The sequence below is a fragment of the Sarcophilus harrisii genome, chromosome 5, assembly GCF_902635505.1.
Source record: "Sarcophilus harrisii chromosome 5, mSarHar1.11, whole genome shotgun sequence".
Classification (NCBI taxonomy): Eukaryota; Metazoa; Chordata; class Mammalia; order Dasyuromorphia; family Dasyuridae; genus Sarcophilus; species Sarcophilus harrisii.
In genome coordinates, this window is record NC_045430.1 from 96,417,708 (window position 1) to 96,475,222 (window position 57,515).

Here is a 57,515-nt window from a genome sequence, read left to right on the forward strand (position 1 = left end):
AGATAGGAAAGAAATATGAAATAAATTCTGCCAACAAATAACTTCTCTAGCATAAAATCAGTTGTGACCCATGACAGCATTACATATACTTTTAGAACAGAAAACTAAATTGTGTAGTATAAAAAATTAGAGAACATGATAATATATATAACATACTCATTGTGTGTTATAGAAAATAAGTCTACATAGAATTAGAGAAGTAGGAATATAGATGGGGATTGTCAGTGAAAACTTCACAGGAGAGGTGAGACTTGTTTTGAAGGATGAGTATGAGATAGATAAAAGAGAAGACAGATGACTTGCCAATTTAGGGGAGAGGACAGAAGACTTGCCAAGTTGGGAGAGTAAATAGCATAAGTTAAATATATAGGTGGGAATGAGTTTGGAGCTTAAAGCAGACAGGAAGGAGACTGGTCCAGCTAGTCTTGACATTGATTAAGTGGCCAGAAAATGAGGTTGTAAAGATAAGATGGGGCCAGATTATAGAAATATTTGAGAGCAAGGTGATGGAATTCAGAGTTAATGCTATAGACAATAAGGTACTGTATTTTTTTAATTAAATTTTTCCAAAAAATATGAATAGATAATTTTTAACATTCACCCCTGCAAAACCTTGTGTTTCAATTTTTTCTTCCTCTCTTCCTCTCTATCCTCTCCCCTAGATGGCAAGTAATCCAGTATATATTAAACTTGTGCAGTTCTTCTATATGTATTTCCACATTTATCAAGCTGCACAAGAAAAATCATATCAAAAAGGAAAAAAATGAGAAAGAAAAATGCAAGCAAACAACAATAAAAAAAGTGAAAATGCTATGTTGTGATCCACACTCAGTCCCCACAAGCCCTCCCTCTAAGTTCAGATGGCTTTCTTCATCACAAGACCATTGGAACTGCCCTGATAGGATACTGAATTTTAAGAAGATTAATCTTGCACTGAGTGAACTAATAATGTAGGAAGATAGACTGATGAGGAAGGAATCAATTACAGTAGTCCCCACATAACAGGACCTCTGGATCAGGTCCCTTTTCCCTCAGACCTGAAGGAAGAGTATACTTAGCTAAACTCAAGGAGATTTGGATTGTTGCTCAACTTTCTAGCCAAGACTGACATTGTGAAGGATTTACTCGAACCAGTGTGAGAATGATTGAGAAGTTGTGAAGAAGGAAGAGGCTTTTTAAAGAACATAGTAGGGGTGAAAAGCTGAGAGGACATTGGTGTTTGGGATTGTAAAGACCACCCACTAGCCTAGGACTCCTAGTGTAAAAGAAAAGAATTTGGAGAAGATCTGCTTATTATTTTTCTAATCTTTCCCCCTGAAAATACCTGTTTGCTGAGTCAAACAAATATTTCATAATCTATTCTTTGATTATCTTTTGGCTGGCTTTTGTCCTATAAACATTTGTCTTCTATTTGTGGCCGATCTCAGGTAAGTGCATGTCATCATATGCAATTTAAAATGTTGGAGTGTAACTCCTCAGGTGGTAAATGATTGAATCCTCGAGTTTTTCTCTGGCATTGGGTATTTATAACAATCACCTGGGGGCAATATTGAGCCATCTTTGATTTTACTTTACTCATTAACAGTCTAGTAGATTTCATAAGAAGGCTGAAAATCTGAAGATGGTGTCAGGACCTTTTCTTTGTAGATGAAGGACTTAAAATCTCTAGCACGTGTAGGTTCTAGTGGCTGAGCATTTCCCATCCACTTTCCCCCTAGATCCTCAGACTCTGGAAGAAGAGGTTAGATGAAGGAAGGAGTAGTGAGGATCTGGGACTAGGAGAGGAAATCCTGCTCCAGCTTGTACAGGAAGCAAAGCCTGGGCTGGCTATGGGGTTTTATGTTCCTGTCCTTTTGGTTGGGTAGGACTGAGAAAGACAGAAGCTACTAGGGGGACTACAAAACATTTAGAGTTTCCATAGGTGTCAATCAATCAAAAAGCATTTATTAAGCACTTACTGTGTGCCTCACACTGCAGTTCCTGGCTTCAAGGAACATATATTTTAATGGAAAAGACAAGATGTAAACAGGTAACATAGGATTTATCAATGTTATGCTACAGTTCTCAGTTTCCATAATTATCCTGACCCAGTCCTGACTCAGTTTCCCTGCTTCTCAAAGCTTAGTCTTGCAAAACCTTCCCTCCCTCTTTATCAGAATATTTGATAAGGATAAAAGATCTTGTTTTAGAATATCAGAATGCCTCTCCCCATCCCAAGCCACCAGAATGGCAGATACCATTTTATCAAGATGCCTCTCCCCATCTCCAGGGTTCCTCCCTCCATGTCTCCCCTCATCCTGTCAGAACCGGATTATCAGAATCCTGTTCCTGATCTCAGCACCCTGACTCCTCCCCCACCTCAGTCTACCCCCTGAGTCTGAGTCACGTATATATATATAAGTCATTGAGAACTCTGATTGTTGGCTGAATTCTTGGAGACCATAGTCTCATTCAACCCTGGGACCAAACCATAGATCCATTTGGTCCCAGTATATCTCTCCCATTTAATAAATTATTAAATACTCTCTAATTTCTATCTTGCTCAGTTTCTCAGGCATTACATCCAGAGTGGATGAAACTGGATGAAAGTTAGGAGAAAGCATATTCGGTAGTCGGTGGGGGGAAGGGGGAGGATAAGATCTATATGGATGTGGGATAGTATTGAGTCTGGGCAGGAAGGCATAAATTTGGAAGACATCATGAAAAGAGTGGAAAAAAGGAGTCTAAGACGACAAAATTTGGAGTTGCCCCTGTTGTGAGGGCAGGGCTTGAGGGTTTTTATAGATCTTTGCTTTCCCACCTAGATGTTAAGTTTAAATCCCACTACAGCATCCTATTACTTATGTGACCTTAAGCCAATCTGGGTATACCTCTCTGGACCTCAGTGTCCTTAACTCCAATGTGAAGGAATTAAGACTTAACAACTTCTAAGTTTCTTTCTAAGTTTTTAGAATCTAATTTAGATTCTAATGAGTAATTTCAGTATATCAAGTACTGAAAAATTTGTTAAGTATTTTTGTATTTTACGGATTCTGGGGAATTCTCTGTATCATATATATATCTATATATACATATATATAGTGTGTGTATCTTTTATATATATATATACATATATAGTGTGTATATCTTTTATATATATATTGGGTATATGTATCTTTCATATATATATATGTAGTGTGTGTGTATTTGTGCGTTTGTATATCTCTGGGAGAGAGAGGAGAGAGAGACTTTGCCTGTGTGTGTATAAAATAAATTACATTATCTATTTTTGGATATGATATGAAATATGTGCCATAGATAAATTTTAAGTTTTTTTTGGAGTACCTTAGTTGGGGGAAATAAGGCAATAGGAAAGAATTAACCTTACTTGGTCATCCCTTAAGATTAGACCTGGTTCGAATAAGACTAAGGCCTTTGGATTAAGATCAAATGAAATGATATTTAAAGCATTTAGCACAGTACTTGTCACATAATAATTACTTAATAAATACTTACTCCCTTTTCCTTCCCCTGGACAGCCCTGGAATAGAAGTAAGCAGGAAATCTGCTAGATTGTTTAATAATTTTTGTATCTGATTCAAAATAGTATTTACATAGGCTTTGAGTTTCAAAGATTTGGGAATTAGGTAAGAAGAATTAAAGAAAGGAAAAAATAGTTTCTTGATAAAAAAAGATAATTTTTTTGGGGAAATACACACATATAAAATCAAAGAAGTGTGAAGGGCTGAAACTCTTAAATGGTGTGCTTGAATCAGACAACAGAGGACTTAAGGCTAATTACCTATTGGACAATAACTCTATTAGCATATGTTTGGAATTTCTCTTCTCACAATTAATGCTAGCTCAATGCTAGGGGTTAAGAGAATAGTAGGTAAGGATTACCTTCACTTGGCTTCAAGACAAGGAGGAGAAAAGTGTCAAGATTCTGGACTCTAGAATCAAAGAAGGATCCTTTGCAAAACTCTTTGTCCATCTCCTTCACTTCTCCCCCTAAAGATCAAGGATTTTTGCTTATCCTGACTCTGGCTGATTCTGAGGCCTCCAGGGAGTTAGCTCGGACTTTACACAGAAGGAACATGAGGTTCAATTAGTTAATCAAAAAGCATTCATTAATCATTTATTGTGTATGAATTCCTTCTATATCATCCTCTACAGTGGTCAACCACTGCTAAAAAATTTTCACTGATGGAGAACTCACTACCTCATAAAGTAGGGTATACCATTTTCTGACAGTTATAATCATTAGAAAGTTTTTCATGAAATTAAACTAAAATCTTCTTCCCATAACTTCCACCTTTTGTTTCTAGTTTTCTATCTAGAGGCCAATCATGACTTCTACATGACAAATTTTTATAAATTGAAGACATCTCTCTTTAAGTCATTCTTCCCTAACCTTACTAGCTTTATTTCTCTCAATCTGTGTTTACATAACAGGATTTCAAGTATTCTCACTTTTCTTGTCACTTGCTTTTGGACATATTACAAAGTTTCAATGTCCTTAAAAATATGATTTCCTTCTTGAGGAAGGAGAAAACTGATCTTGCAAAAGAAGATTTAAGGGAGCAAAGAGTTCAGGGGCCTAAAGTCTTTCTAGGATATAAACAAATTATAGATTACTTTATCTTTAAACAACTGTGGCAATATCTACACCCAGAGAGAGGACTGTGTGGACTGTGTGGATCATGACATAGTATTTTCACTCTTTTGTTATTATTTGCTTGCATTTTGTTTGTTTTCTCATTTTTTTTCCTTTTTGATCTGATTTTTTCTTGTGCAGCACAATAATTATGGAAATATTGCCCATAGTTAACATATATTGAATTACTTGCTATCTAGGGGAGGTGGTGGAGAGAAGGGAGGAAAAAAAAATTTGGAACACTTAATGAGCTGGACAAGAACTGTCCCTGAAGAATACCAGTGTGGAGGGAAAAAAATCCCTATAGTTATATTACAACTTTCCCCATCATGGGTGGGCATAAAGAATTAAATGGGATTTTGGGGGGAAGTTTTGTGGGAGCCACAGATGACACGCAAAGGACAGCAGATGACAGAAAAAATTTAGAAACTCAGAAATGCATAAAATAAATGTACAATATTATAAAATATCAAACATAATTTATCTTTTAATAACAAAATAACTCAAACTTTTTCTTTGGTTCTAGGGGCCAAAAATTTTTATACGGATTTTCCAGATTGTGGGGCACAGTGCCTCTAATTCCATAATGTGAAAAGGATAATTGCACTTTGTCATGTACCAGGATAGTGAGTTATGTGTATTGTGTAGGTCCAGGATTATGAGATTTAACTCTGGTATCTCCAACATGTGTTTTTCTTGTGGAGGAAATTCCATCCAGATAGCATTTTAAGCAGGGGAAACTGAATAGTTCCTTGAGCAATGTGGCTTCCTAGAGAATTGTCATGACAATGCAAGAAATTTGTATTTTTGGAGGGGGTTAAATAAAACCTGCCCTGTATTTGGTGATTTGAATACTTGTATGAGCTGATGCTGATGTCATCCTCCCTCCCTCCCTTCCCCGTCCCCCTCCTTCCTCTTTTCCTTCCTTCCTTCCCTCCCTCCTTCCTTCCTTCCTTTCCCCCTTCTTTCTTCCTTCCCTCCCTCCTTCCCTCCTTCCTTCCCTTCCTCCCTCCTTCTCTCCTTCCTTCCTTCTTTCCCTCCCTCCTTTTTTCCCTCCCTCCCTTCCTTCCTTCCTTTCTTCCTTCCTTCCTCCCTCCCTCCCTCCCTCCCTCTCTCCCTCCCTCCCTTCCTTCCTTCTTCCTCTCTCCTTTGTTCCTTCCTCCCTCCCTCCCTTCTCTCTGTGTCTGTCTCTCTTTCTCTCTGTTTCTTTGTCTCTCTATGTCTCTGTCTGTCTCTGTCTCTGTTTCTGTTTCTCTGTCTGTCTCTTTCAGAAAAGCCCTTATTGGGTACTGAAGTAGCAATTAAAATATTATATTTTATTTTACTCAATTAATAAAATCTGATTTTTTTCCATGAAAGCAATATGCAGGATCAAGCAAAACAGATTCTCACATTTGACCATGTCTAAAAACATATGTCTCAGTCATCACTGAGTCTAACACCTCTGTGTCATGAGGTAAGTAACATGGTCAAATTCTGATGTGTCCAAAGAAAACACTGGGAGAGAGCTGGTATGAGCAGTGACAAGATTGAAACCCTTTGATTCAATATGTATACATATATACATGGTTTAGATATATAAAGGTTTAGAAAAAACAGAGAGAGTAGGTTCATAGAATTTTTTTTCTCTCTTCTTATTTAATTTAGGATTTATCCAAGTAATTTGGCTCCAGAAAAAAATTTGGCTTAAGGAGGTGTAGTATGGAATGTCAAAGTCTCTCCTTGGCTTTGGTTTTCCTGAAGAATACTGTACCTCGAGTAACATGGAATCCTCCAACACCACTCTGGCTCATCAGTTCACTACTGAGTCAGAGGAAAGGAGGTCACCTTATGAGTCATGGTTCCTCTTCCCAAGTTTCCTTAGTCACCCACCCTAGTCAAGACCAGGCCTAACCTACTGGGGAATTTTCATGTTTTGTTACAAGGTAAATTTTTTTCCATTATTTTTTGCTACTTTTGTATTGATGTCAATAGTGTTTGTTTGTTTGTGTGTGTCTGTGTGTAAATAAATTAATAATCTGGGATATAGTCATAATAACAACCCTGGATACAGTAATTAATAATAATAGCAATAATGACAATTTACCTATAACTTTACTTGCAAGGGAAGGAAGGTGGTCTGGGTTTTATATTTGAAAATTTTCCAGCACTAAGGACTAAAAGTAGCATTTAACTTTAGCCATACAAAAGCCCAGTGACTTGGGTATCCAATGTTTAGCAACAGTATTAGAAAAAAGACAAATTTCTCTTTATATCCCCTTCCTGATATGGGAGTGAAAAACAGATTGTGAATATTCTGGACATTTAATAGTGGGGTACTTACCAGCAAAATTATCAGAGACTTGGTGAGTCTGCTTTAGTTTCACTCAGTGACTGTCACTGGTCTTGCTTGCAAGACCATTAATTTCTGGTAGGCTATGACATATTCTTTTAGCTCTATGGCCCATCATATGCCAACTTGTCAGTATTGAGTATATGTGTGGTAGGGGAGCTGGCGTGCAAAGCACTGAAGGTAGGGAAGGTATCACTCCAATATTAGTCCATTCCCTAGGCTCTCTTCATCCTTGAGGCTTGACCAAGATGTCTTCTCTCGAATCTTTTTTTCCCCTAGGATCATTAATACCAAGTTAAATGTCAAGAGCCTTGTGTACTCTGGGTAAAAGTCTGCTCAATTCCCTCGAATAGTTGTGTTCTGAGTTTCTCTAGCCTTGTTCCCAGACTAGGGAACTGGGGGCTACTTGTATGCTTCTGAATTTTGGTCATAATGCTTTATTAGCTATTTTAATTACAAAAACTTGCTAGATTTTAAGTGCATGCACACACACGTGTGTGTCTGTGTGTGTGTGTACCCATGCATATGTGCATGAAGGGAGGGGAGGGAAAACCTTTTTCCCCCCCTAAAAATTGTTAAATGCAACTAGAATTTAGAAGCCTGAAATTCAACCATCAGCTTCTACCTAGGAACACCAGATAGGGTTTGGGGTAGAAAGGTTATGTGGGAGGCAGTGAGATGGAATGTTTACATCACTGATATTTATGGCCTCTCTGGAAAAAATAGGACAGCAGTTACTTCTCCCACTGGTAGCAATATTGAAAGAGAGAGGAACAGAGAGATTGAGACAGAGAGACAGGCAGAGATTTTAGATTGCTCCATGAATTGAATTAAAAACACATTAGCTTTCACAGATCTTAAATGCCAAAGTGTTCTTAATGAGTTATGGAAAGGAGTTTTTGGAATGGAAGACTGTTTTGAGTATGATGAAGATTAGACCTCCTCAATTCTGTGACTAGTCCTATTCTCTCCTTCTGTAGTCAAAACATCCTACTGAAGTAGGGGATTGGGTTACAAGAATGTGTTAACTGTCTCTGCTGTTTTATTTACTGTTATAGGTTGATTTTGTCAGACATAGGTGGGTGGGCCAACCAAGCACTGAAGAAATGCTTCATTTATATTCAATTATCTTCACAGAAGTCCCTTAAAAATGTTTGTCTACATATGACAACCTGGATTGTCTATTACATCGGCTCTGAAAACCCTAGCAAGGATCTAGCACCTGGAGCCCATCTCCTTGCTTTCACTCACTCATGTTGTTTTGGATACTTTTAAGTGGATTGAAACATATTCACTAGATGCACATGCCAAAAGAGTAAACACAAAATAATAAGCATCAGCAGTCCTTTTCAATAATGCAGTTGTTTTGGCACAAAAGTGTGTCAATAAGGATGTCTTGAAAAACACCAATTTAACAAAGACTCAAAGCTAAGTGTTTTACCTAGCTGGAAGAAACAGCCACTAACTCATGATCTGCTAAAGCTCAGGACCTGTCTCAGATGCTTAGAAGTTCTGATAGTGGTTCCTTTGCTTTTTGTTCCCTTAAATATGAAGTGAAGGAATGTAGTAATGCCTCCTAATATATTTTTAAATTTTAGTTTAGTTTTTTGTTATTTTTATATTGAAATGGGTTTTAGCAGAACAAATAGGTATTTTAATACTAATAGCTTTGCTATGTAAATATTGTCTTCATTTTTAGGAATTTAATACAAGTTTATTTATAACTCAACAAAGAAGTTTCATCTTGATTCCTATATTTTTAATGGTTCAGAAGGGAAATGTAACAAAAAATCTCCTTATGACTTGAGGAGGAAGAAGATGAGAGGGGGTGGAGGGAGAAGAGAGAGAGAAAGAGAGAGAGAGAGAGAGAGAGAGAGAGAGAGAGAGAGAGAGGGAGGGAGGGGGATTCAAGGTAGGAGGTGTTAGTCAATAGGAAGCTAGAAAATTCTAATATGGAAGATCTAGTCAATGAAGAATCTTTGTAATAGATTCCAAAAAAGAGGCAGGACAGGAAGAGAGGACATAGTCATAACATGGCTTGGCTTGTGGGATGAAGAAATAATAGACCACCCTTCACTATCCCACTCATCCATAAAATAATAAAACAAAACAAAAAACCCCAGACCCAAACCCAATAAACATAACTTGAAAACTATCAACAAACATTTTTCTACATAAGTAACAGAAAAGATGATCTGTAACAGTAAATTTCTATTGTATACAACTTGTATTTTTTAAAAGTATCCATTTTATTTGTAATTTCCCTTCAGAATTTCCTTCTGCTCTCTTCTGCATATTAAAAGTTTCATTGATTTTCTTTTCTTTTTTTTGCTCTTAGTTTTTTTTTTTTAAATTTTCTCTTATTCTCTTGGATTATTTTCTTTGTCTCTGCACACACTCTCCACCTCCAACTCCTACTCTTTTTTTTCTTTTCTTTTTTTTTCCAAAAAGGGCAAACAAAATTCTTGCAACAAATATGCATACTCCAGAAAATTTTGGCATTGGTTGTGTTAAAAAAATATGATTCATTCTGGATCCTGAATTCAACACATGTTTCTTAGGAGGCAGATAGTACATCCTATATCTTCTGAAATTGTGGTTCTTCAGTCGTTCAAAGTTGTTTCTTTCTTACAAAAAACAAACATTATTGTATACTGCTTTGTAATCTGTTTTCTAATGTCATCTTTAATTTTATGGATGAGTTCATATCATTTATATTCATAACTGATTGTATATTTTTCACCATCCTATCATTCTGTGCTTTTTTCTCTCTTTTACCCCTTATCCTCTTCTTTAAAAAGATGAAGGTGTTGAAAGAGGATTGTGCTCAACACTAATTATCTGTAATTGAATTCAGCCACCCATTTTATTGACTTCCTTTTCTTCTCCTTTTCTGGGCCCAAATCACAGATTTTTACCTTTATTTTCTTTCAGTCTCTCATTAATTATTCACTCTCCCAAACTGGAGGGTTTTATTTATTTGTTTGTTTTGGTTTATTTCTAATACTTCCCTGAATTTACTCTTCCTCCTACACAGCCATCTCCCTTTTATATTTCCACATTTTTCCTATTGAATTTAATGCTTTTCTATGCCAAGCTCTCTCTCTCTTTTTTATATAAAAAGTGAGATTCTTTCTCTAGTCTTCTGTCCCATGCTGATTTGAGCCTATCCTCAGAAGCTCAAGACCCTTAGAACCCAAAATAAGTAGTCACTGCTGAACTTCAAAAAAATATTTTATTTGAACAAATGAGCCACTTGTTTTATGAATTTAATGAACAAATTTATTCATTTGATTAAAAAAATAGATGAAATAATAAATTCTACCTTCTTCCCCTATTCAAAATTTAATAGAGAAACAGGAGAGGGTTAAAAGACAATAGTTACAAGAAAAACAAACTTCAACTTTGGACAAAGTGGCTCAGAGTGGAGGGTATGGCTAAAAGGAGAAAATAAAGTGTAAGAATCAGTCTTGGCTATGTGAAGAGAAGAAAGATGGTATCAACTGAGGAATGACTGAACACATTATGGAATACATATGCATTGGAATACTATTGTGGTGTAAAAATTTTTTAAAAATTTTCTAAAGGGAAACTCTTGATTAGAATAAAAGTATTTCATTATCTTATAACTCCGTCTAAATGCTCAAAGATATTTACTACCCTAGTTTTTGTTTGATTGCTATGTTTCCATTTCAAAGTTTCTAGTCAGCTGGAATAGTTTTTTTTTTTAATCAAGAATACTTGGAAGTCTTTTATTTCATTAAAGATTCATTTCCCCTTGTAGCCTTATACTCAGTTTTGCTAGTTAAGTATACTCATGATTTTAAGTCTATACTTTTTTGCCTTTGGAAATATATTTTGAAGGATTTAAAAAAAAATTAGTAGTAGTTGCCAGTTCTTGGGTGACTTTGGTTGTGGTTTCTTGGTACTTGAGCTCTTTCTTTCTGGCTGATTGTAACATTTTTTTTTCTTTGACTTGGAAGCTCAAAGTTTTGTTTACAATGTTCCTAGGAGTTTTCATTATGGGGTTTTCTTCATGAAATGACAAGTGGTTTCTTTCTATTTTAATTTTGTACTCTGCCTTTAATAGATATGAGTAATTTTCTAATGTCTTAAACAATTATATCTTTGATACCTAATAGACTATTAGGTATTCTAGATACTTAATATAAACCACGTATATAAACAAAGTTTTAAACAAAAACATAGTTTTGTTATAAGGCAATTTTTGGAAGAAATGAAGCAAGAGATTTTAAAAAATGATATTATAAATGAAATGAGAGTTCAAAAAGAAGTCTTGAAAGAGAATTTACAGATTTGTATAAGAGGTGTAAAACCTTACTTAAATAAGGGACTTCCTGAAAATTCGAATGGACTAAACAGAAATTAATGGTGCAATGAGTCAACAAGAAATATTAAAACAAAGTCAAAAGACTGAAAAAATAGAAGAAAATGTAATGTTTCAGATTTTTAAAGATAAACATAGAAAATAGATCAAGAAGAAAAAAATCTAAAATTATTGGACTTTCTGAAAGCCATGACAAAAAAAGAAAAGAAAGGCTTGAATGACACATTTCAAGAAAGCATTTAGATGAAAAGACCCACGCAGAGTGAGAACATTAAAAATCAAACTACAGGAGTCAAGAGGAACATAAAAAATTAAAGGTGCTTGAGCAATTGAAAGGGACTAAGGCAAAGTACATGAACAGCTTTCTCAAAAGAAAGGTGTTAAATGAATTCCAGCTTTTTATCATATTGCTAATATCTCAAAATGATCTCCAGATTTAGGAAGGGTCTGGTCATTCATCTTTTCCTTAAAGCTTAATATATGACTCCAGCTTTCTTGCCACTCTTCATGAGGCCCCACAGTCTGCTTCACCCTTTTCGGTTTATTCCTGGTGGCAACTGGTCTTACAAGGTAGGAAAGTATGAATTTGGAACTTTGTGGTTATTTTTATGTAACAATGTTTTAATACATAAGATGTTTGAGTTGAGCTTTCTATGCTTTCCAAATGGTGTCTGTATTTTGATTTTTAATGTGCTCCCAGAACAAGGCTGTCTGCAAGCACGGGCCAAATCTGGTTAAGAAGGACTCTCGTAACTGGAAAGGGTCCCTTGAGAAAGTACTTCAAGTCATTTATTCAGAACTGGCTGGTTTTATACTTGGCTTGAAAACTGACGACTTTCCACCAGACCTGCCGCTTAGTATAGCACATCCTCTCTGAGATGGTGAGTGAGCCAAGGAATGAGCAGGTTGCAGGAATGAGTGTTATAAAGCAGATGTTATTAGTGGTCTCTGGGTGAGGTTGGGAGGCTGAGTACAGTAGCCTTATTGCTGGCTCTGAGGTGGGCTATGAGACTGTGGCCTAGAAAGAACGCTACTCTCATTTGGCTAAGCACAGCATCATGAAAATTCACATGTGGAGAAGTACTTCTGCATGGTGAGTATCCTCACAGCTCATATTTGGAAGAAAGGTGTTGATTAAATACAGCAGTTTGGGGGACCTCCTGCTGGCAAGCACCATCCAAGGCCCTAGGCTGTCATTACTTGGTGTGGACCAGTTTTATGTTTCTCTAAATGTATTTGGGAATATTTTTTAAAAAAATCGATAAGAACAACAACAACAAAAGATATCATGAAAGAAGTTTAGGTCTAATTACCTGAGTTATCAATGATGCTACTTTTTAGCAATTTGGTAGCTTAAGCTTCCTAAATAATCCAAGTTTTTGGAATGGCTAATTTAGATATGGAATATATTTCTAATGTATCAAAAGCACCTTCTCCTCCATTTTACAATTCATTTTTTTCCCTGAGGTAATTGGGGTTAAGTGACTTGCCCAGGATCACACAGCTAGGAAATGTTAAGTGTCTGAGGCCAGATTTGAACTCTGGTCCTCCTGATTTCAGGGCTGATGTTCTATCCACTGCACCACCTAGCTGCCCCCCACAATTCATTTTTACAAGGGAGAGAAAAGTGTGTTACTTCAATGGTTTCTCTGATATAAGTACCTATAGTTTATGGTGAAGGAAATGGATCACCCTATAGTGCATCTAGCCAATTGTCCAGTGCAGTCTACAGTGTAGTCTCCTTTCTTTTTACATTTTTTCCAGAGATGGATAAATATAATGTAGTAACACACTTTTATATTAATATATATGATGGTAACACAATACTGGATATGGATAGCTGATAAAAATACTGATAGATAAGGTCTATTCCAACTTCTTCATTTTACAAAGGATGACAGCCCTAGAGAAATTTAATATTTACAAAATGTTTTTCTCAGAACAGCTCAGTGAGGAGGATAGTTCAAATATGATGATTCCTATTTCATGGCAAAAATTGAAGTTAAGAAAGGATAAGTAATTTGTCTATAATTACAAAGAGAGGGTAGTGGAATGAACAAAGCTTCTCTTGGACTCAGGAAAGCTGAATTCAATTGTTGTATGACCATTGGTAAATCACTTTACATTTCATTCCTCCAGGTGACTCTAAGAGTGTAATTTGAAAAATAGATGCCAGTCTGTATTGACAAAGGAAATCTCTCAGATGTTCTCTATGTCTGTGTTCAGTCTTCCCCTGTTCATCCCTGACTCAGAGAGTATAAAAGGGGACAAAAATGTGGCCATTTTATGATCCTCAGAATCTGTGGGAATCCTGGACAATTCATGATAACAGGTCTTTCTCCTCAACTCCCTTTAATCTACCTAGAAAGTAAAAATAGCATGGAAAGGACAGTTGGCATATTATGATAAAAAAGGAAAAAGAAAAAATCACAACTACCAATAGAGAGCCATAGTTTCTATGGATCCATTTTAATCTAACTCTCTTGGGTGCTTATTTAAAAAAATATACCCACCAGCCTTTAAGAGGATTATGAAGAAACACTTAGGTTATTATCTTTAATGAAGTCAAATCATATTTGATGTTGTATGAGTGTAAAAAAATTGATGTATTGGTAAAAAGTTGATAAATTTTCAGTAAATGCATTTAAGCCTTGGAAATTGGCAAGTGTTACAAGTCAGGGCTTATTTAGTTGTTTTGTTGATTTTCTAGACAAGTGATAGAGAAAATATTAATTTGCAATTCAAACATAAAAATATTATCCCAAAGTACCTTTTCTCCCAGGAGAGCCGATTTTTAAATATTTACCATACCCTTGTGTACAGGTCATTCACTCATGACTTGGGGCAAAAATTTCATTAAGTTTGACTCAAAGTTATATACAGATTAGTCATTCCCATAAAGTTTGTTTTGATATCGTGAAAAAGATAGAATCAGGGGTTCCAGGTTCAAGTCTGGGTTCCGACACTAAATGACTTTGTGGCCTTGGCTTGCTCCATTACAGAACCTTGTGTTTGCATATATGTAGAATAAGGCAATTTGACTAGATTTCTAAATTCTTTTTCATGTCTGTCAAGCTACAATGTGATGATTTTCACTCGAAAATTTCTGACAGATTTAGAAAACTTTAGTGTTTTAAGGTTTACAAAGCAATTTACATATGTTAACTCACTGGATCCTCACAAAAATCCTGGGAAGTAGGTGCGATTACTATCCTACTTTTACAGATATAGAAACACAAATAAACAGAAGTTAGGTGATTTGCCTAGGGCCTTCCAACAAAATGTTAGAAACAAGATTTGAATCCGGGTCTTCTTGATTCTAATTCAACACTCTGTCTGGATTGTTTGATATTTACCAAGTATTTTTGGTTCTATGCAGGTTATGTGCCTTGTGGTTTTGCTCTTTAGGGGAAAAATTGACTTATTTTCCTTATAATTAAGGTCCCACTGGACCTATTTTAACCTCATTTTTCTTAACTTTATGGAAATCAGAGACTCGTGAATCTCATTTTTGGCTTTGAATTTAGCTTGCAGAGGTGCAATCTCTGTAGTGGTAGAATTAATTAGGTTGTATAGTGTATTTAATACGAAGATCATTAAAAAAATTTGTTTCTTCCCACATTTCATACCTCTTTAAAGAAAATTATGCTTCTGTGGTGCCAAAGCCCAAACATATATGCAAGAAAGTACTAAGACAGAATAGGATCAGGGGCATTTTCATGAGACATGCTTTTAGCTCCCCCAGTTTAAAATGTTTGGGGCCAAATTATTTACATATTGTACTCATCCTTGATAGTTCTCTAGTCTACTTTTCTTTCTATGTGTGGGATTATAAATCTCTATATTTTGAGATGTTTCTTATTTTCCCTTTGCCTCCCACCCCCATCATTTGTTGTTTAGTGGATAGAGCTTGGGGCCTGGAGTCAGGAAGAACTTAATTCAAATCAAACTTAGATATTTACTAGCTGTGAAACCTGGGGCAAGTCACTTAATTTATTTTCCTCAGTTTTCTCAATTATATAATGGGAATAATAATAATAACATCTATCTCACAGGACCAAATGAGATATTTGTAAAATATTTAGCACAGTGTCTAACACATAGCAGACATCATATAAATGCTTATTCCTTTTCCCCCTTCTGCTTCCATGTCAATTCCACAGTTTCTTTGCTGTGCATTGGGATCAAATATTTCAAAACTAGGGTTTTATAGTTAATTCTTTCCAGAATCATAATTAGGATAGAATGACTAGGTCTTTATCTCATGGCACATTGAATTTAGAATATAATGAGTGACTGGTAACCTTTATGGCCCTTCAGCAACATAGAAACAGTAGGGCTTACCATGAAGTTAGCAAAAATAATGAGTTAAAATAAAAAAAATTATCAGATGTTATTCTGGGATGAACTTTTGTTTTCTACCTTTTCCTTTTCTCTCCTCTTCTCTCTCCTTCCCCTATTCTGCCCAGGAGTAGAATATCTGATTCTCTGTCATGGAGTATCGTCCCAACCTATAATAAGACTACTCTTCCATCTATTCTAGTGTCTCTTTTCCTCCCCTGCTCCTCCCTATCTCACTCCTGATAAAGTTTGTGGTATTTTCTCAAGTTATTACTTTGAGCCTTCCAAATACTCTTGTCACATATGAACTGTTTTATATATTGTGGCAGGTAATAGTTGTATTTAAAAAGCATCTTTCTCAAGCAAAACTAATCATTGGAAAAATTGTGAAGTAGCTAGTCTGTCTTTAGCATTATAATGGACAACACCTGTCTAGTAACTCAGATTTGAGTTTGAAATAAAATGTGACACTCATAGAATTAGAAGTTGGCAAAAGGAGATTTAGTTAACCATAGAAAAGAAGGGTATTTAGTGAAGATACAGTGCTGATTGAACTAAGTTGGTCTTGCTGCTGGTCTGCTAGCTTATACATCTCAGTTAATTTGTATCAGTGCCCTGGTTCATTTGAATTCAGGAAAGCAGCAAACTACACCAATAGCTTAAAGTTTAGTCCTTGATCCTCTCAAGGACCATTTTTATACTTCTTAAGGAAAAAACAAGCTTAGTTATTTAGGATGAGGTCTTAGGACAAGCTATCCCCCATCTATGTGGCAAGACCCTAAGAAATACTGCTGCTATCATAGGTTGAATCCTTTTCTGCATCTTTTTGTGTCTCTGTATGCCAATTGCACAGTACTTTCATAATCTAGCCCTCTTGCAATGATCTGATGAACTAATCCTCACTGAATTATTAGTGATTCATTTAATCCCAGAGAAATTGGCATTAAAAATAAAACCAAACCAAACCTGAATAAAAAAGACCAAGACTTAACCAAAAGAAAAGAATCTCTAATCATAAAAGTCCAACATACATTTATCTAGATGCTACAGGTAGTTGGGGTCTGTTTTTGGAGTTGGGCACAGAAAATGTATTCTTCTAAAATACCTCCACTTAGAGGCAGGTGATTATTTTTTCCCCATGTTTAAGGATAGTCCTAGTTAAAGGAATCCATATAAATTTTTTTTCTCATGGAGAAAAGCAAATGGTAGTACTCATCTTTTTTTTTAAATGTTTGTTTTTGCTTTGTCAGGTAGCATGATTGTAATTCTTGCTTTTTTCATTTTAATGCACTTGATGCATAGAAAATTTTTTCCTCAGTTTTATTTTATGTATGTCTTTTTTTTTTTTAAAATGTGTTTCTTTTAAACAACAAATTGTAGGGTTTTATTTTCTACTTCAGCCTCTTTTTCATTTTATTGGAATATTTAATCCATTCACATTTACAATTATAGTTAGGTTTATATTTTCCTCCATCCAACTTCAATATGTATATTTCAAGTTATGTATCTTCTCACTTTTACTATAAATATATTATTATGTTCCCTCAGTTATTTTATTTTAATTTTTAAGGTCATCATGTTCTTACTGACTATTCTTTTCATTCTTGATTTCCTTCTCTCATTTGTTATCCCTTTCTCTTTAGAATTTTATTTCTTTTTCTGTTATATATTTGTCTAGTTATATAATTCTACTTTTTTTCTCTCAGATAATCAAGTAAGATCTTCCCACCCCTCCTCCACTTTCCTTCCTCTCTTCTCTTTTAAAGTCCTTTTCATTAGTTTGTGTTATTTTTTCATACTCCTTTCCCAAAAAGGATGTCTTTTTTTTTTTTTAGTTTCATCACTTAATTTTATTTTTAAAAAATTTAAAAAAATAATTATAACTTTTTATTGACAGAGCCAATGCCTGGGTAATTTTTTACAACATTATCCCTTGCACTCACTTCTGTTCCAATTTTCCCTCTCCCTCCCTCCACCCCCTCCCCCAGATGGCAAGCAGTCCTATACATATTAAATATGTCACAGTATATCCTAGATACAACATATGTGTGCAGAACCGAACAGTTCTCTTGTTGCACAGGAAGAATCGGATTCAGAAGGTAAAAATAACCTGGGAAGAAAAAAACAAACATGCAAACAGTTTACATTCATTTCCCAGTGTTCTTTCTTTGGGTGTAGCTGCTTCTGTCCATCATTGATCAATTGAAACTGAGTTAGATCTTCTCTTTGTCAAAGAAATCCACTTCCATCAGAATACATCCTCATACAGTATTGTTGTTGAAGTATATAATGATCTCTTGGTTCTGCTCATTTCACTTAGCATAGTTCATGTAAGTCTCACCAATCCTCTCTGTATTCATCCTGCTGGTCGTTTCTTACAAAACAATAATATTCCATAACATTCATATACCACAATTTCCCCAACCATTCTCCAATTGAAGGGCATCCATTCATTTTCCAGTTTCTGGCCACTACAAACATGGCTGCCACAAACATTTTGGCACATACAGGTCCCTTTTCCTTCTTTAGTATCTCTGGGATATAAGCCCAGTAGTAGCACTGCTGGATCAAAGGGTATGCACAGTTTGATAATCCTTTGGGCATAGTTCCAAATTGCTCTCCAGAATGATTGGATTTGTTCACATTTCCACGAACAATGCATCAGTGTCCCAGTTTTCCCACATCCCCTCCAACATTCATCATTATTTTTTCCTGTCATTTTAGCCAATCTGAGAGGTGTGTAGTGGTATCTCAGAGTTGTCTTAATTTGCATTTCTCTGATCAATAGTGATTTGGAGCATCTTTTCATATGGCTAGAAATAGTTTCAATTTCTTTGAGAATTATCTGTTCATATCTTTTCATCATTTATCAATTGTAGAATGGCTTGATTTCTTATAAATTATAGTCAATTTTCTATATATTTTGGAAATGAGGCCTCAAAAAGGATTTCTTTTACTCTCTTCATTATACATCCTCTGTTTACTCTAGATCCTCATTCTCTGACTTATGCCTTTATAATTATCTGATCTCTCTTTTTTACATATTTTTCATATTTACATATTTTACATATTTTTCATTTTACATATTTTTCAGAATTATGCAATCTAAGGAATCCATTCTATTCTACTCTCTTGGTGGTTATAGTCACTGTCAAGTGGGGCTTGTTCCATGGTGTTTTCTTTTTCATTGTACCTCACTCTCAGAACAATATTAATTATTTAAAATATCATAGAAGACACTAGTTTATGGTAGGACACCTCCCTACCATGCTTCTTATAATGCTGATCTATACACTTTCCTGGTTACCCTTGTTTCCACATTTGCCTCAAAATCTTCCTGGGTCCATTTTTTCTTACTCCCTAGAAGCCTCTTGTCCCTACAGATTCCAACTCACCATCATTCCTCTTATGTTTCAAGAGTAGACTTTTCAATCATCAAATCTCCCAGGCATCATTTTCTACAAGGTCTCATCTTCATTCACCCAACTATGTCTCCCACCAATACTATCAATTATAGTGTAAGGGTTAAAAACCTCTAGAAGCAAGGAATGCATTTCAAGGCATGTGAGAGCACCTGAGGGATGAGAGGTTTCAAGGTGCAGGAGTCCTACGTGGAGGTGGAGTATAGCCCCAGGAGGCGGTGTCTGACCCCAGATATCACAAGTCCCTCCTTAGTTCTCTCAAAGCCTAGCACACCTCCCTCCTCCTTCTCGGGCCAATCCCGTTATGCCATGTTGCTAGAGGACCTCCCCTTCCCCCCGGATCCTCAGGGGTGTATAAATATATGCTATTTAAGAATAAAGTTCTCTTTCCCTGCACCCCTACCTACTGTTAGTCTGTCTCTATGGGATCCAGATTGTGCCCAAAGACGGGTAAGTGTGACCTAGCAGTGCCACGGATGGGTGAGAAGTTAAGAGTAGCCCCAAAGAGGATGCTACACTATAGGAGCATTCATCAGTGGAATACCCATTCATTTCCAAAGTAAGATCTTTTTCTCCTCTTTGCCTTTTGATCTTTCACACCTCACTTACCTTATCAGACCATAGAGATCATCCCCATATTGCTAGCCCTTGATTTGACCCCAGTATATCACAAACTCCTTTCTAAATCCCTTTTCCTGTATTCCCCTTTCATACACCTTTCCATTTTCCCACCAAACCAAACTAAAACAAAACATTAATTTACCTGTAGGTTTTGTCCATAACGCTCCTTGTGGAGGGCAGGAACTCTGAAAAGGTATACTTAAGGCTCAGTATGGTTGATTTAATCCTACAACAAGGTGTTTAGATAATGATTCTCTAGTTTACAGGTACTTAGTACTTAGTATAGTTCTACAAGTTGATACCTATTCTACAAGATTGGCACCTATGATGATGTACTTGGAGTATGTAAGAGCTAACAAGGACTGGGAGAGAAACATTCTATCTCCCACCATCATGGTGGCTGGCCTTTCCTCCTTCATTTCTCCAGTGAGACCAAGACTTGTCTGAAGGCCTCCAGAAAGCTAGCTGTGCCCCAGGTGAAGGAGACACTGTGAAGGTGATAATAAAGATTTTGGACTTTATCCCTGACTATTCTTGTGGTGATTACTCTGCTAAAACAAAGGCTGGTCCTGAGACCTCCAGAAAGTGAACATTACAATTATTGAATGTCAATTTTTTTCCCTGTATGCTTAAATTCAGATTTGAAAGGCAGGTTATCTTGAATTGTGCCTTCAGTCCTATTGCTTTTCAGAATACATTATTACATTCATTCCCACATATTCTAGTGGGTGCAGAATTTTTGTTTTCGTTCATGTTCAATTCTTCATTAACCCTTGATGGGGTTTTCTTGGCAAAAATACTGGAGTGTTTGCCATTTTCTTCTCTAGCTCATTTTTACAGATGAAGAAAGGAAGACAGAGTTATGACTTCCCTTCTAGTCATACATTTAGGACATATCTGAAGCTGTCTTTGAACTCAGGTCTTCCTGAATCTAGGTCCAGCACTCTATCTAGTATGTCACTCAGATGCCCTTGACTTCATAATAATCTTTTTTTAAAAATTTTTTTAAAATAACTTTTTATTGACAGAACCCATGCCAGGGTAATTTTTTTACAACATTATCCCTTGCACTCACTTCTGCTCCGATTTTTCCCCTCCCTCCCTCCACCCCCTCCCGCAGATGGCAAGCAGTCCTATATATGTTGAATATGTCGTAGTATATCCTAGATACAATATATGTGTGCAGAACCAAACAGTTTTCTTGTTGCACAGGGAGAATTGGATTCAGAAGGTAAAAATAACCCGGGAAGAAAAACAAAAATGCAAACAGTTTACATTCATTTCCCAGTGTTTTTTTCTTTGGATGTAGCTGCTTCTGTCCATCATTGATCAATTGAAACTGAATTAGGTCTCTTTGTCAAAGAAATCCACTTCCATCAGAATACATCTTCATACAGTATCGTTGTTGAAGTATATAATGATCTCCTGGTTCTGCTCATTTCATTTAGTATCAGTTCATGTAATTCTCTCCAAGCCTCTCTGTATTCACCCTGCTGGTCATTTCTTACAGAACAATAATATTCCATAACATTCATATACCACAATTTACCCAACCATTCTCCAGTTGATGGGCATCCATTCATTTTCCAGTTTCTAGCCACTACAAACAGGGCTGCCACAAACATTTTGGCACAAAAAGGTCCCTTTCCCTTTAGTATCTCCTTGGGGTATAAGCCCAGTAGTAGCACTGCTGAGTCAAAGGGTAGAGTGCATAATAATCTTGCGTTATTTAAATATTCTTTCCTTTTTATTGGAAGATCATTTTTTTTCTGATTGTTCACACAGCTCGTTTCTGAGTGGAATTATTAAATTTAACCATTATGTATCTTGAACCATGTGTCTTGGGTTTTTTTTTTTCTGGAGGCAATCCATGAATTTTTAAAATTAATATGTCCTTTTCTACATTCAGAAGTTCTAGACAGTTCTCTTTTAACATTTCTTTTAGTTCTAATGTTTAAGTTTTTCTATGAGACCTTAGGTTGTCTCTATGCATCCTGCCTTTAAGATAATTTTGTTTTGCTTGCACAGTATCTTTTCTTTTGATGTTATAGTTTTTTGCTTCTTTTATTCCATATTGTCCTTTGCTTGTGTGCATTCATATTTCCAATCAATTATTCTTGCATTTGTTTCTTTGGTGAAGATTTCCCATCACAGATTCTACTTTTTCTATTCTACCCAATATTTTTTGCTGTACATGTCATAACTTTTGCTTTCATAATTCTTATTTCTCCTTTGAACCATACAGGGACAACATTTTGTATGTTTTCCTCAAATTCCATAGGGTCCTCTGTCTCATCAAGTGTTGGATCATTTTGTTTTGTTTTGTAATATTTATCTTTAGAAGCCCAAACTCATCTACTAGACCTGGAGGTTAAACTCGTGTACTATATCTGGAGGCCATTTTTCCTTCTGTTTTTAGTATTTTTCCTTATGATTTATCCATTTATGATTAATGCCTTTGAGTTTTTTTCCCTGAAATTTTTGGTAATTTCATTCTTTTTTTCTCCTTAATTTCCCTTGTCACTCACATTTTGATTTCTTCCTTTCTGATTATGGTTTCCTTGGGGACTGGATCTTAAAGCATCTCAGGCCCCTCTCACACAGAGCTTTTCTAGTCTAGGCTTCTGCCCCAAGTGACTTCTTGATGGTTAGAACTGGTCCCAGCTGAATACTACACTATTTATCTCAGGCTTAGTGAAGTGCTACACAGCCCCTCATACACACAGTTTCCTGTTCTGGTGTCTCGTCTCTTTCTTTTTGTTCATTGGCCTAGCATTGACAAATTAGAGAGTTGTTGGCTCAGTCCTGGCTCTGCTGGGACTCTACTGTAAGATTACAGTTTTGTAGCCCATTATTACACAGTTGTGACCCATGGTAGGCTTCTGCTGCTGAGAGGCTGTGGGCTGTCTCCGTGCTTACTATTTGATTGAGAGCAAATTTCCATAGTCTATAGCCAGAGTTTCTGTAGAGAAACTGGAAAAAGGTGTGTGTGTGAAGGAGACTGGGTAGTGGAGGGAGAGAGAAGTGGTAAGCTGGTGTCATATCCTTGGGTCTGCTAAAGCAGCCTCGCTCCTGGTATCATGGAGAATGGAGAGAGAAGCTGGGTGAACTCGAGTCAATTTGTATTAGTTCATAGGTTTAATGTGTTTTTTTAAAAAAAACCTTCTTTTGAATTATGGGTGTCCTAGATTATGGAGACCACTGAAGTTGTTTTCTTTGGTACATAATTTTTGTTTTGGAAAGATGTGAGAAATCATGGGGATCAGAGAAAATATTTTCTTCATTTTGTTGCTTATGTCAAAGCTTCTTAAACTGTGGTTCAAGATCCTCATATGGCATCATGTAGTAAATGTAGAGTTAAGAAATTATGCTTTATTAGTACATGTTTGATTTGTATACCTATATTTTTTAATATTTCTATACCCAGGGTTGCATAAAAATTTCTTGGGCAAAAAGGGAGTTGGCAAAAGAAAAAAAATGAACAAGTCTTGGCTTATGTGACTAGTAAAAGTGATTATCATCACTGTTTGACAAATAGGAATTTGAAAAAGAGAAATTAGAGGTGAAATTAGAAATTAGAAATTTTGTCCTCCTTTTGCTATGTTGTTGCCTCCACATGTGTTTGGGAATTACTCAATAACTAATTTGGTAGAATAATGCTTTTAGTCTTTAGTGTTATATATTGGCACATTCAGTAATGAGTAATGAAATTTAGATGGAAGTATTTCTTTTCATTCCCAGTGTGGTTACTTGGAATTTTAATTATTGCCTTATATTATTATTTAGGATTTACCTAAGTATTTTTTGGGGTTCCTGGTTATATTAGAAGCAGTTGTTAAACATATGGTTGTGTTGTGAGGCTGAGACTAATTTAGATTATTTTCTAATTAAAAACCAATATACACTGTCCTTTTCCATTTCCCTTTTGTTTCAGAAACCAATTTATATTTTAAAAATATCTTTGATTTCCAAAATTATTTCAAATTTAATCAGTCATAAGTTTGCTAAGATCAAGAATCCAAAGATGAAATCAAGAATGGTCTACTCAAGATTGGTTACTAAGTCAAACATCTATCAATCAAGATCTATTAAATACTATGTTTGAGAGTAGGCCCTAGGGATACAAATATAAAGAATACATCAATTAGTTACTAAATCAAACATCAGTCAATCAAGGCTTTATTAAATACTTACTATGTTTGAGGCTAGATTCTAGGGATATAAATACAAAGAATACATCACTGCTATTGAGTAAATTATATTCTAATAGAGACTATGTATATTACACATATATATTCCTATACATACATATATTTTATAAGTATATATAACATTTTATATACATATGTTTACTATAAAGAGAATAAATATAAGATAGAGAAGTCATTGCAATTGAAAGAGTTAGGAAAAATTTCATGGGGGATGGAACTTGAACTGAATCTGAAATAAAAATAGAAATTCTAAGAAATAGAAATGAGGAGGAAGAGCATTCTAGGCACAGGAGAAACCTAATGTGAAGGCATGGGAGTAAGATTAGAATTTTATACATAAATAAATGTAATAAGAATAGTTGACTGAGTGTGAAGGCATGGGAGTAGAATTAAAATTTTATATATAAATAAATGTAATAAGGCTAGTTGACTGGATAGTAGTGTTCGAAAGTGAGTAAGACTAGAAGAGTAGATTAGAAATCAAGTTGTGAAAGATTTTAATTACAAAACAGAGAAATTTATATTCATTCCTATTGGGAGTAGGGAGGTACTTGGAGTTTATTGAGTAGAGAAGTAACATGCTTAGAAGATTACTTTAGGAAAATCACTTTTACATTGTCTAGAAGCTAGAGTGAGAGGGAGAACTTGGGGCAGGGAATTCAATTAAGATTCTTTTGGAATACTCTGGGTAAGAGGTGATGAGGGTCTTCCCTAAGAGGGAGTGGAGATGGAGTGGATATGAGTGGAGATGGAGATGGAGACAAAGAATTTCATGAAGGTAGAAATTATAAGGCTTAGAAGCAGTTAGATGGCACATGCTTGGAGTCAGGAAGATCTGAGTTCAAATCTAGCCTCAGATACTAACTAGCTGTGTGATCATGAGCACTTGACTCTGTCTCAGTTTCCTTATCTGTAAAATGAACTGGAGAAAGAAATGGCAAACCATTCCTGAATCTCTGCCAAGGAAACCCAAATGTGGTCACAAAAAAGTCAAATATGACTGAAATGGCCGAACAAAAATTAGGTATATGGACTAAGGGAGAGTGATGAATCAAAGATGATGCTGTTTTGTAATTACAGTGGCTAGAAAAATAGTAGTTATACCCTTAATAAAAATAGGGAACTTCAGAAGAAAGGTGAGTTTTAGGGAAAAGATGAGTTCTGTTTTTGACACATTGAGTTCAAAATATACAAGGATCAACTAGTAAAAATAACCAATAGGCAGCTGATAGTACAAAACACTCAGGAAAGAAATATACTTCATCTGGGAATCATCTGCACAAAAATGGCAATCTCATTTATCTTTAGCCATTTTAATGGAAGACAGAAAAGGTATAAATAAAAAAAAAAACACATTCTTTCCCTGCCTCCATTTGTATTAATTTCTGAAAGGCATTTTTATATACACAGAGTAGACACATAAGTTGACATGCTTTTCTTAAGCACTTAGTATATGCTAGATTCTTCTAGGCTTTGGGGATATAAGTACAAAGAATAAAACATCCACATATGTTATGACTTTACATTCCAATAGAGATAAGTGTGTTTATAAATATGTAGCATAAGTATAAAGTAAAAATTACAAATAGATGTATAAAGTTATTAAGTGTAAGATATGTAGTAAGGAGAGCACTAGAGTTTGGGGGATTGGAAAGATTTCATGCAGAGCTTGTTGCTTGATCTGGGTCTTAAAAGAGGAGCAGGTTTCTTTGAGAAGCAGATGAGGAGGTAATATATTCTAAGCATGGGGGATAACAAGTGGAAAGATATAGAGATGTAAGATGTGATGTTCTATAAAAGGAAGAGAGAGAAGGTCAGTGTAGCCAAATTGCAGAATGCAGAAGGGTAATAATATCCAATAAAATTGGAAAGATAGATTGTAGTTTATTTGTGAAGTACTTTAAAAGCTAAATAGCTTTTAGAGGAATTGAATTTACATTTTATTTAAGAAAACCACTGAAATTTATTGAATAGAAGTCACAGGTCAGATCTATGTCTAAATAAAATTACTTTGGTGGCAGTATTGTTAAAGGCAGACTGGAACAGTGAAAGACATAAGGCATGAAGATGAAAGCAATAGATATCATGGAGATGAAAATTATAAGACTTGCTAATTGGATATATGAGTGAGGTGTGAAATTGCACTACTTTAAAGAATGATATTTGATGTTGATGGATATTTGGGAAAATCAGTATATTAATACATTGTTGGTGGAGTTGTGAACAGATACAATTATTCTGGAGAGCAATTTGGAACTATGTCCAAAATGCTATAAAACTGTGCACACTATTTGATCCAGTAGTGTCTCTACTGGATCTACATTCCAAAGAGATCATAAAAAGGTAAAAGAATCCATATGTACAAAAATATTTGTAGCAGCCCTTTTTGTAGTGGCAAGGAACTTGAAACTGAGTGGATGCCCAGCAACTGGAGAATGGCTGAATAAGTTATGGTCTATGAATGTAATGGAATATTATTGTTCTGTAAGAAATGATCAGCAGGATGATTTCAGAAAGGTCTGGAGAGATTTACATGAACTGATGCTAAATGAAGTGAATAGAACCAAGAGAACATTGTACACAGCAACAAGATTATGTGATGATTAACTGTGATAGACTTGGCTATTTTCAACAATGAGATGATTCAGGACAATTCCAAAAAACTTATCATAGAGAGAGTCATCCACATTCAGAGAAAGGACTATGGGGACTGAATGGGGATCACAACATAGTATTTCTACCTTGTTTGCTTGCTTTTTTTTTTTCCTTTCTTGTAGAGGGCTGAAACTCCAAAAAGGTATACTTGAATCAGACAACTGAGCACTTAATGGCTAATTCCTATTCGATGTGAGACAATGACTCTATTAACATATGTTTGGATAAATGGTTCTTCTCACTGTTGGGTACTTGCTGAATGTTTGGTGTTAAGATAATCAGAGGCAAGGATTGGAGGGCAGAAAGAGAGGGGCCAGAGAGTCATTTTATGGCAGGATGAGGAGGAGAGAGGCTGGACTCAGGACTCCAAAATCCAGGAGAGATCTTTGGCAAGCCTTGTGGCAGTTTGCCTGCCTCCTTCACTTCTCCCCCTAAAAACCAATGACTTTAATTTATCCTGACTCTGGATGACCCTGAAGCCCTCCAGGAAGCTAGCCCATACTTTACACTTTCTCATTTTTTTTTTTCCTTTTTGACTTGTTTTTCTTGTGCAGCATGATAAATGAGGGAAGAAGAAAGTATTTTCTGTGCCCTACCTCAAGCCTGATACCCCTTTGGGTAGCCTGCACTACAAAGTAAGAGATAATGTGCGCTTAGTTATCATAGACACTACAAAGAAGACAATCTACTTGTGTCTCATTGAGTTGGATTCCCATGTGGTGTATTAATTATAGAATCTTAGAATTTAAAAATCTTTTAACAGCAGCCAACATAGGTCTACCTGAAGGCATGTGGATCCCCATGAATTAGTTGTTCTTTAAAAGTAGTGGAGGTATTATTGATGAGCTATAAGGACTCTCCAGGTTGTCTGAATTCCTGTGGCATTAGTTATTTAGAACATTAGAATATCTATTTCTGGCATATGAATAAATAACTAATAATATTGATTAACTTCTATACAGGATGTATAAAATGCTTTTTAAAAATATCTCATTTTATTCTCACAATAATGATGGAAAGTAAAGGGTCTGGAATCCCCTAGTGTTTTTCTGAGTCTATGTCCATCATGCTATCAACTGTGCCACCTAACTGCCTATGACACAAAAAATCAAACTTTATTGATGGCATATAGATCTTCCCACTAAATTTATTGTTAAATTTTTTTGTGGGGCAAATAAGAGAGAGGGTAGGATATGTGGTCCATGGTGTTTTCTTGCTCTGAGACCTACCTTATTAATTTTTTTTTTAAGTAGATAAAGTCATTATTTGGTGATAGAGAAGATAGCAGAAAGCTGGCATTAAATTTTTTGGAATATCAAATAAAAACTTCTGTTGAATGTGTTTTTAGTGTTTCTCTTTTTTCATTGTCACTAATTGGTAACATCTTATTATGAAGATCTTCTTATAACTTTAATAATCTCTTTAAGATTCTGGAAGCTACATAGAATCCACATTAGAAAGGGCAAAATGTACTTCATAGTCAGAAGACTTTAGATCTGATCATCATTGGATAGTTTAAAATAGCATTTCCTGGAAATTTAAAAAGAAAAAAAAAGAATGTTTCCACAAAGTAAATGATTCCCCCTCCCCCCCCAATGAAGTAAAAATGTTTTCTTTCTTAGAGGAATCCTTGAGATTAACATGGAAATTTCAAAGTGGAAAAAGTTCAGTTCTTTCTCTTCTCTGCTTCCTGTGGAGACTCAGAGTCACATATCTTAAAAGGGAAAGGGAATTAAAATAGTCAATTTTGTCTCATAGCTTCAGAATAAAGGAGAACTCAGTTTATGTGCATGAGAGTTAAGGAAAAACTGTGTTTCTCTAAAGTTCTCCTTGCAGATCCAAAGATAATCTTGGTAACTAGGAATGAGAACTCATCTAGCAAAACACCAATATTTCATTCTGAAGGTGCAAAACAGTCTGAAAAGTTAGGTAATTGTCTATAAAATTAAACTAGAATTTTGGCTTATTACTAAAATATTTCCCAGAAATCTAAAGTTCCAGAAAAAGATTTATGTCAAAGAGATAGAATAGTTTCAGATTTCAAAAGTAAGGAAAAGTTATGGCAGTGTTTTTAAGGATAATCAGAAGAAATGCAATGTTTATCTAAAAATCATCATTTCTCAGACTTCAGCATAAGAGCACTTTTGAATAAATAATCTGGTGTTGCTGTGAATTTTTAGCATTTGGAAGATTTATTAGCAATGCTAACCTCAGGAAAATTTCCCTCCTCTGGTGGTAATTTTTTGGAATTTATGCTTTATGGTCTTCACCATAAGCCCTTAATACAGCCACAGGGGTGGGGCAGAGTATAATACATAATAAGGATTTGATGGGGGGAAAAAAAAAACAGGTACCAAGTCTTCTTCCTAATCCTTGCTAACTCAGTTTATATATCTAAGTTTTTTCTATATGTGACACAATTTAAAAAAATGGATTTGATATCTTTAAAAATTTCATCCCTGAGATTCACCACATGCATACAAATAAAATAGTTCTCTATAGATCAATTTGAAAGAAATCTAACTTTTCTCTAGGTAGACAGTCTATGCCATCTTCTTTCTTTTTAGAATTAAGAGAACTGAGGAACAGAAAAACAATTAAAATTAAATACTGAGTTGACTGAGATACCACTACACATCCTTCAGATTGGCTAAAATGACAGGAAAAGATAATGACAAATATTGGAGGGGATGTGGGAAAACTGGGGCACTAATACATTTTTAGTAGAACTGTGAACATATTCAGCCATTCTGGAGAGAAATTTGGAACTATGATCAAAAAGTTATCAAACTGTGTGTACTCTTTGATCCAGCAGTGTTTCTATTGGGCCTAAATCCTAAAGAAATCTTAAAGGAGAGAAAGGGACCCACATGTGCAAAAATGTTTGTGGCAACCCTTTTCATAGTGTCAAGAAACTGGAAACTGAGTGGATGCCCATCAATCGGAGAATGGCTGAATAAGCTATGACATATGAATGTTATGGAATATTATTGTTCTATAAGAAATGATTAGGAGGATGATTTTAGAGAGGCCTGGGGAGACTTACATGAACTGATGCCAAGTGAAATGAGCAGAACAAGGAGATCATTGTAAATAGCAACATCAATATTACAGAATGATCAATTCTGATGAACATGACTCTTTCCAACACTGAGATGATTGATACCATTTTCAATGATGCTGTGATGAAGAGATCCATTTACACCTAAAGAGAGGAATGTGGGAACTGAATGTAGATCACAACATAACTCTTTTTGTTGTTGTTCACTTACATTTTGTTTTCTTACTCATTTTCTTTCCTTTTTGATCTGATTTTTCTTGTGCAGCAAGAGAATTGTATAAATATGTTTACACATATTGGATTTTACATATATTTTAACATGTATAATATATATTGGATTGCTGGCCATCTAGGGGAGAGGGCAGGGGGAAGGAGGGGAAAATTTGGAACACAAGAATTTGTGCAAGAATTCTTGTTGAAGAATTATGCAAGAATTAATGTTGAAAAATTATCCATGCATATGTTTTGAAAATAAAAAATGCTTTAAAAATAAAAAAAATTAAAAAATAAATACTGAGTTGAATAAAGAAATGAGATGATGATTCTGATGAATTATCCATTAGACTTTTATATACTGTTGACTTATAACAAGAAATATAGGTCCTTAAAAATGTTTTTTAATGATGCATAAAAGCAAAAGTTTTAGAATAGTCCAACGTTTGAAGAAAAATTAGTGATAATCTGTTTTGACTCACCATCAGGTAGTTTACAGAATTATTTCTGGGAGTGAACTTAGAGAGCATTTATTCAAGTCCTTTTATTTTATAGATGAGGAAATTGAGGCTAGGAGAATGCATCTGACTTGCTCAATGTCAATGGCTGAGCTGGAATTTGAGAGTAAATTCTTTATCTACAAATCTGAACTTGTTTCCATCATGTATACTTCCTCTCATCTCCCTCTTCAGAATCACCTACTCTCAGCATGAATTCCTCACAGTGACAAGGTAAGCAAGATACAAGATAGTAATTTTAAAAATAATTCTAATTGCTATGTTCATCATATATATTAAGGGGAAACCTACCTACTTTTGACTTTTTTCTAGCTTTATGTCTTCAGTTACAAATTTATTTCCTATGACAGCTCTTAAAATATTTGAAGACAGAAGACAGATATCTTTTTTTTTTTTTTTTTTTTTTTGCTGAGGCAATTGGGGTTAAGTGACTTGCCACATAGTCACATAGCTAAAAAGTGTTAAGTGTCTGAGACCAGATTTGAACTCAGGTTCTCCTGACTTGAGGGCTGGTGCTCTATCCCACTACATCACCTAGGTGCTCCCAGATAATCATATTCTTTACTAGGTGTTAGGAGCTGGGTAAGGAGAAGCTATTGGTGGGAGAATAAAGCAAGAAACAAGTGCCTGATATTGCCTAGATCTAAGAGCATTAGAAAGTCTTGGCATTGGCTTTTGGTTGTTGGGTTGGAAAGTTAGCCCTGACAGAACATTTAATTTTATTAAGGGAATACTAAGAATTGGAGAAACTTGAAAGAAACAAAGTGGTCAATTGAGTTCTTGGAGAGTTCAACAAAACATGGAGAAAGTAAGAATGCTTGATTTAAGAATTCTTACATGGGAGACATACAGAAGAGACATATATGGGAGAGTAAGGGAGTAAGCAAGTTTTAGCTGATAGGTCAGAAAGTTGATGACTTGCGTGCTAGTACCCTTACATTGCATAAATACTTATACAGAGAGAATAGTGACGTGAGAGTAGGTTGTCACATTTTATCTTTGACAATGTACAAATTTGTAGGTTTCTAAGTTCATCTTAATTCTTCTCTTGGTCTCTCTGTCTCTCTCCCTCTCCCTCTCTTCCCCTTCCCTCCTCCTGCTTCTTCCCTCCCTCTCTCTGTCTCTGTCTCTGTCTGTCTCTCTCTGTGTCTGTCTCTGTTCGTCTCTATCTCTGTCTCTCTGTCTCTCTCGTCTTTCATTTTCCTGTCACAGATGGCCTGTAGGAAAGGTACTAGGCAAAGTAGTGCATAGGGTGAGAATGTCAGTACAAAACTGTAGTTGTCTTATTTTTCCAGACTGAAAATCTCTAGTTTCCTCATATAATGTATCTTAAATTCTCTTCCCTAACCAAGTCAACCTCCTTGGGATATAATCTTGGGATAAAAGTCTCTTATAAAATGTGGCACCAAGAACTAATCAAACTCTTGGAGAACAGAAGCAAGTGGAACCATTTAATGCCTTCTCTTCCCTATTTTGGGCTTAAAGCTTCTAAGCTTGCATTGGACTTTTTGGTAGTCATATAATATTTTTTACTTGTGTTTATAAAATAGAACAAGGCACAGCAAATAGTAAATTTGAAAAAGGAATTTAAATTCTACCTTTCTTCATATTGGCTGTATGATTCTGCTTGTTCCATTTAATCTCTTAATGCCATATGCAATTCTTATTTTTTTTAAAATAGTAACTTTTTATTGACAGAGCCCATGCCTGGGTAATTTTTTCCGACATTATCCCTTGCACTTATTTCTGTTCCGATTTTTCCCCTCCCTCCCTCCTTCCACCCCCTCCCCCAGATGGCAAGCAATCCTAGACATGTTAAATATGTCACAGTGTATCCTAGATACAATATATGTGTGCAGAACTGAACAGTTCTCTTGTTGCACAGGGAGAATTGGATTCAGAAGATAAAAATAACCCAGGAAGAAAAACAAAAATGCAAACAGTTTACATTCATTTCCCAGTGTTCTTTCTTTGGATGTAGCTATTTCTATACATCATTGATCAATTGAGACTGAGTTAGATCTTCTTTTTGTCAAAGAAATCCATTTCCATCAGAATACATCCTCATACACTATCATTGTTGATATATATAATGCCATATGCAATTCTTAAAGATAATGTGTTACTAAATGGTAGAGGGAGTTTCCATGTTGGGATGTGTCTCAGTGAAAGTACAGGTCTAGACTTTTGACCTTTTCTCTCACAACAAAAAATTGAGATAATAGTTAACTAAAATTCCCCAACACTTTGTATGAATTACTGTTAAGCTACACCTCTCCTCATTCTGTTTTGGAGTGTTTGATTTTTAAAATCTGAATGCAGGACTTTATATTGATCTTTAGGGACCATCCCATGGTCCATATTCAGAGTTGTCATTTGCTGAGGCAGACTTGACTCAGCCTCTTAGTTCAGTTTCAGTGTTGGAACAAAATGAAATGATTTCATAGCATTGTACCAGAAAAAAAAGGAGGCTTACTTAGTAATAGAATAAAAAGGATATTCTATAAAGATACTCCAACAATTAACTTGTATAAATGCTCCCTTCTTGTCTCCATTTGGAAATGGGCCTATTAACAGGAAAGGGTGTGGTGATATCTGCCAAGTCTGAAAGACTTTGCTTTGTATGGATGAACTTCTTTATCTCCTTAGATGACCATGAAGTCATGCCATTATGGCCAGAGGTTTTACCAGGTAATATTATCTCAATAAAGTTATAACTTGAGAATTAGTTACCTGACCCAATTAAACCTTGGGGACAGTTTATAGACTTTTAAGAAAAAAACAAAACAAAACAAAACAATCTGCAGCCTCCCAGCAGAGTGTGACAATTAATTAAGTTATTGAATCTTGCTCTCTTAATGCAAATTGCCAATCTTTTATATTTCAGATTTCTTTTATTCTCCCTTTATGAAGAAATTCTAGATGTGAGCTGAAATCTAAATTGAATTAATTAAATTAAATTTTTCCTTGGGATACTAGGGCAAGGATTTCAGATCCAAGGGATGCAGTAGAAGCCAAATTCTCTTAGGACAGACCTCAGTTCAAATCACATGACTGGAATACTAGAACAAAGGGTCCCTTAGAAGAGTAGGAAGTAGTGTGGTATCTATGCCAGTCTGGACCACAAAGTAGTTCTTCAAGGTTAGATAATCCAAATTTCTAATTTTAAGCAACCTGAAATTCAGGTTAGGTGATTTAGTCAAGTTCACACAGGTAGTTAGTGGCAAAGCAAGAACCAGACCTCTTGAATTGTTAACTCCAAATACAATGTAGTAGTTGCTTTTTTCATTATTCCAGTAATGAGAAGAATGGATAATTCTTTTCATTGAATCTTAGGGAATAAGTGATAATGAGACTATTAAGAACCCCCTCATTCAAGTACTTCAGCAAAAAGTATGATACTGTATTTTGAAGTTAGTTGAGATATAGCACCTCCATTCTCTCTGAATGGCAAGAGGTTCTTAAGTAATGCTCACTCAGCCCTAACTGTAGTCATGGTAAATTCTAAAGCACAAGATGGAGAAGAATTTCACTAAGGAAAGCCAAACTCAGTTGAATTAATGTTTTTACCTAGTCAAACACTCTCAGATCTCTGTGTTTGCCTTACTTTCCAATTCTTTTATTAACTCTGGTGTTGATAACATGGCTTTTAGAAGATTTTATAATGACGAAGGCAGTGTGGAACACAGCAAGCAGGTCATTAATCCCTTAAAAGTGCAATTTAATGCAATGCTTCATGACAGGAAGTGAGCAGGATAATAAAAACCTTTACTGCATAAAACCACACTTAATATTTTTATGGCCCAATTGGCTTGACAAAATATTCTTTGTGAGTCATCACTTCAAAGTGAAGTCCTAGGGACCCATTAAAGATATAACTACAGGCCTCATGCTCCATTGTATAAAGGCACATGGGCTTTAGTTCTTTTAAGTAAAATCTTTTAAGTAAACTGAAACCTTGCATCAGGAGCCCTGGAGACCTCTTCATTCCCTGATAAGTAAAACATATGGCTAGAGGTATTACTTTAAATCATTCACTCATCTTCCTGATGATTTAGCTCATTATTTTATATTTATTTAAAGCTGACCATATTCTAGTCTCAGCTCATATTGAAGGAGCTGAAGAGGTTATAAAATTAGAAATGGTTCCACCTATTTATAGTTTAAGTAAGACAGACAAAATGATTAAGACAAAAATTCTGCTTGTAAGAGAAATTAGGATTGAGTGAGGAGCTAATTCACATCAGATATAGCTTTAGTGACTGATACAGATGGGCACTATTAAGTCAGTTTAAGCACCTCTTCTGAAATAATGGAGTAAGAAAGGATATCATAGCTATCATAGCCCTTCCTTTTGCTTACAAGCAAGACTTTCTCAGTCCCTCTATTGGAATTATTAATGAATACTTACCTGCTAAAGGATATCTAGAACTCTCTTTAAAAGGCTCCACTGAAGGGAAATTCAAAATCTCTTTTGGGAATTTTTCTCATCATCCTGTGACTTGTAACATAGTCAGGAACATTTTCATTATACTTAATTTAATATTCTGTGAGTCCATTTCCTTCTCTTCAGGATTTGGAGAAAATGGAAAACCAAGTGATCAGTTACTATAATATTCTTTGTTTCTATCCTTTAATCCCTCAAAGTTGCTAATGAGAAATTCATAAAAACCTGATATCCAATCCACTATATTATACTGCCTCATTTTCATTTTGAATTTTTTAAGCATTTACAACTCACACAAGCACCCTGATGAGTGTTAACAATGTATTTACTTAATAGTAGGAAATGAATATTTTCATGGTTCTTAGGTAACATTTTGTTTCTCATTTTCACAGCAATGCATAGCAGTAATAAAACATTCCTTTGATAAACTTGAGATGCATGCCCCTACAAATATACATGGCATGAGTGGGAAGAATAACACATAGATTATGGACCTTAAACAACTTGACTAACTTCATGCAGTCGAACTCAACTACCATTTCTTTTTCAAGGTTCTAGCCACATACCAATTCTTATCTGTGTACCTGTGAGCACACTCCCAGCAAAAACCATTTTCTTATATTTGTGTTGCCCACTATATGGTACTCCACCTCACAGACTTTAAATTTCATTCTTAGAGAATGATTATCTCAGCTTCAAGGTACTCTGTAGTCCCAAACTCCTCAAAATGAACTTCCACAGAAGTTTTTAATTTCCACAGTCAATCAAAAACAAAATTAGAAATTAGGAAATAGAGTAGACATAGAGTAGACAATTCAAGAAGTATGCATAGGGAATATATGTAGCCAAGGCAATTCACACCTATTAAATTTCATATCTTCAATTGTTTTCTTTTTGTCATCTTCTTATGCTTCTCCTCTACACAGGACATAGACTCTCTGTTGGACTCAGTTGGGCTTGTTCTGCTCTCCAGTTCAATTCCCAATTGCCAAAGTTGACCCTCTTTTGACTGCCATTGATGACTTTCTAGAGCTTGGTTATAATTTTAAAACCATAAAGGTCATGTATGATGCTTCAGGTAACCAGATTAAAAAAAATTCTGTCAGGTTGATTGAGAAATTTCTTCAATATTCCCCCCAAAGAATAAAGAAGTGAGTCATAAACTCACTCTAACTCTAGAGTTAGAAGGAATCTCAAGGCTGACCACTTTATAGTTTTATATGTAGTTTATTTATCCCTTTATGCTAGTTCATCAAAATCTGAAAGGGATTATTTGTTTACAAGTTCTGAATAGGCTACTTCTGGATCCACTCCTTATTCTATGTATTTCTCTAATCTCCTGACATTAGTTTTGCCCTGGCTTGGGTACCCCCTATATCACTTTCTGGCTCCTTTTTTGTTCTTTGTATTCCCTCAGGAGAATGTTAGCTTTTTGAAGGTAGGGTCTATCTTTTTTCTTCTCTTGTATTTCTATCCCTTGGCACAGAAGAAATACTTAACAAGTTTCTCTGTCTTCGCTCTTTGTCTCTGTCTGTCTGTCTCTTTTCTCTATGTATTTCTGTCTCTTTTCATACAACATTGGCTGACATAATTAAAGAAATGTTTAAAGTAAATTATTTCTGACACTGATTGTTCTTGAGGGAGGAGTATCAGATTACATCAGGAACTTCCCCAGCTTTTTTCAAAATCATCTATCTACTGACTGCAAGTATTTTTCAAGCAGACTTCCTCACCTGTGTCTTGCTCTCCTGGCCTTACCTTAGGGGATTGGCTCTGTCTGAGTTCAGTTTTGATAAGTGACATGGAAGAATCTGATTTTGATATTCTCCACTTAATGTGGAGAAAAGGGGGATTTTTTTCTTTTGTTTGGGGGGCAGGGTGTGGTGTAAAGAGGGCCCAATTTGTTCCAGGTGCAGCTTGTTTCCTTCTTTCCCCAGCCCCAAACCAGATATAGGATCAGACATGTTTTTTATATTTTCTTTTATGCTCTTTACACTTCAAGTGGGAGATATGTTGATGCAACTCAAAGTAGTGAGAGCCCTAATCTGAAGTGGCTGTTTGACTTTAGGCCAGATTTTCCAACATCTGGCCTTCCATAGCAGGGGGAAAAACCATGCTAGACCTTTTAAACATGTCATGCAACTAAATAACACTCAGTTCCTGTAAAGAAAACTGAAAACAAAATTGGGCTTCTCATCCTCCTCATTTGTGCATCCCTGAACATCTGTGTATTCCCTTATTGTTTTAAGTCCTGAGGTAGATACACCTGGAACTAGATCCCAAATGCTGAAATTACAAAGTTGTTCACTACATAGCAAACAAACACAACTTGATTATAACTAAAATTCATAAAAAAGTATTTGATACAGAGTATCATTTTAATCCTCTCAGCAACTCTTTGGGGTCTCTCTTCTTCGTTCCCAGCCCAAATGGTTACAGCTTAGAGCTGCTGCCAGTTCTTTCCTAGTAGAAAAGTTGCCTGCTATGTTGAGGACAGATCTAGTGCCCTTTCTTTGTGCATTAAATTCTTTTTCACCTAAATCTGTCTCTTGTGATCAGTTGCTGGCTGAGCCAATATTTCTTCTTTGCCCAAAGTCAGTTCTGCCTCCCTGTTAATTACGTAATGGATCTTAGGATTTTTAGCAGAGGAAAAAAAAATCAGAGTTGGACAATAACTTCTAATTGTTTCAGTTGATTACTGTGACATTTGTTGACAGAATTACAGTATATTACAACTTGGGTTTTGGCTAAATCATAAAAATGTATGCTCTATTTGGAGCACATATTTGGGTATCTGACACATTAAACACCAGAAATATGCCAGGTTAACCAAGGAACTGGCACAAGTTTCTATCCACTGGATGTAACATTGAAAATTTTGGGACATCTGCTAGTAAAAGGGAAATAAATTCTGCACTTTTCATACTTTCTACACGAACTCTTCTGGCCCTATAGAATATTGATTAGATTAACTTAACCTCCCTTCCTCCCTCCCTCCCTCCCTTTATTCTTCCCTCCCTCCTTTCCTTCCTCCCTTCCTTTCCTTCCTTTCTTCCTCCCTTCCTTTCCTCCCTCCTTCCCACTTTTCTCCCTCCCTCCCTTTTTCCTCCTTCTTTCTTCCTTCCTTCCTCCTTCCCACTTTTCTCCCTCCCTCCCTCTTTCCTCTTTCCTTCTTCCCTCCCTCCCTCCTTCCTCTCTCCCTTTTTCCCTCCTCCCTTCCTCCCTACTTCCCTCCTTCCTTTCCTTCTTTTCCTCCCTTCATTTCTTCTTTCCTTCCTTCCTTCCTTTCTTCATTCTTTCCTTCCTTCCTAGAATAATGTAGATAGACTGGTCCTTGAGCACAAATCCAGATTGGGTTTCTTTTCCCTGTCACTGGCAATATGGGGAATATTTATTTCTTTCAAGAGAGAAATAGGAAGCAACTGGTACAAACTGTTTTTTTCATCTTGGCCCTATAGAGAAAAGACATGTTTTTCTAAATGAGTTATGCAACAACTATCTAAGTTAGTAAATACTTTGGGCAAGTTGAAAACGTTTAGCAAAAGTAGGTGTTTGATATAAATGCTCATTAATGGAATCTGTATATATCCTTAGTTCAATTATCAGAATCGTCCAATAAATAGAAGATGATTAATCTAATTTGGAAACTTTGTATTAATTCTCAGGTTTTGGATGCCCCATCTAGTGTGTGACCTGTGCCTAGTGAGAAAAAATACAATTTCTAAAAGTAAGTATAGATTACTTATTTTTCATTATCAGGGTTAGGCCTGATATAATAATATCTTAGAACGTTAGTTCTAACTGTTCACTGTAGCAAACAGTTCACTGATGATGATTAGTATATTGATGAAAATCGTGGCTTCTCTATTTATAAACTAAATGTAACTAAAATAGAGGAACTGTCTTATTTAATGTCTGACAGTGAAAAAACCAGAGTTGGAACTATAGTCTTTATTTCTACCTTTGCAAGAAGGCCATATCTGAAGAATTATGTCCAGTTTTGAACACAAAGTTTTAGTAAAGTTATTGGCAAGTCAGAGTGTGTTCAGAGGAGAAATTATGGGGTTCAAAACCATGTATATGAATAATTTTAAAAGGGAATGTTCATCTTGGAGATGAGAAGTCTTGGGAGGAGAGATATGAAGAATCTTAAAATATTTGAAGAGCCATCATGTGGAAGATAGTTTGGTTGTCTCAGAGGATAAAATTAGAAGCAGTAGATACAAGTGGGATAGAAACAGATCAATATCAGGAAAATACAGGTAGTTTGGCCAATGTATAGGCTTTGAGTCAGGATCATTTGAGTTCAGATCCTACCTTTGATACTTACCAGCTAAGAAACCCTGAACAAGTTCTTAGCTTTTATGTTCCTCAGGCAATATCAGTATTTGCTAGTAAATACTAGTTAACTAACTGGCTTAATAAATACTAAGTCATTGATGTGTTGTGATTTATGTTGAATGAGTTGAAAAAGAACTAAATAAATACTTAGTCCTTTCTATATGTCAGTCAGTATATTAAATGCTATCGATACAAATATAAAGAAATAGACCCTGCCTTCAAGTAATTTATATACTAATTGAATGAGATGGCTAGAAGACCAGTGGCTAGGGAAGTATTTTGGTGTTGGAAGTCACATGGTAGTGAGTCAAATCATAGGGGAGTAGATTTTCATGTCCTTTCTAAAGTGGAAATAGAAGTAAATAGAAATAAGTAGAAATAAAAATAAGTACTGACTTGATTAGAAAGGTGGGTAACAGGTGGACATATGGACAATATGGATTTAGTTAGACATAATAGGTACTCAGAGATATTCCAATCAGGATTGCATGAGTCTAGGGCAAAAATTGCCCAACTGAATTACTTAGATCCTTCAGGGCATAGTCTGAAATTCTGGTGGATAGATTCCCCCTAATACGGAGTGCTTTAGGCTTATAAAATCACAAATTCTTCATATATTGGGAAGGAAAAAAAATTAAATGATTTCAGAGGTTGAGAAGTGAAATGAGAAGTTTTAGAAAATAGTGGGTTCCCCTTCCTGAGAGGTCTTCAAGCAAAGGCTAGCAGAACATTTGTTAGGAATATTGTGGAAATATTTCTTGATTGCCTACTTCAATTCTTGAGAGTCTAAAATTCTGTTAGCTATTTGACACATAAGTTAAAAATATCTATCCATCTGAAGTATTATTGTTGTTTCTTTTCATGTTAAGAGGCTAGCTTACCTTCCTGTCTTCCTTCCATAAATTTTTGTTTACTTCTGTGTAAGGTGTTGTTTTGGGATTGAGGAGGTGGGGTGGGATAGGTATAAAAAGGTATTGTTCCTTCCCCTAAAGAATTTACTACAATATTATGGAGAGATAAGTTATCTACTTCACCCATTATAGGGCTTTTGATTTCATTGATATAAATAATTCTTGTTGAGGAAACTCCCTTTACCCATGCAGAACTAAAGTCATAAGTCTTAGAGAGTTGTCTGGGTCACTGAGAGGTTAAGTGACTTGCCAGACTTCCACCAAAGTCTTCCAGAGGTTATTTCTTTATCCACTATGTCAGACTGATTCTCACAGATGAAAAAGTAAAGGGCACTGTGGCATATTGAAAAAAGGGCTTACATTTGAAGTACTGCTTTAAAATCCTGGCAATACTACTTTTCTGTGGTTTCCTGCTATATCCAATTGAGTTCTATGAGTCTCACTTTCCTAATTCATAAAATTGGTTCAATGGATCTGGAGTTTATATCTGATAGAGAGAGGATGATGAGGGGGTAGTTCATTGAAGGATATAAGATAAAATGGATTAGCTTTGGTAAGGAGTAAAGACATCTCTTCTGTGGAATAGGGATGAAGGAGAAAATAAAAACAGAAGGCATTTGAATGAGGGGAGAAGAGAGATATGTTAGAAAAATCATCTTTTTTTTTTTTCTGTAAAATATGGGATTTTCTCTTAACCTCTGTTTGCTTCAGTCCACTGGAGAAGGAAATGTCAAAATCTTCCAATTCTTTGCCAAGAAAACTCCATGGACGGTATTGGGATAGTATGGTCCATAGGTCACAGATAGTTGGACACAACTAAATAATTGAACAACTTGTGTCTGCTACACATTCCAGGACAAAGGGAGCTTAACTTGAAAAGAATGTGTGAACGTTAAAGTAAAGGAAACAGTTAAGATATATGCCAGCTTGTGACATATCTATTTAGAATCCCCCCCCTTTTTTTTGTTCTGATAAGATTATCTGATAAGATATATGATATATACCATAGTATGTATGAAATTCATTCAACAGGCAAATGGTTGTCCAGGAGGCTTCTGGAGGGATAAAAGGAGCTGAAGCCCTTTATAAATACATTGCCCAAAGGTAGACATATTCCAGATACCATCAAATGCATTACTCATGAAAAAGCTAGACAAAGATATACAGAGTACTTAGGTTTGTAGTGGTGACTACTTTAGCCCTCACTGCTCAAAACACAATTGTATTTCACTTTATCCCTTTCTCAAGAGGCATCCCTTTTCTTTGCCATTAGTTTTAGCCTCCAATTATGACTTCTTAATTTTAGGGGTTCCCTGTACTTTAGTTCTATTTGTGCCCCAAACTGAAAGGAACAAATAGAACAAAACAAAATAAAACAAAATTCCATTCTTTTTGGGGACACAAGGTAAAAGGGAGAGGAAGGGAAGGAAGTCTTTCCTTATTCTTTTTGGACTCTGTGGGAAGAGAGAATGTGAATACCCAGTGTGGTGGAGACAATGGAAAGAGGCTACTCTCTCACATATGGTAGAAAAATGCAAAATGACAGTGCAGGTTCCTGAGCATGTGCAAAGCAAAGCTCTAGTTTCAGGTGTTAACAGCCATTGAACTGTTTCTATCTATGGCTACCCCTTCCTTCTTTGGAGGGAAGGTGATTAATCTGACCAAACTGCCTCATTACCTCAGTAGGCTTCTTCTTCTTCTTCAACTATTTGTGACTCCATGGACCAGAGAATGTTAATGCTGTCCATTGTAGATTACTTGGCAAAAATACTGTAGTGATTTTTTATTTCCTTCTCTGGGGCATTACAGAAAACAATGGTTAAATGACTTGTCCAGGGTCACACAGTTAGTAAGTGTCTGAAGCTGGATTTTAACCCAGGTCTTCCTCATTCCAGATTTAGTGCTCTATCATTGAGTAACCTAACTGCCTCCTAGTTGGCTTGTAGGGAGGAACAGTATATAAACAGTGAATAATGTGAAATAAATAGCTATGTAAAAGTAAAGCAGAATTAATAATGGTGATGACAAGGGTGATGATAATAATGAGCCACCATTATTCTCTTTAAAGCCTAATCCTTATCTTGGTTTGGGTAGGACGGATAGCAAGGAAGGAAATGCCAGGCAGATCAATGTATAATGGGGACGGTGTGCTTTGAGACTACTAAAGTAATTGGGAAAACTTGTGGATAAACATATTAAGTAATGTGACAAAACTGTCCTATTAAACTTAAAAATAGGCAGGGCAACATTGAGTTTCAGGCTGACCCCATCTCAAAACCAAGGTAAGCTTGACAGGGAGGACATGGTGCTTACTTATTCTAGTTATACAAGAAGTTCCCACCTTCTGGAAAGGTTCAGTTTAGATTCCTCAAGTCAATGATTCAGTCAAGTCAGTAATGCAAGGAACTTAAGATAGGAATTCTTCATTATGCAGCAGCACAATCTCATAACAAACTTGCAAGCATATTTTAACAAATAGAGGAAAGAGTTTAGAGGAAACTTTCTTTTTGTCAAAAATATCCTCTTCTCCAAGGTATAGAGCAAGTTATTGAAGATCAGCATAGCACAATCTTAACTTCAGGCCTAAATAGTCAGAAGAAATAAATGAAGAAATGTGTTTCACTTTCCTCCTTCCCTAAGGGGCATCCTTTTTCTGTATCATTGGTTCTAGTCTCCACAACTGGGGTCCCTGGTACTCCAGTTTCATTTAGTCACATAGCAGTTTAGTTTTTACAAAGGAATATTTACTTCAAAGATACAATAATAAATTAGCACATAAATCTAAAGAGGAAAAAGCTAAAGAATCTAAAGGAATTAAAAATAAATAAGCAGCACAGACTTCCGAAGTTTGTAGATTTCAACTGAGCAACGTATCTTGAAAATGCTTCCATCTCTTTTGACACCATTATAGTGCGGACCCTCACCACCTCACAGCTAGATTATTGAAATTGACTGCTGGTGGGCCTATCTCAAGTTCTCCTCACTCCAATCTATCCTCCATTCAGCACCAAAATGATTTTCCTAAAATTCAGGTCTGATCATGTAACATTATTGGCTTCCTATTGTCTCCAGATTCAAATAGAAAGTGGTATATTTTGCCTTAAAAAACCCTTGATAACCTAGTTCCCTTCTTCTTTCCCAGTCTTCTTATACCTTATTCCCAGTGACACTGACCAAGAGGTTGTTCTATGGACAAGACACTCCATTTCAGCTCTAGACATTTTCTCTGGCTATCCTACATGCCTGTAATACTTTCCTTCTTTTGCCTTCCAGCTTTCTTCCCTAAATTATTGTTACCTCCCCAAGAGGACTAATGATATCAAAAGGGTGATGTTTTGAGTTGTAAGTAGATTGAATTTAAGTGCAGTCATCAGCCTCACTTTCTTCTGCAGAGTCATCTAAATCCAGTGGCAAGATGTACTTCAGAACAACTGGAGATGATCCTGGATGCATTAGGAGAACCTTGACATTAAAAAAAAAAAATTATTAAAGCTTTTTATTTACAAAACATATGCATGGGTAATTTTTCTTTTTTCTTTTTTTAAATTTTTCAATGTTTTTCTTTTTTTTTTTTTAATTATAGCTTTTTATTTACAAGATATAGGCATGGGTAGTTTTTCAGTATTGACAATTGCAAAACTTTTTGTTCCAATTTTTCCCCTCCTTCCTCCCGCTGCCTCCCTCAGATGGCAGGTAGACCAATACATGTTAGATATGTTAAAGTATATGTTAAATACAATATATGTATACATGTCCATATAGTTGTTTTGCTGCACAAGAAGAATCGGACTTTGAAATAATGTACAATTAACCTGTGAAGGAAATCAAAACTGCAGGCGGACAAAAAGAGAGGGATTGGGAATTCTATATTGTGGTTCACACTCATTTCCCACAGTTCTTTTGCTGGATGTAGCTGGTTCTATTCACTACTGCACTATTGGAAATGATTTGGTTCATCTCATTGTTGAAGATGGCCACATCCATCAGAATTGATCCTCACATAGTATTGTTGTTGAAGTGTATAATGACCTCCTAGTTCTGCTCATTTCACTTAGCATCAGTTCATGTAAGTCTCTCCAGGCCTTTCTGAAATCATCTTGCTGGTCATTTCTTACAGAACAATAATATTCCATAATATTCATATACCAAGAATTATTCAGCCATTCTCCAATTGATGGGCATCCACTCAGTTTCCAGTTTCTTGCCACCATAAAGAGGGCTGTCACAAACATTCTTGCACATGTGAGTCCCTTTCCCTTCTTTAAGATCTCTTTGGGATATAAGCCCACTAGAAACACTGCTGGATCAAAGGGCATGCACAGTTTGATAACTTTTTGAGCATAGCTCCAAATCACACTCCAGAATGTCTGGATGTATTCACAATTCCACCAACAATGTATCAGTTTCCCAGTTTTCCCACATCCCCTCCAATATTCCACATTATCTTTCCCTGTCATTCTAGCTAATCTGACAGGTATGTAGTGGTATCTCAGAGTTGTCTTAATTTGCATTTCTCTGATTAATAATGACTTGGAGCATCTTTTCATATGGCCAGAAATAGTTTCAATTTCTTCATTTGAGAGTTGTCTGTTCATATCCCCTCGACCATCTATCAATTGGAGAATGGCTTGATTTCTTATAAATTAGAGTCAATTCTCTGTATATTTTAGAAATGAGGCCTTTATCAGAACCTTTGACTGTAAAAATGTTTTCCAAGTTTATTGCTTCCCTTCTAATCTTGTCTGCATTAGTTTTGTTTGTACAAAAACTTGCATGGGTAATTTTAAAACATCGACCCTTGCAAAACCTTCTGTTCCAAATTTTCCCCTCCTTTCCCCCACCCTCTCCCCTAGATGGCAGGTAATCCAATATATGTTAAATATGTTAAAATATATGTTCAAGCCAATATATGTATACATATTTATACAGTTGCTGCCCAAGAAAAATAGGATCAAGAAGGGAAAAAAAACAAAAAACAAAATGCAAGCAAACAACAACAGAAAGAGTGAAAAAGCTATGTTGTGGTCCATACTCAATTCAGGCCTGAACACTCTGGGTATAGATGGCTCTCTTTATGACTGAATAATTGGAACTGGTTTGAATCATCTCATTGTTGAAGAGAGCCATGTCCATAAGAATTGATCATCATATAGTCTTGTTGTTGCGATGTATAATGATCTGGTTCTGCTCATTTCACTTAGCATAAGTTCATGTAAGTCTCTCCAGATCTCTCTAAAATCATCCTGCTGGTCATTTCTTACAGAACAATAATATTCCATAACATTCATATATCGTAATTTATTCAGCCATTCTCCAATTGATGGGTATCCATTCAGTTTTCAATTTCTAGCCACTACAAAAAAGGCTGTCACAAACATTTTGGCACATACAGGTCCCTTTCCCTCCTTTAAGATCTCTTTCAGACATAAGCCCAGTAGAAACACTGCTGGGTCAAAGGGTATGAACAGTTTGATGACTTTTTGAGCATAGTTCCAAATTGCTCTCCAGAATGGGTGGATCAGTTCACAATTCCACCAACAATATATCAGTTTTCTCACATCCCCTCCAACAATCAACATTATCTTTTCTTGTCATTTTTTTTGCCAATCTGAGAGGTATGCAGTGGTATCTCAGCGTTGTCTTAATTTGCCTTTCTCTGATCAATAATGATTTGGAGCACCTTTTCATATGACTAGAAATAGTTTCAATTTCTTCATCTGAAAATTGTTCATATCCTTTGACCATTTATCAATTGAAGAATAGCTTGGATTCTTATATATTTGAGTCAATTCTCTACGTATTTTAGAAATGAGGCCTTTATCAGAAACTTAGAATGTGAAAACAGAATCTTGACATTTTAAAGCTAAGCTGTTTTCCAGGCCTCAGGTTGCCTGAGGCAAGAATCATTCAGTGATTTTAAGCTAGTTTTGCTTACTTTAAATCCCAGCTAAAATCCCATTCTCTACAGAATCCTTTCTTGAATCTCTCAATTCTAGGACCTTTTTTTTTTCTGTTAATGTTTTCCATTTATTGTATATATAGCTTGCTTTGAATATATTTGTTTGCATGTTCTTTTTCTCTTTGAACAATAAACTTCTTGAGGATAGAGACTCTTTTTGCCTCTTTTTGTATTCCTAGTGTTTAGCACAGTGACTGTTATATAGTAGATGCTTAATAAATATTTATTGATTGAGTGATGTCAAATAATGAAATGTAGGCTAGTGTCTTGAATGATTTTGAAAAAGAAATGGGTAGACTTGGAAAGGAATTTCAAAGAGCATTTTTTGAATTTGATGGCATGAATCAAGCTAAAAGAATTAATGCCCATTGGTGTGAGATTCTCTCCTTAGTGGTGGAAATTGATGCCCTGAACCTGTGGAAGGTGTGGATTTTCCAAAGAGAGGAGAGCTCCTTGCTTCAGTCTCTTAAGCTCCTTTGAGTCTCTTTAGGTTTTACAGTCACTTTGGCCACTTTTGGCTTCCAGCTTCAAGAGAGAAGGTGGATGATCCTAACTCCACTTCTGGATGCTGAAGGGAGAATAAGACTTGGAGAAAAAATGACATGAGAGAAGCTAGCAGTCCCCATCATGTCCCTGCCCTCCATTTGTTACACTAGAAATTTTGATGAATTTCCCCTTGGGTGAAATCTGGGATTCTGTCTTGGTTGAACGAATTTATTTTGTTCCCAATGGGAAAACTCCTTTACTCTTTATTGTTTCATATATATTCTCCTATATATACTTTTTTTTTTATTAATTTGGACAAATGGGTTTCTTTGTTGATTACTATGTGTGTGAGTTCATGGTGAAAATGGTATTTCATAAAAAAGAAGTAAAATCTTAGAAAAAGAGCTCATGATCTTCTTTTACTTGGTGAATAAGATGTTTAGTTTGAACACCAAAACTATATCCTCTAAACCAGGGAAAGTATAATTCTAGCCTATATCCCATTCTTTATGAGGAAGGTAGTATGCCCAAGCTTCAGTCTTTGACCTTTCACTACTCATCCTGGCAGGAACTGTCTTCCTTGGAGAAGGTTGAAAGTATGAGAGTAGAGGATGAAGCTTGTAATTAAAAGCACAAAAACATTTAAGAAACTATATATAGTATTATATGTAGCAGTTATAAGACCTATAGAAGGAAAAAGGGAGAGAACTATTGAAGATCTGTGCAAAAATGTATTTTAGCTGGTACTTGCAGCAGAAAATTTAAATGCCATATAAGTTTATTAAAAACAACAGTAAGAAAACATGCAGAGTGGAATCCAGAAGACAAATACACAGTAGAAATTCTAGATTCCCTTAATCAGCAATTGAAAGCAAAATGATTAAAGAAATAAGCAATGAATAGTATAAAGGATGAAATAAACAGTCTGACCGACCAGAAATAGTAGAAGCTTAAGAATTAAAGAAATCAAACATGAGAGAGATTCTCTGATTAAAAAGGATGCAGAACGTTTCTGGTTATTTGTAAAGTCATAAGAAATCTGTCACAACAAAATGAATTCTCATAAAATGAGTAACAGAAAACTTAGGAACTTTTATTATTTTATTATAATGGCAGGCATAATCATTATACCAAGAGAGCTAAGTGAAAGTTCTCACTTCTTTAATACAAATGGAAAAACATATTTCAGTGATGTGAGAATAGCTAGCAAAACATTTTACCAGCTTCTCAGCTACCAGCATATTTATTAATGCAAGGAATCAAATATCTATTGCCAAAAGATGAGAATGCTAGTGAGCTTTCTAAATATAGCACAATTACATGTTTATGTATTTTACAAAGCAGGCACAACTTGCATTATTAAAAAATCTACACCATCTTTTTGTGTGGATAGATGTATGCTAAAAAGCAAAAATATTGTGCCAAAGGTTTAAAAGTCCCAGAGGTTTAAAAAATTTTAATTATTATTGAGTCAACAGTTATTGAACCAGCTGCCTTAAAGTGCCTTATCACAAAGCCTTTGACTCAGTCCTATAGTTGATGAGGGGAGCCCTGAAACTCTTTCTCTTTCTGTTTCTCTGACTTTGGGAATGAGCCATGAGGTAGAGCATTTGAGAAGCTGCTTGAAGGAGAAATTCTCCTTGAACTCTGTGTCTGTGAGGCTCACCCCAGGAAATCAAGATAAAATGGTTTATCTAAGTGGTGCTAGTTGAGTCTGGAGCTGGAGAATTCCAACCCTATTAAATTAAAGAAAGACTCATTCAATTTTAAGAATTCCAACTCAAGCTGCGCTGAACAGCCCTGATAAAGAGCAACCCCCAGCTTGTTGCCAAGGCTTATAAAATGAGCCAACTTGGGGCTCAGTCCTTGCAGAGGACCTAACGTGCCATACCATGCCATGCCTTGCCAAGGAAACCTCTTCCCGCTGAAATGATATTCTCTTTCAGCCTTACCCTCTCTTTACTCTCTCACCTATTTCCCTAACCAGACTTTATACCTCTCTATCAGGATTTCTCTACTAGAAACTTTACTTCTCTGTCAGACCTTGCTACTAAGGAATTCAGTCTTTCTATTCATGCATAGCAAAGGCTAATTTCCCAATGCCAATAATAAACTTCTTTTTATCGGTCAAGTTTTTTGGGTTCATAAATTCCTTTATGAAGGACCTCTGCATCGCCAGAAGGGGATTCCCACAACTTCATACCCTGCATTGAATCCTAAGGGGATTTAGGGAAGCCAAACTTCTTCATTTGGTTCCCTGAATTCCAACCTGTCACTAACCTCATCATTTAACTCCCTGACCGCCAGGAACCTTAATCTCATCATTTTGGTTCCCTGAATCTAATTTCATTATAATTATGGCTTATTCATATATTACAAATATATAAAATGGATCAAGTGAGAATGCCAGAATATTTCATGTTCTTTGCTCTCTATGCCATTGGCACAATAAAATTAAAAAAAGATTTAAAAAATGTGGCATCTTGCAAGGAGACAATTTAAGCCTACTAATATTTCTTCTAAGCTGTAGAGCCTAATATTATCACTTCTCCATAGAATTGAATATCTCTAGTGTCCTTTCTACTTGAGCTATACTGAGAATGCTTTCCATGAGTCTACAAAAGATGAGCTTGCTGATAATCATTATACTGATAAGCAACTACAAAAAGCAGTTATTTTCTATCTACCTAAACAACAAATTGTAGAACATTAAATATGGAAGATAATAGTAGGGTCGTTACTATTATACATTAAGCAAATTGAGAATGTTTTAACAATAATAATAATGATAATAATCATAATAAATTTTACTCTACCAAAACACCCCTAATTTCACAATTTCCAAGCATCACGTAATGAAAAATTTCAGAATACAGAGAGAGCTAGCAGAACAAACCAGTCATGTAGAATCAGGATGACGTATATATCATTCTATTGTCTTGTCTGATATTTGAGTTGTATCAAAAATGCTTTCAGAGAGTTTACAGATGAATTTAACATCTAAACATTTTAATTCAAATACAGAAAGCAATTTTATCTGCCTTTGTAATAGTCTGTAGGTTAGTACACAAAAGAATAATGACAAGATAGTAACTTATCTAGAACTATTCTGAATTCCTTGGAACAAGAAGATGCTTTTTCTTTAGTAATAATGATCTTGATGAAAAAACACTTAAGTACTTATATGAATCCAGTACCATTGTAAGTGATGAGATTAAAAATATAATTTAAAAGATGGTACTCACTTCAAGGAGCCACAAAAACCTCAAATAAGGTCACAAAGAGTCGAACACAACTAAATGATTGAACAATAGCAGGCAAACTAGTGGTAAGCAACTTATGCAGAATCACAAAACTAGCAAGAATCTAAATCTGAATTTGAACTCAGGTCTTCTTGAGTTGCAGAAGAATTGATCCAGAACCCTATCTAATGTGACATCTAGTTGCCCTATAAAAAAAGAGAGAGAAGAAAATTCCTAAGATGAACTGGAAAACAGTGAGTCTAGAGTAAATTCCTCTTTATTGGTCTGAATATTTCACTGGGTTACTAGTAAAGCACTTTACTAACTTCTGCTTTGATGTAAAGCTTATTATCTTTTAAACATTTTCTTAAACATTGGTTACTTATAACCAAAATATGAGAATACCAATGACTTCCCAAACATGGTCAATTTGATTTTTCTATATTTTATACAAAGCATTCACAGTTACATGAATTAAAAAACTTAATAATGCACTTTGAGAAATTGACTCAATTTGGACAATACCAAAGATCTTTAAAAAGTTAATTAAATCAGGGCTCATGATTCCAGAGGAATCTCCAGGGGAGTTTTATAAAGATTAAATCTTCCATGGTAAAAAAGAGGAAGAGGACTGATAGAGATCTCACAGCACTCAAGATAAATTTATAGAAATACTTTTGGAACACAAAGACTTCACTTCAAAAGATATAATAAAGACTAATAATTCCATTAAATTCGTCCATTAAATTTGTTAAATGTAATCTAAAGTAGTTTATTTTTTGATAGACATTATGAAGGGCTTAAGATACAAGATGAACTCCCCTTCCAATCAGAGGAATGGGTGATAATAAGATGGAGTCCCAAAGCTGATGGGACCTTGTAAGATTACTAATTATTAACCATTACTAATGGTTAGTATTCTTTCTCACAGAAGAAGCAATGCAAATAATTGTTTTTGTTACATTATTTGTTACATTTTATTAAATTGTATAGCCAAGTAAATTTGATTTTTCCCTAAATCTTGGAGGCTAGGGGTTTTAGATATATCAAGAAAGATGAACAACTGGGGGCAGGATTCAGATCTAATTTGTGAATAATAAACAAGTTAGTTTAATAATGAATAAAAATTATTTAAACATACTCTTGGATTATCATTGAATTTGGGATGATGAGAATGAAATGAAAGGGTGGGTGAAGGCAAGATGGCAGAGTGAGAGAAAGCATTTTTGTCTTAGCTCCCCAGCATACCTATTCCATAACAACCTAGTAATGTATGAGATTGAATTCTGAAAGGTAAAGACATGCAAAAATTCCAGTAAATCATTTTTCCAGCCCAGGGAAGCTTAGGAAAACAGAGATTTGTGGACACCAGGGAAAGAGATAGCAGTCAAGTAAGGAAGTGCTAGCTAGTTGTTATACAGTGAGGATTCTGTGTGCCTTATAACTTTATCATAGTTTGGCAGCCATGTCTGGTACTCTGAAATGTTAGTCAATTCAATTATTGATCTAGCTGCCACATCACAGTGGCAATGATGGGGAATATTCTGGTAATATGGCATGGTAAGAGTGCTGACACAGAACATCAAGTTAGGAAGCACTGTGGGGGAAAAAAAAACAAACCAAGGAATCCCTGAGTTAGCACTGGGAATAAGAATGAGTACTATTTGGCATTTCTTTTACCCATTATTCAGTTCTGGATCATGGACTGGGGCAAAGAAGAACAGTAATGAATAAACCCAGAACCCAACTGAATACTAACCATAGAAGATGTTCCAGAAACCTAACTGTGTAGTTCTGAGCTCAGCGGCAGAGCAGCAACTTATTTCTAACCTTTAGACCACATATAAGCTTGTAGCAGAATAATTAGGATAGGAACCAAGACTAAAAGAGAGCCTACTCTTTAGTCACTCTCAACCTGTGGAACCAAACTAGCAGATCCAATTTATAGATCTCAAACCATGAAGTCTTCCTGAATCACACTACTTTGGAAACTCTAAAAACTTGCAGGCTTCCCAAACTAAACTGTGAAAGTAGAAGGACATAAAAAGACAGAAGCTTAGTTTGTATTTCCCCCTCATTCCCCTGTCCTCCCAAGTGAATAGCGTTTAATACTAGCATAAATCCTAAAGTCAAGAAGTAGGCCAGAAGAATGACTAAACAAAAGAAGAATCTTTGGTGATGAAGAGGCTCAAGACTTAAACACACAAAAAAGACACTTACTTGAAAGGATCTATAAGACAATCATCAAGAAAAATGCAGATTGGATATAAGTTCAACAAGAATTCTTAGAAGAATTAAAGAAGGAGCTAAAAATCACTTAAAAATAAGCTATGAAAGAAAAATATGAAAAGATAGTTAAAAATTTGGTAAAAAGTTTTATAACCTAAATTAAGAAAATAAAAATTTGAAAATTGGAATTGGCTAAATGAAGGCTATTGACTTCCCAAGATGTCAAATTAACATAATTTTTAAAAAGTCAAAAGACTGGGGAAAAATAAAACAAATCTGAAATATCTCATAGGAAAAACAATTGACCTTGAAAAGAGATTGGGCAGAGATAAGAGATATTAAGAATTATTGGAAATAAAGATTTAAAAAAAAAAAAGAATTATTGGATTATTTGAAATCCATGAGTAAGAAAACAGCCTACGTATATGCTCCTATAAATGGTACCTTAAGAAATTATAAAGAAAAATTGCCCAGATATCTTAGAATCAAAGAGCAAAGTAGAAATTGAAAGAATTCATTGGTCACTTTCTGCAAAAAGAAAAACAATAGCAACAACTCCTAAATGAAAACTCCAAGGAATACTATAGCCAAAATTCAGAGCTTCCGGGTCAGGAAGAAAATATTGCAAGTAATTGGAAAGAAAGAATGCAAAAACCCTGCAGCCACAGTCAGGATCATATAAGATTTATCAGTCACCATTTTAAAGGAAGTGAGAATTTAAAATATGATATTCTGAAATGCAAAGGAGTAGAATTACAATGAAAAAATAACTTGCCCGGCAGAACTGAACATAATTCTATAGGGGAAAATGGATAGTAAATGAAATAGAGGGTTTTCAAGCATTTCTGATGAAAATACAAGAGCTGGATCAAATATTTGATGTTCAAATGCAGGATTCAAGAGAAAGAAAGATAATCATGAGTAAAAAATCAGAATGGACCAAAAAAGGTTAAACCATTTACATTCTTATATGAGAAAGTGATACATGTAAGCTCTCAAATCTTTATCATTACTAGGACAATTAGACACGATTGAGTCTATTATATTGAGATAATCTCAAAAGAACAATAGAAGGGTGAGAAAGAGGGATGCACATGGAGAGGAGAAAAGGGAGAGGAAGAATGGGAGAAATTATCTGATACATATATGGAGTAACTAAGGAAGAGTTTAGGTAATGGAGGGGGCAGTGAAGGGAGGAGCAGGCAACACTTGAACCCTACTCTCATTTCAACTAATTCAAGGAGAGAAGAATAAATATATACACATAGTTAGGTACAAAAACATATCTTACCCAACAAAAGAGGGCTGGAACTCTGGAAAAGTACACTTAAAATAAGGATACTTACAACAAGGTGTTAACTCAGTGGAATTGATGTGATGATGGTTCTTTAGTATACATATACTTAGTACTTAGCATGGTGATGTAATGCTTCTGTAGTTCACACATAATCAGTATGATGTAATGATGTAATCATACCAAGGTATTTAAGGAATGAGAAGGACTGGAAAAGAGACATTCAATTTTTGACCATCCTCTTGGTGGCTCTCCTGCCTCCTGCACTCCTCCACTACGATCAAGACTGGGCCAGAATAAAGACTCTAGACTCTATTCCTGACCATTCTCATGGTGTCTATCCTGCTGAAACCAAGGCCCATATGAAGGAACTTTAGAAAGGTAGCCCAAACATTACAGGATTACAGGAAAGTAGGAAGGTTTGAGGTTAAAACAAAGTGAAGGGGGGGGAGGGGCAGGATAAAAAGGATAAAGGTAGTTAAAAAAGGATAAAGTAGTTAAAAACAAAATGAATTGTTAAAGAGGGCAAAAGATAAAAGAAAGAAGGATAAGGTAAAAGAATAAGATAAAGATAAAGAGCAATCATGATTTGAATATGAATAACAATGAAAAAGAATAGCAGAAAAGATTAGAAACCAAAAATTCAACAATATGTTGTTTAAAAGAAACATACTTGAAACAGAAAGATGGGTACAGAATTCAACTAAAGCCTTGGAACAAAATTTATTATGCTTTAGCTAAAGTAAAAATGGATAGAAGGGGTAATCATGATCTTAGACAAAGCAAAGGCAAAAATTGGTCCAATTGACATAAATAGAAACTACATTTTGTTGAAAGGTAGCATAAACAATGAATTAATATCAGTTCTGAACATATGTACACAGAATTACATAGCCTCTAAATTCTTAAAGTAAAAGTTAAATGAGTTAAAGGAGGAAATAATAAAACTATAATAATGGAGTACCTCATTTTATCCCTCTCAGTTCTAGAGAAATTTAATCTAAAATATATTAGAAAGAATTTAAGGAATTCAATAGGATTTTAGAAAAGTTAGATAATAGGCCTCTGGAGAATACTGAATGGGAATAAAAAGGAATATACCTATATCTGCTGCAAATGGCATTTTCACAAATATTGCTCAATTATCAGTACATAAAAACTTCACAAATAAATGCTGAAATATTAAATACATCCTTTTTCTGGCTACAATGAAATAAAAATTACATCTACTAAAAGACCTTTGAAGTATGGATTAAAACCTAAAGGATGAGTGGGTGAAAGAATATATTAAAAATCAATAATTTCATTAAAGATAATTAAAACAATAAGACAACATGCCAAAATTTGTGAGATATTGTCAAAACAGTACTTAGTAGGGGAAAAAAAACTATCTCAATGTTTAATTGAATAAAAGAGAAAAAGAGTAGGTCAATGAACTGGTCATACAGCAACAAAAATATTTGAAAAACAACAAATTAAAAAACAAACAAATATCAAGAAAGAAAAACTGAAAATAAAAGGAAATATTAGCAAGATTGAAAGCAAACTTAAATAATTGAACTAAAAATTCAATTATTCAAAATACAGAAGAAACTAGATAATTTGTATCAAGAAATGAAACCACAAATTTACAGATAATAAAGAAGAAATAAAAACAATTATTAGGAATTATTTTTCCCAACTATATGCCAATAAATCTGGCAGTCTTAATGAAATGGATGAATATTTACAAAAATATAAATTGCTAAAATTAACAGAAGAGGAAATAGAAAACTTAAGTAATCATAACTTAGAAAAAGAAATTGAACTACTAATAAATGAATTTCCTAAAGGGAAAAAAATTCAGGACAGATGGATTTACATATGAATTCTACCAAAGTCTACCAATTATCAAATATATTAGACATTTAAAGCATATAAACTGTTTGAAAAAAAATGTAAAAAAGGAGTCCTACTAGATTCCTTCTATGATACAAATATGGTCTTTATACCTAAACCAAGGAGAAGAAAAACTGAGAATAAAAAAAAAACCCAGCCAAAAAACAACAAAATAAACAAACAAACATATATATATATATACCAATTTCCTTTTTGGTGCAAAAATTAATTTTTCAATTGGAAGTCATCTCTCTATGTTCTGAACTTCACATTTTTGGTATCTCTAATACAATACTTTTTTGCATACAGCCTTATTTTAGATTATAAGCTTCTTGAAGGGGAGTGTCTATGTTTTGTGCATCTTTGTATATTCTTATATGTCATCTCCTTGCACATAGGAGGTATTCAATAGATATTCACTAAATGAATATTTTCATCATGTTTGTTTAGTTGAATTAAATACACTAATTTTCAAATTGAATACAAAAGAAAAAGAGCATATTAGATAATTTGCCTTGGATTTAGGGAGACTATAGTCAAATTTCAGTCTCTAACACATACCATTTGAGTTACTAAGGGCAGGTCCCTTCACCTGTTAGTGCCCTAGGCAACTCTCCAAGACACTAAATTAAACAAGTTGATGATTTGCATTAGTAAAAGGAGCTTCCCAGTTAGGAATTTCTTGCACAAATCAAAACATAGATCCATACCTTATTTTACCTCTTGATAAGTTAGCTAAAAAAAGTATTATAAGGAGAGTGCAAAGGTGAAAATTTGTAACTTTTTGTTTTTGTTTACAATAGGAGATATGTGAATTAGCAACATGGAATGATGGGAAGTAAGTTGTACTTCAAGAATTTAGTGATACAATTACTGGTATTCAGTTCATTCAGATAATCAGGCTTCCCCTTCAATGGGTTTATTAGAAATTACTAGGGAACACAACATGAAGGCAGGAAGTTCTCAACCCATTTGGGATATAATGTTTGTTTATCTCAGTAGAGAAAAAACACAAATAATTCTTATTAAAACAGGTTGCTTCAAGATAGCCTTTCCTTAAGTCTTTGATAGAGAGTAGTAAAGTTACTGCCCTCCACATCCTCTTCTTTAAAAAATACTGCGGAGGACTGGAGGAAGCAAAATTATTCAGAAATTCTCTTTCTTTAGAATACTCTCTACTAAAGAAGCTATTAATTATGAAGACAACATATTTTGCTTTTCTCTTTCCTACTACCAATCACTCTTTTGCTCCCTTTCCCCCATATCAAATTTTTATTCCAGGAAAAAATATTATGCCAGCATCCTAGCAACATCAATAATTGATTTCAAACTGAAAAGGGAATTTCCCTCTCTTTATTTGGGTTTGGTACCTTCTTTGGATAAAGTCAAGTTCTCCTATTTTGAGATTACTTTAAAACCCAGCTTCTCACTCTCTGTAAACAAATGCTTTGTTAGTCCAGTACCCCAGAATGTGCTAAGCAGAAAGTTTATTTTCAAAATGTTCCAAGGGTGAAAGTACCCACCCTATACTGGGGCTTTCTACACCCCTAGGCCTTCTTTAACCAAGTTGATTCAATTCCTACCAAAAAAAAGAGAGAGAGAAAGAAAAACCCAAACCATATATGACTTTTTCCCTCTGAATCCAATAACAACTATTTTCATAAAGAGGTCCAGATGTTTAATTTTTTCCAAAAGAAATTTTAACAAAAACAAAATAAAAGTAACTGAGGAGAGATCATTTTTCCATTGACTTCTTAACCCAAATGAGACTAGTTACGCCAATAAAACCACAGATTTGCTTCCCTCAAACACTCATCCTTCATCCTCCCATTGCCTCTACTTTTACACAGGTGCCTTCCCAGAATTCCACTGGCCCAAACTTTTGCAAGCTGCTGCACTGAATTTCAAGAAGTCATTATGAAAGGCCAACTGTGGACGACTGTAAGTTGCTACAGTTTCTCTCCAATTCAATAAGTCTAAGGATAAATATAACCTGGGTTCACTAGCATGAGTTATATTTTCCTATGTCAATTAGGAGATCCCCTATTCTCATAGTCTTCAAAAACAAAATTAGTCAATGAAGTAATAAGTTTTCCAAAAAGGCCTTGTCTCAATTCACAATTTAGCGAAAGGGTGTGGTATGGGATGAGAGGCTAACTGGGTGGAAGTCACCATACTGGTAAGCTATGATTTACTGTATAGTCAGCTGGATTCTGAATTCCCTGAGTTTTTAATCTTTCTACCCAATAATTAGCAGCCTTTGAAGACTTTCCACATCCCTCACACTTTGTGAGCCCAAGAATGATTATGGAAGAAACGTTTATATCTTCCTATTGAAAATTTGGAGCCTCCTTAAAATTTTTTCATCAA

At 35.2% G+C, this 57,515-nt stretch overlaps 1 long non-coding RNA gene across 1 annotated transcript; it reads left to right on the top strand.

Annotated features, from left to right (window-relative positions):
• Nucleotides 1-30,309: 30,309 nt before the first annotated feature.
• LOC105750659 lies at nt 30,310-57,181 on the top strand. Its single transcript, XR_001121154.2, has 3 exons — nt 30,310-30,571; nt 38,471-38,532; nt 56,996-57,181. It is a non-coding gene; the product is annotated as an uncharacterized LOC105750659 (long non-coding RNA).
• Nucleotides 57,182-57,515: the final 334 nt, after the last annotated feature.